The 72,089-nt window shown below is 43.3% G+C and overlaps 3 protein-coding genes across 3 annotated transcripts; all 3 read left to right on the forward strand.

Moving 5' to 3' along the window:
- Nucleotides 1-4,474: 4,474 nt before the first annotated feature.
- Nucleotides 4,475-5,587, forward strand: LOC311140975 (neuropeptide Y receptor type 1-like; the record flags this gene model as incomplete). The annotated part of the gene is made up of 1 exon (XM_084176237.1): nucleotides 4,475-5,587. One exon carries the CDS (start codon nucleotides 4,475-4,477, stop codon nucleotides 5,585-5,587), a length of 1,113 nt encoding a protein of 370 aa, XP_084032363.1.
- Nucleotides 5,588-11,630: 6,043 nt separating this feature from the next.
- Nucleotides 11,631-46,590, forward strand: LOC311141671 (beta-centractin-like). The gene is made up of 11 exons (XM_084177077.1): nucleotides 11,631-11,963; nucleotides 20,385-20,449; nucleotides 22,116-22,191; nucleotides 22,376-22,501; nucleotides 22,675-22,799; nucleotides 23,015-23,231; nucleotides 45,039-45,131; nucleotides 45,260-45,434; nucleotides 45,567-45,628; nucleotides 45,786-45,826; nucleotides 45,924-46,590. Exons 1-11 carry the CDS (start codon nucleotides 11,916-11,918, stop codon nucleotides 46,024-46,026), a joined length of 1,131 nt encoding a protein of 376 aa, XP_084033203.1. The 5' UTR covers nucleotides 11,631-11,915; the 3' UTR covers nucleotides 46,027-46,590.
- An 11,306-nt stretch (nucleotides 46,591-57,896) lies between these two features.
- Nucleotides 57,897-62,051, forward strand: LOC311141178 (BTB/POZ domain-containing protein KCTD9). Its single transcript, XM_084176437.1, has 12 exons — nucleotides 57,897-58,072; nucleotides 58,811-58,932; nucleotides 59,034-59,077; nucleotides 59,178-59,274; nucleotides 59,407-59,465; nucleotides 59,569-59,697; nucleotides 59,857-59,924; nucleotides 60,032-60,127; nucleotides 60,232-60,381; nucleotides 60,492-60,597; nucleotides 60,699-60,832; nucleotides 61,071-62,051. Exons 1-12 carry the CDS (start codon nucleotides 58,025-58,027, stop codon nucleotides 61,185-61,187), a joined length of 1,170 nt encoding a protein of 389 aa, XP_084032563.1. The 5' UTR covers nucleotides 57,897-58,024; the 3' UTR covers nucleotides 61,188-62,051.
- The last annotated feature ends 10,038 nt before the right edge of the window (nucleotides 62,052-72,089 follow it).

A 72,089-nucleotide genomic window follows, 5' to 3' on the forward strand; every position in this document is an offset into this window, starting at 1 on the left:
GTCTCAAGATGGACTAACAGTACTATTGCCGCTTTTTCTCGTTTTTCAAGCGAAGGTCTTTTAAGGGAGTAGGCTATGCGCTCTCGTTCAGTTCACCTAGTGGAGTTCAGCTAGGCGCCAGCCGAACCAAACCTTTCGGAAGGCTTATGTGCGCAATTTTACATCTAACTAAGATGTTTGATGCAGTATTTCTCAAGTGAACAAAATGTGCATGAAAACTAGTAATCTCTTGTTGAATGACATCAAACACTTCATTGAAGAATCCCGTCCATACGCCGCATTCACATGCTAGTCAGAACTAGGAAACTCAGAAATTTCCGACTTGCTAACTGGTTGAACAAGGCACGTGTATAATTACAACCAATTAGCAAGTTGTACATTTCCAAGTTTCCTAGTTCCGACTAGCACATGAACGCAGCAATAGTTCCCACTTCTACTAGGAGTAGTACTGTTGAGCAATCATCATATGCCGAATTCACTTGCTAGTCGGAACTAGGAAACTGGGAAACTTTCGATTATAGTTAATCAGCTGCCTCATTCAACGAATTACCAAGTCAGAAATGTCCGAGTTCCAACTAGCACGTGAAGGCAGCAATAGACTTCGGCTACCGAACTTTGAATTGCTTCAAGAAGAAAACTCTGCCGAACACCAAAACGAACAAAAACGTCACAAAATGTTGTTATATGCGCGAACTGTTTTGAGAGGGAAGCATGCGACAGCTTTATGCTTGATGCCGACAAGCCACCTCCTACCTTCCTGTGTATGCTTGATAAAATCTCTTCTGTGGAGATTTGGTTCCCAATATTGATTCCTCCAGCAGACCAGACCTTTAGTGTGAAGTTCGGAAAAGGGGGAGAAAATAACGGTAAACGTAGAATATAGGCAATGCATTATACATCTATTTTCAAAGCATTGTAATTATGCAATAATTAATAATTAAACCAAGGAATGGTGAAGGGCAAAGTAAGGGACCTAAATTAGGTTTTCAGATGGTATTCTCCAGCTGTGGGCAGCAGATGTGTAGTTGAAGGGATAAGCACATTTATCATGGGATAGACTGCGCTAGCTATTATAGGCTATAAGATGTTGAAGCCGTTTATTGCATTTAATAGGTTGCTAAATTAGACAATAGACAATTTATTTTTTCCCCTATTCAGATTCCACTTGAAGTGGCATGATGGTTTATCATACTGTCACCCTGTTTGTGGCTTCAATGTTCAAAATGGGAACTTGTTTATCTCAATAAATTGTGGCTTAATAATTAATGTAATATCCGGTGTAGGCTACTAGGGAGGAAATGTTGTTTTAGCCTCCTTACTCATGCGGTTATTCGCTTGAACGGAAGACCTGTATGAGCGCCGGATCGGCTATTGCCTATTAGATCACGGCGCCTCGAACTACCCGCGGGAGTCGCTCATCGTTTCGGGGGAAAGAGCATTCCTCGTGCGTCTGCATCATTTGGCAGATGAGATGGAACCTTAGCTCTCGAATAGTCAATGGGGGGCAAGGAAAAACTCAGTGAAATTTAGAAAAACGTTGAGCGAAGCGGGTAAGAATCGGACTTTTCTATTTTTATTCTCACATTAGGTCTAATTATTAGGTATAATAATAAACTATATGCTTAGGCTATAACAGACAGGATTTTAATAATTGTTTTGCCATAATGCCATTTAGAATACAGCCTATTATATTTGTTGGGCTATATTACATTAGGAAACATTGTGACAAAGATCATTAATTACTGAGCAAATGCTTTAACTAATGCTTCAAAAACAATATTCACTATTGATGTTCAATGAGAGGATAAACTCTGTATCGAATATTTAGGCTAACTCACTCTGCATGCCTCTTAAACTAAACGGTTCCAAGAACTTAATCTGCATCATGACACCTCTCATTACCCCTTGTCTATATTTGCTTTAGTTCAATGAGATCTCTTTGGGTACCTATAGCCAGGATATAATACCATAGAGTTGAGATAATGCCAATTTCAATCTTCAACACATATTTAGGGTACTGTATGTATGGCTTCATGTGGTGGCAAATTCAATACATTGTTGCTGGAAGTGTCTCAATATGTCCATATAATAACTTGTATAATCTCTTATGAATATTGGCAATTGCTTGAAGTTGTGGAAGCCTTATGTTTCACATACTAAAGAGGACTAAGTAGGCTAATAAGTAGTTCATTATGTAGACCAACATGTGTGAAACAGTTCAGTTGTTTTGTACAGTATAGGCCTAATGGGTTTAAATAGGATTCTGGGGCATTAACAGGATGTTATATAATAGTCTAGCACATCATTGAATCGATTCCAGTCATATTGATTCTTGTAGCAGATTTTGTCCAGATGTACTGTATGCCTCACTTTTATTAGCCCATTCAATTGCATTGTTTGTTTAATTGAACTCCACAAGGCAGCATTTGGCATGTGTTTGATAAACTGTTCCCTCTCCATCACAAGCTCTACAATAGATAATCTGCACCATTGATGTAATGAGCCTTGGGGTTTTGTACATGAACTTCAGCCACATAAAGGATCCTACATGAAACACCATCCATTTGGTAATTATGTTTCGGTTAGGGCTATATATCATCACAGAATATGCAGTGTGACTGTCAACCTAATCATTAGAAACAACCCTGGTTGAGCCCCAGGCAGAAGTGGTTTATTCAAGTTTGATTAGACAGAGGCCTGTCTCTATCTAGCTTATAATCACACAGGGCCTTGAACTAAGTGATAATAATCATCCTAAGAACCTGGAGGCTACTTCATTTAGAAGAAAATATCACTTCATTACTCACCGAATATCAATCTGTTGTGGTCCATCAAAGGTAGATGCAAAAACATGAGAGATATTGAATTGATCATCTCAAAGGTGCATTTATGCACAATGGGTGGGAAAGGACATCCTGTAACAATAGTGTCAATGATGATGGGGATAAAAATAATTACCATATGTTATTTCATCTCAACTCAAGAGTTTGCTGTGCTTTGACTGTGAAATTGATATTGTTGCAGTTAAAGAACATGGGTTGTCTTTGGAATGGAATGCTGATCTTATCCTGAATTGCTAGTTCCCAAGATGTGAAATTAATCCTATCCAATTGCTCTCAGGATAAATGTTGTAGCCTTGGGCCAAACATCCTGGTAATCAGTGCTGCTTCCTTCTCTTGACCTCCGCCCCCCTTTCCCCTTTCCCCCTTCCTATTTCCTGCACCTCAAGTCTTTCGCCATCCTTGGAATTGGAGTCCAGTCGTATTGCACATCACATATTAGTCAGGAGGTGGCGGTGGGTTAAATACATACGTCAATGGATAATATACCAGTACCTATGCTGTAGGACAGCTGACCCTTTGTGATAGCTTTGAGGAGTCATCTGTCAATCTTTGTGATACACTTGAGGTCATAGTCAGACACAGAGTAAAGAAGGGGAGTAATTTTCCACACAGGAGACATCTAGCTCTTGGATTGTGAGAGAGGAAGAAATATATCCATTGTCTATGCTACCCAGTTGAGGCGGCCCAGCAGGATTCTATCCTTGACATTAAGTACCTTCTCATGTTTCATTCTGATGGCATGTCATTGACATGGTTATTGTCATGGAAATGAGTTGGAACGGGTTGTTTTTGGTATGGGGAGACAAAATGATATAATGAGGCCTTTTGATGGTAACACATTTCAGCGTTCATCCATGCTGCTTGCTTGATGATATGGTGTTAATGCATCGTTAGTTATGAATGCTAGTACTCAAGTAGACAGGCGGATACATTTGAATGTTTTTCAGTCACCGCCTCTTGAAGCTCTCTCATCAGTCATTCTCCTCTGGTTTGCAATAGTCTACTCGAATAAATCGAATTTCAGTGCTTACACAAGCGTCTCAAGATCCTAAACAAAGATGAATGAATACTGCAGTGATAGCCAAGGCTAAGTTTTGTTTTGACCAATTTCAAATGTATAGGCATATCTACTCACTTACTATATTTCAATTTATTTCAGAGTATACTGTGTGTGCACCAAAGTGGAACCCATTGAACCTATGTTATAGAAAGCAAAGATTACATTACATTTCAAGATTGTTTGACATTTTTCATCTTTACTTCAAAAACACACTACCTAAAGTGGATCCTAAAGTATTTTCCTGCATCCAACAGTTTTCAGAGCAGGAGTTAACATGGTTGCAAAGACAAGTCCTTTATTTATCCTGGGTTTATTCAATAACTGCATTCACATTTGGGAAATCAGCTCAGTGAAGGATTTCATCTTATAAGTGTTGTTTTCTCTTTCAGACAGCAAACAAAGACTGCAATCAATGTTCCAGCCATTAATAAGAGTACTGGTATGATGAAAACCCCAGCAAATTCAAATATACAATAAACACACATATAATAAATAATATTGAAGTGGAGGGAAACAACATACTAATACATTTGGATCCCAGTCTACAAAATAAGTTCTGACTTCTTCTAGCATGGAGGTGTCCCATGTGAACAATAGTAGTCATCACGCCTGGTGGAAAGAGATGCCATGGGGGGACACAGACGAGTGCCCCACCTCCCTGAGTGGCACCACCTTCCTGATAGTTGCCTACAGCGCACTGATTGCAGTGGGCCTTATCGGTAACATCTGCCTGGTGTTTGTCATCACACGGCAGATGGAGATGCGGAACGTCACCAACATCTTCATCGCCAACCTGTCAATTTCTGACATCCTCATGTGCATTGTGTGCCTGCCGGTCACCATCATCTACACCCTAATGGACCGCTGGATCCTGGGGGAGGCACTCTGTAAGGTCACACCCTTTGTCCAGTGCATCTCTGTCACAGTCTCCGTCTTCTCCCTGGTCCTCATAGCCATGGAGCGCCACCAACTCATCATCCACCCCACTGGATGGAAGCCTGTGGTGGGCCACTCCTACCTGGCTGTAGCCATCACCTGGATGGTGGCCTGCTTCATCTCTCTTCCTTTCCTCTCCTTCAACATTCTCACCAACAGTCCTTTCCAGAACATTAGCCTCCCCTTCAATCCCTTCACTGACCACTTCATCTGTATGGAGCGGTGGCCCTCAGAGCACAAACGACTGGCCTACACCACCTCCCTGCTGCTCTTCCAGTACTGCCTTCCCCTCATCCTCATCCTGGTCTGCTACCTGCGCATCTTCCTGCGTCTCCGACGGAGAAAAGACATGGTGGATCGAACCCGGGACAACCGCCAGAAGAAGGCCAAGGGGTCAAAGAGGATCAATGCCATGTTGGCCTCCATCGTGGCAGTGTTTGCCCTCTGCTGGCTCCCGCTCAACATCTTCAACACCGTGTTTGACTGGAACCACCAGGCCATCCCATCCTGCCAGCATGACATCATCTTCTCTGCCTGCCACCTCACAGCCATGGCCTCTACCTGTGTCAACCCCATCATCTATGGCTTTCTCAACAGTAACTTCCAGAAAGAGCTCAAATCTACCCTATACCGCTGCCGCTGCTGGGGGGCACCAGAGAGTTATGAAAGCTTCCCTCTCTCTATTGTCAGCACAGAGGTCACTAAGGGGTCGATCTTGAGCAAAGGATCGATTAGCATGAATGTATAGTCCTGACCCATTCAGAAAGGGAGAGAGAAAGTATAGAACTTCAATCCCCATTGTCTTGACCATCCATTGAAGTTTGTCTTGCTCAGCATTATGCTGGAGCAAGGGTTGACAGGGGTTGTTCAAATTAGTCACGTGAATGTTTTGTGTCTTAGCAATCAATGATTGACCTCTTCAGTGAGAATGGAGAGAAACGTGAAAGTAAGAGAACACGGTGCCTCAAGAGACATTTTACAGTGTCCTCAATTAGGTATGTGGTTTTACACCTTAGAGGAAGTCGATGAGTTTATGACGGTTCAAAGGTCTTCTTCACTGTAAGCACTGTGGAGTAAAAGGTGTGCTTTACACCATCATACTATTTCAATGTATTATTTGGGTCTCTATAGAGCAGTGGCATTCAAAGTTGGGGTGGGGTCGCAGGGATTTAAAAAAATTAAAATGAACCAAAAAAGTAAGAGTAAAGATTAATGTATTGGACAATATGTATAGACAATATGAATGCACGCATGAATGTAAGTCGCTTTGGATAAAAGCACCTGCTAAATGGCATATATTATTATTATATTACAATATACCTTTTTTTTAGGAAGATAATTTGAAAAATAACATTTTAATGAGTTAATGTATTTATTGATTCTCTTAATTTTGATAAGTTGATGAAAATTAATTGAAAGTTATTTGTTGATGTAAAAATAGAAATTTACCGATTTTAAGGTTGTCATTAGATTTGGGGTGGGGTCACCAGAAATTCTGGCCAAACAAATTGGGTACCTGCTTGAAAGGTTTGACTACCACTGCTATAGAGTGTAGTCAAATGTGTTGTAGTGATAGTCAAACTTGCATGGCAGCACAAAAGTCTTTAAAATCTACTATAATTGATGGATTTTTAAATTGAGCTTTGACTCCTCTTGGGTTCCACTCACAAAGTCATGTTTGAATAATGTGAGATTTTCAGATTGTGCTTTTCTCACATTTTACTCCTGTTAATCCTGGATCATGGATAGCTCCTGCTATAGCTGTGTTTTTACAGAATTCGCTATCCTTTCAACCCTCCTTAGTGCAATTCCTTCCCTCATGCAGAGACTCATGGAATATGCATGTTAAGGGATGCCAAGTGCTAACCACTTCCAATGGTTCATTTGTGATATTGATGTGGGTTTAAAGGGATAGTTCTCCAAAAGCATTTGTTAATGATTTCCTTCAAAGATAGGAATCATGTGATCTTTACACCGGCAAATGACTTGGCTAAGATCACACCATGTCAATAAAGTTCTCAGAATTGTTTTGTTTGTAAACAGACCAATGACAGAATAAAGTTATGGAATTTGTATTGAAACGCAACTTTGACAAGGACTGACATTGAAAACTAGTGATTTAAAGCACAGTACCTATCACAGACATGTTTTGTTCCCACCAAGGTTTACTGCCAAATAAATTACTGTGCTAGTGGCTGACTTTGATAATAAAATGTGCCATGCAGCAACCATACATCTAGGGCCATATAACAAAAGAAAAGGGGCAGTAAATGAATACACTCTGTACTCTATGACTGCAGCACATGGAATAATATCCTACTGTATATCCTTGCTCTCTCACTGAGGTCCACTGAGTCTTTGTATGCACAGCAATAGATCTGGCGCCTTGTTTAGCCCTGCATGGTGTATATGGTACTTGATATGTCTCTTGTATTGCAATGTGGGAAAATTGGTTTATAATATAAATGGAAATCAATCATTCATCATTTCCATCTGTTTCCCCTCTAATCTACTCACGTAAACATATTTTCAGCCATTCCGCTTGGGCAGTTGCAAGAATGATTATCCAATATGACCACACTGTAACTCATTCATGAATGTGTGCAATCTTTCCTTATTATTCTTTGTTTTGCAGGGTAAAATAAACAGTAAGTAGTTCAAATATCAGGCCATATTTGTAAGATGGCTGCCTTTCTTTAAAAAAAAAAAAAATGATCAGAACATTTCTAGAACATTTTCATAATGTGAGGTCATAACTTTGGATAATTAACATTTTGTCAGATACATATATTTAAATATATGGCTCTGCTTAATTTTAGCCAATGTCTGAAGAACGTTCTCTGTTTACTGGGTAGTTAGCAATGAGCTTTTAGAAGCCAGATAAAGTGTTCTACATTCTATGTATTCCTTTCTGCAGGGTTAATCTTTATTAAAGAAAAGGTTATAATGCCAATAGATGTTACAGTAGCTATACAGAAGATTCTGTTTAAAAAAAGAAAAGAAAAAAGTGTTTTATTGCATTTCATGTTTGTTTTTTTATTCTGCAGGTGCTCTTAGATATATCAAAGTAATGTCTATCAGCATTTTCTCCTTTTCCCAATGTATTTCATTATGATTTAGAGTGTGAATCCTTCACAAAATAGTACATTTTATTCGGTGGTGTACTCCATGGCGACATAACACATTTTCTACTAGCTTAAATTCCAGCAGTCTAGTAAATGATATCCACACCCCAAAGGGAAAGTGTTTATGTGCTTAAACTTGAGCAGACAATGTTGAAGTAAGACTGTGTGACCCATACCTGTAAATTAATATCACTACCAATGGTAAATGGGTGAGATCTGTATATGAAAATATTTATATTTAAGGTTGACTATAATGAAATGTTCCTTGTTGTCAAGAGGCTACACAGGTTAAGTGATACATGATATGGTTTCTATACAGGATAGCTCAGGTGCAAATAATGTCCAGACATGGATCAGATCCACCCAACCTTATTATTGTTTATATAGGGTGTTAATGACCATTTGTGACTAAGCAGTAAACATTTCACAAAACTGTATACTGTATCCATTTCTATTAAGTTTATCTATTCTTATTTGGTATCTTTTTCTATTCTGTTTCCACTCCCTGTCACTCAATTACTCTCTCACTCACTCACTCACTCACTCACTCACTCACTCACTCACCAGTCACAAACACACAAATACAGTCAAGAATATAATTTTCAGATTCTCAAGCATTCTATTCCTCCCCCTTACTCCTCTCACTATCAATCCCTCACCTATACAATTATTATGAGACAACATATGCTGTAAAAAAGCGAATTCATAAGTTATTCATAATTCACAGATGAACACATTCTGTGTTCTTCAGTGAGACATGATTACAGAGTTGAGTTTGACATTCTTTTTCAAGAGTCTCACATATTTTCTCCCAGAAACAGAAATCTGTATCAATTCTGGGGTTTCTTTTTCTTATCACTTGTCCTGTTGGGGCCACTATAGATACTTCCAAATAAGCCGAATCTGCATTTGCCCTGTAAACAGTTTGCTAAGATGAAAATGTTTTCTGTGGACTGTCAAGGATAGTTATGGAAAGTGTGTGTATGTTAAATGATAGGGTTATGTGGGTATTTTGAAACCAAGTAAAGTGATGAAACAAAACCACACTGTCTGTTTTCCTTATTGGAGCTGGTACACAACATATTTCTAAACACATGAGGAATGGGATGTAGGAAGCCTGCACTAGTCCACCCATCCTTCAGTCTGAAACAGTAGGGATCATCCAGTCAAATGCCATATGTTCAAATGTTAATGAATTCCCACTAATACCTGTTGTGGTCACAGAGCAAAGTCACATTGGCCTGTGTGTAACCTCACTTCTGTGGAAGAAAAATAGAGGGATTTGAAGTGTATTCTCTTTTGTTCTTGTCAGTTGAATAGGTCATATAAAGCAGCTATGCCCTCTTGAATTCTAACCCTGGTATTAGACATGCAAGAACGTGTGGCTGCATTGAAACAGTCACCTGGGGTCATACTCACATATTGGCTCAGTCCATATTTACCAGTTCCTCCATGTTGCTATTGAATTGTCCTAATGCCATATCCTTTTATTAGGTATTTCCTGATGCCCTTATGCCCTGGCTGCTCTGATAGCTTTAGTTGCTTGGGGGAAAATGATGCCAATAGATCTGTTATGACGAATGGAACACAAGGACATTTGTAAGATAACCTTTGCTTTCCATCCATCTGCCACATAAATCATTTTCAGAGATCATCACACTCATCTCAAGATTATGCTATAGCAGAAAGACTCATCTGTGTCTCTGCAAACACAAAATCGTAATATAAACCTCATATTCTAGTCAAAATTGTCTTGTCTCTTTGTGTTGTGTATTAGGGGTAATGACAGTTGAAAGCAGCTGCCACTTGATGAGTCTCATTTCCCCACAGGGGTGGCATTTGACTGTGGCAGGTATTGGCCTTCATTTATGGACCTTTTATGGATCCCTACCCACCTGTAACTGATCAGGATAAAACTAGAACATTAAATTACAGAAATCACAACTTGATTGCCAACCATTGTGCCCCAGCACCTTCTAACTCTCTGTCTATTCAGCACTTCTATTTTCTCATCTTTATTATTATGCTGTGGTTGCCTAGTTACTGAAGAGCACTGTCTATCTCCTCTCTCATTGGACCCTCTATGACAGAAAAGCCAGTCCAAGCTGCTGCACTTTTAAGATCAACTGGCACCAGTGATGACAGTGATCTGCTTACCTCCACTGTTCTCCAACATATCTCTCTGTTGAGCTTGAAGACTTGACAAAGGTATCAGAGGACAGAAGCTCATCCTCCCGTAATGTTATGAATTTGTAGGATAAAACATTTACAAGATAGCATGTTTGACTAGTGATTAATTAAAAGTTGTTAGATCTGGCCATCAGTGCCCTTTCAGAAATCATTAGGGGCATGCCACCTCTAATGGTGGGTGGTAAGTCAAATTGTTACAAAGCCCTCTGGGGAAAACAATTATCTCTAGGCCAAGGTTAATTTACACACTGTGTTGGTAGTCTCATCGACACGAGGTTACATTCTCCCACTGTAGATGGTGTTAAAACACCATAATATGCCTTACAGACTGATTAAGAAAGAAGTTTCAGACAAGGACATTTATGTCTGTGTGAAAGTCTTGAGATTGGTTTAGCAGACATCTCATTAGTGATAGGGTGTCCACCAAAGGATACAGGATACTCTCTCCTACTGTACTAACTGCTCTGGTGGCTGGCTGTATACTCACAGAGAAAATGAGATCCATCTCATGACTTTTTACAAGAAGTGTTTGAAAGGAAAAGCAGGTTGAGTGCATTGGTCCATGCAAAACGTGAAGAGTAGAAATAATAACTAATGTAAAGTAAATTGAATCTGTCAGTCAGACTAAAAGAGCATGTAAGTCGCTCTGGATAAGAGCGTCTGCTAAATGACTAAAATGTAAATGTAAATGTAATAACCAATGCCATTTGGACTCTTAATATAGCCTGTTTTAGCAAATGTTTCTTACAGTTATTAATACTCTCCTCTAAATTCTCAAAGTAGGCTTATATTATTTGACAAAATAATGGCCTGAATGATACATCTGCAATTTGGAAAAGTGAAAAATCAAATTTGTAATCTTACTTACGTTCCCAGAAGAAAGAATGGCACTCTACAGCAAATTGTAAAGTCCCACATTCCACGTTGTATTTCAGTGCCATCTGGTGGTGGTGTTGCCAAATCGAAACATAATAATAATAATAATAAGCCATTTAGCAGACGCTTTTATCCAAAGCGACTTACAGTCATGTGTGCATACATTTTTACATATGGGTGGTCCCGGGGATCGAACCCACTACCCTGGCGTTACAAGCGCCATGCTCTACCGATTGAGCTACAGAGGACCACATGCTAGCTAACTAAGTAACTAACGTTAGTATCAGCAACATAGATTCTTTGCAGATTTTTCATAGGTTTTTTTTCAATGTGTATGGAGATATCAGATAAAATAAAATAAAAATGATATTGTGTCAGTCATAACTGGTAATTGCATGGGTTTGAACACATTTGTATCTTTGAGGTAGGCCTAACTAATCTACTGACATAAATTCTAGTAACATGGTGTACAAATAGCTGACCTTCCTTTAATATTTTAAAGTGTATAAAAAGAAGAACGTCTAGTCACAGTGTATGTAAAAGAGGTTACCCAGACCAAAATATTTTTTCAACGTTTTGCAACGTTGTGGTCGTAAATTCAGTTGTAGCATCAACGTCTATATGCAACGTTTCACAATGGCTTGCGATTGGCTTGTATGGCTGTACATTGACGTCAACAACACGGCAAAACAAAACGTTGCATATAGAAATATAAAATGTAGAGTGTGCGCTATTAGCTATTATAGTTGAGCAGCTCTATACATACATTTTCTTTCTTCAGCATTGCGCGTCTCCACCGCTGAACACCACCAGACGAAATTGCATGCTAGCTAGGAAAACAGGATTAATTAAAGAGTGAAAGGGCGGATAGCTCGTTGTATCACCATGGAGTCCTACGATATAATAGCAAATCAGCCTGTGGTGATTGATAATGTAAGTAACGTTAGTTAACTCGCAAACATAATTTGTAAATAAAGCTAGCTAACGTTAGTCAAAAATAAATGGATCACTCGCTAACGTTAGTCTGCGGTTCAATGTGGTCGTTGTCTTGTTTATACCCGTTAACTAGATAGCTAGCTAACACTAGGTAGCTAGCTAGTTAGCTGCTTAACGTTACAGTAGCTACATTTACATTTCAGTCATTTAGCAGACGCTCTTATCAAATGGCTAGCTATATTGTCTGTGCTCTTATCCAGAACGATTTAGCCACCGTTACTGTTAGTTCATTCATTAGATAACTAGCTGGGTGGGACAACCACATATCTCAGTCATATAGCTAGTACTATAACTTAGCTAAGTATCTTCATTTACCTCAATAAACGTGCTAGCTAACTAAGTAACTAACGTTAGTATCAGCAAAGTCAGTGTTAGTAGGGGAAAAAACAGCCATCTTTTGCAAACCTTATTTTATTGGCAAGATTTGTATTTATTATGGATCCCCATTAATACTCTTCCTGGGGTCCAGCAAAATTAAGGCAGTTATACATTTAAAAAACATTACAATACATTCATAATAGATTACACAACATATTAAGTGTGTGCCCTCAGGCCTCTACTCTACTACCACATATCTATAACACAAAATCCATGTGTACATGTGCTTATGTTATCTTGTGTTTGTATGCGTGTGTCTATGTTTGTATTGCTTCACAGTCCCCGCTGTTCCATAAGGTGTATTTTTATCTGTTTTTTCAATCTAATTTTACTGCCGGCATGAGTTACTTGATGTGGAATAGAGTTCCATGTAGTCATGGCTCTATGTAGTACTGTGCGCCTCCCATAGTCTGTTCTGGACTTGGGGACTGTGAAGAGACCTCTGTTGGCATGTTTTGTGGGGTATGCATGGGTGTTCCAGTAGTTCAAACAGACAGCTCGGTGCATTCAACATGTCAATACCTCTCATAAATACAAGTAGTGATGAAGTCAATCTCTCCTCCACTTTGAGCCAGGAGAGCTTGACATATATATTATTAATGTTAGCTCTCTGTGTACATCCAAGGGCCAGCCGTGCTGCCCTGTTCTGAGCCAATTGCAATTTTCCTAAGTCCCGCTTTGTGGCACCTGACCACACGACTGAACAGTAGTCCAGGTGCGACCAAACTTAGGGCCTGTAGGACCTGCCTTGTTGATAGTGCTGTTAAGAATGCAGAGCAGCGCTTTATTATAGACAGACTTCTCCCCATCCTAGCTACTGTTGTATCAATATGTTTTGACCATGACAGTTTACAATCCAGGGTTACTCCAAGCAATTTAGTCTCCTCAACTTGCTCAATTTCCACATTATTCATTACAAGATTTAGTTGAGGTTTAGGGTTTAGTGAATGATTTGTCCCAAATACAATGCTTTTAGTTTTTGAAATATTTAGGACTAACTTATTCCTTGCCACCCATTCTGAAACTAACTGCAGCTCTTTATTAAGTGTTGCTGTCATTTCAGTCACTGTGGTAGCAGACGTGTATAATGTTGAGTCATCCGCATAAATATACACACTGGCTTTACTCAAAGCCAGTGGCATGTCGTTAGTAAAGATTGAAAAAGGTAAGGGGCCTAGACAGCTGCCCTGGGGAATTCCTGATTCTACCTGGATTTTGTTGGAGAGGCTAGACAGGTAACTCTTTATCCACAATATAGCAGGGGGTGTAAAGCCATAACACAAGTTTTTCCAGCGACAGACTATGATCGATAATGTCAAAAGCCGCACTGAAGTCTAACCTCTACGCAGACGACACCATTTTGTATACATCTGGCCCTTCATTGGACACTGTGTTAACAAACCTCCAAACGAGCTTCAATGCCATACAACAATCCTTCAGTAGCCTTCAACTGCTCTTAAACACTAGTAAAACTAAATGCATGCTTTTCAATCGAACGCTGCTAGCACCCGCCCACCCGACTAGAATCACCACTCTCGACGGGTCGGACCTAGAGTATGTGGACAACTACAAATATCTAGGTGTCTGGTTAGACTGTAAACTCAACTTCCAGACTCACATAAAGAATCTCCAATCCAAAGTTAAATCTAGAATCGGCTTCCTATTTCGCAACAAAGCCTCCTTCACTCATGCTGCCAAACATGCCCTCGTAAAACTGACTATCCTACCGATCCTTGACTTCGGCGATGTCATTTACAAAATAGCCTCCAACACTCTACTCAGCAAATTGGATGTAGTCTATCACAGTGCCATCCGTTTTGTCTCCAAAGCCCCATACACTACCCACCACTGTGACCTGTACGCTCTTGTTGGCTGGTCCTCACTACATGTCCGTCGTCAAACCCACTGGCTCCAGGCCATCTATAAATCACTGCTAGGCAAATCCCCGCCTTATCTTAGCTCATTGGTCACCATAGCAGCACCCACCCGTAGTCTGCGCTCCAGCAGGTATATCTCACTGGTCATTCCCAAAGCCAACACCTCCTTTGGCCGCCATTCCTTCCAGTTCTCTGCTGCCAATGACTGGAACGAATTGCAAAAATCTCTGAAGCTGGAGACTCTTATCTCCCTCAATAACTTTAAGCATCAGTTGTCAGAGCACCTTACCGATCACTGCACCTGTACACAGCCCATCTGAAATTAGCCCACCCAACTACCTCATCCCTATATTGTTATTTATTTTGCTCTTTTGCACCCCAGTATCTCTATTTGCACATAATCTCTTGCACATCTAGCATTCCAGTGTTAATACTATTGTAATTATTCTGCACCATAGCCTATTTATTGCCTTACCTCCATAACTTGCTACATTTGCACACACTGTATATATATTTTCTGTTGTATTTCTGACTTTGTTTTTTTTTACCCCATATGTAACTCTGTGTTGTTTTTATTGCACTACTTTGCTTTATCTTGGCCAGGTCGCAGTTGTAAATGAGAACCTGTTCTCAACTGGCTTACCTGGTTAAATAAAGGTGAAATAAAAAAATAAAATAAAATAAATTTAAAAAAACAGCCCCCACAATCTTTTTATCATAGATAGCTACACGGATCAAAAATATAAATGCAACATGCAACGGTTTCAAAGATATAAGGAAATCAGTCAATTGAAATAAATTCAGTAGGCCCTAATCAATGGATTTCACATGACTTGGAATACAGATATTACATTTTATTTGTCACATACATGTGTTTAGCAGATGTTATTGCGGGTGTAGCGAAATGCTTGTGCTCCGACAGTGCAGTAATATCTAACAACTTCACAACATAATTTATATCCAATACACACAAATCTAAGTAAGGAATGGAATTAAGAATATATACATATATGGACGAGCAATGACAGAGCGGCATGGACTAAGATACAGTAGAATATTATAGAGTACAGTATATACAGTGGGGAGAACAAGTATTTGATACACTGCCAATTTTGCAGGTTTTCCTACTTACAAAGCATGTAGAGGTCTGTATTTTTTATCATAGGTACACTTCAACTGTGAGAGACATAATCTAAAACAAAAATCCAGAAAATCACATTGTATGATTTTTAAGTAATTAATTTGCATTTTATTGCATGACATAAGTATTTGATCACCTACCAACCAGTAAGAATTATGGCTCTCACAGACCTGTTCGTTTTTCTTTAAGAAGCCCTCCTGATCTCCACTCATTACCTGTATTAACTGCACCTGTTTGAACTCGTTACCTGTATAAAAGACACCTGTCCACACACTCAATCAAACAGACTCCAACCTCTCCACAATGGCCAAGACCAGAGAGCTGTGTAAGGACATCAGGGATACAATTGTAGACCTGCACAAGGCTGGGATGGGCTACAGGACAATAGGCAAGCAGCTTGGTGAGAAGGCAACAACTGTTGGCGCAATTATTAGAAAATGGAAGAAGTTCAAGATGACGGTCAGTCACCCTCGGTCTGGGGCTCCATGCAAGATCTCACCTAGTGGGGCATCAATGATCATGAGGAAGGTGAGGGATCAGCCCAGAACTACACGGCAGGACCTGGTCAATGACCTGAAGAGAGCTGGGACCACAGTCTCAAAGAAAACCATTAGTAACACACTACGCCGTCATGGATTAAAATCCTGCAGCGCACGCAAGGTCCCCCTGCTCAAGCCAGCGCATGTCCAGGCCCGTCTGAAGTTTGCCAGTGACCATCTGGATGATCCAGAGGAGGAATGGGAGAAGGTCATGTGGTCTGATGAGACAAAAATATAGCTTTTTGGTCTAAACTCCACTCGTTGTGTTTGGAGGAAGAAGAAGGATGAGTACAACCCAAGAACACCATCCCAACCCTGAAGCATGAAGGTGGAAACATCATTCTTTGGGGATGCTTTTCTGCAAAGGGGACAGGTCGACTGCACCGTATTGAGGGGAGGATGGATGGGGCCATGTATTGCGAGATCTTGGCCAACAACCTCCTTCCCTCAGTAAGAGCATTGAAGATGAGTCGTGGCTGGGTCTTCCAGCATGACAACGACCCAAAACACACAGCCAGGGCAACTAAGGAGTGGCTCCGTAAGAAGCATCTCAAGGTTCTGGAGTGGCCTAGCCAGTCTCCAGACCTGAACCCAATAGAACATCTTTGGAGGGAGCTGAAAGTCTGTATTGCCCAGCGACAGCCCCGAAACCTGAAGGATCTGGAGAAGGTCTGTATGGAAGAGTGGGCCAAAACCCCTGCTGCAGTGTGTGCAAACCTGGTCAAGACCTACAGGAAACGTATGATCTCTGTAATTGCAAACAAAGGTTTCTGTACCAAATATTAAAAAAGTTCTGCTTTTCTGATGTATCAAATACTTATGTCATGCAATAAAATGCAAATTAATTACTTAAAAGTCATACAATGTGATTTTCTGGATTTTTGTTTTAGATTCCATCTCTCACAGTTGAAGTGTACCTATGATAAAAATTACAGACCTCTACATGCTTTGTAAGTAGGAAAACCTGCAAAATCGGCAGTGTATCAAATACTTGTTCTCCCCACTGTACATATGAGATGAGTAATGCAAGATATATAAACATGATTAAAGTGACTAGTATTCCATTTCTTAAAATGGCCAGTGATTTCAATAGGCAGCAGCAGCCTCTAATGTGCTAGTGATGGCTATTTAACAGTATGATGGCCTTGAGATAGAAGCTGTTTTTCAGTCTCTCTGTCCCAGCTTTGATGCACCTGTATTGACCTCGCCTTCTGGATGATAGCGGGGTGAACAGACAGTGGCTCGGGTGGTTGATGTCCTTGATGATCTTTTTGGCCTTCCTGTGACATCGGGTGCTGTAGGTGTCCTGGAGGGCGGGTATTTTCCCCCCCGGTAATGCGTTTGGCAGACCGCATCACCCTCTGGAGAGTGCTGCGGTTGCGGGCGGTGCAGTTGCCATACCAGGCGGTGATGCAGCCCGACAGGATGCTCTCAATTGTGCATCTGTAAAACCTTCTGAGGGTTTTAGGTGCCAAGCCAAATTTCTTCAGCCTCCTGAGGTTGAAGAGGCTCTGTTGCGCCTTCTTCACCACACTGTCTGCGTGGGTGGACCATTTCAGTTTGTCAGTGATGTGTACGCCAAGGAACTTGAAGCTTTCCACCTTCTCCACTGCGGTCCCGTCGATGTGGGTTGGTGGGTGCACCCTCTGCTGTTTCCTGAAGTCCACGATCATCTCCTTTGTTTTGTTGACGTTGAGTGAGAGGTTATGAGTGAGTTCAATCTTTGTCTCGTCCCTGACTCAGTCTATGAATATGTTGGCTTAAAATAGATAGATAGAGCCCGTGTAGCTCAGTTGGTAGAGCATGGCGCTTGCAACGCCAGGGTTGTGGGTTCGATTCCCACGGGGGGCCAGTATGAAAATGTATGCACTCACTAACTGTAAGTCGCTCTGGATAAGAGCGTCTGCTAAATGACTAAAATGTAAATAGGACACAACAGCCTATCTATCTATCTAACTTTGCCCCAATGTTATTTTCCTGGCACCACACTCCCAGAGTCCTCACCTCCTCCCTGTAGGCTGTCTCGTCATTGTTGGTAATCAAGCCTACTACTGTTGTGTCGTCTGCAAACTTGATGATTGAGTTGGAGGCGTGCTTGGTCACACAGTCATGGGTGAACAGGGAGTACAGGAGGGGGCCGTCTGGGCCGGCAGCCTTGCGGGGGTTAACATGCTTAAATGTCTTACTCACGTCAGCCACGGAGAAGGAGAGCCCACTGTCCTTGGTAGTGGGCCACGTCGGTGGCACTGTGTTATCCTCAAAGCGGGCGAAGAAGGTGTTTAGCTTGTCTGGAAGCAAGACGTCGGTGTCGGTGACGTGGCTGGTTTTCCTTTTGTAGTCCATGATTGTCTGTAGACCCTGCCACATACGTCTCGTGTCTGAGCCGTTGAATTGCGACTCCACTTTGTCTCTATATTGATGTTTTGCCTGTTTAATTGCCTTGAGGAGTGAGTAGTTACACTGTTTGTATTCTGCCATATTCCCAGTCCCCTTGCCATGCATCTGTTGGTCACAGACACCTTTAAAAAAAAGGTAGGGGCGTGGATCAGAATACCAGTCCATGTCTGGTATGATCACCGTTTGCCTCATGCAGCGCGACACATCTCCTTCGCAGAGTTGATCAGGCTGTTGATTGTGGCTTGTGGCATGTTGTCCCACTCTTCTTCAATGGCTGAGCATAGTTGCTGGATATTGGCGGGAACTAGAACAAGCTGTTGTACATATCGATCCAGAGCATCCCAAACATGCTCAATGGGTGACATGTCTGCTGAGTATAAAGGCCATGTAAGAACTGGGACATGTTCATCTTCCAGGAATTGCGTACAGATCCTTGCGACATGGGGCCATGCATTATTAGGCTGAAACATGAGGTGATGGCGGCAGATGAATGACACGACAATGGGCCTCAGGATCTCGTCACGGTATCTCTGTGCATTCAAATTGCCATCGATAAAATGCAATCGTGTTCGTTGTCCTGCCCATACCATAACCCCACCGCCACCATGGGGCACTCTGTTCACAACGTTGACATCAGCAAACCGCTCGCCCACACGATGCCATACACTCTGTCTGCCATCTGCCCAGTACAGTTGAAATCGGGATTCATCCGTGAAGAGCACACTTCTCCAGCGTGCCAGTGGCAATCGAAGGTGAGCATTTGCCCACCAATGTCGGTTACGACGCCGAACTGCGTTCAGGTCAAGACCCTGGTGAGAACGATGAGCACGCAGATGAGCTTCCCTTAGACGGTTTCTGACAGTTTGTGCAGAAATTCTTCGGTTGTGCAAACCCACCGTTTCATCAGCTGTACGGGTGGCTGGTCTTAGATGATCCCGTAGTTGAAGAAGCTGGATGTGGAGGTCCTGGGCTGGCGTGGTTACACGAACATTCAGTTATCTGGCAACAGCTCTGGTGGATATTCCTGCAGTCAGCATGCGAATTGCATGCTTCCTCAATTTGAGACATTCGTAACATTGTGTTGTGTGACAAAACTGCACATTTTAGTGGCCTTTTATTGTTCCCAGCACAAGGTGCACCTACATGTGTAATGATCATTCTGTTTAATCAGGTTCTTGATATGCCACACCTGTCAGGTGGATGGATTATCTTGGCAAATTAGAAATTCCCACTAACAGAGAGAGAGAGAGAAATAAGCTTTTTGTGCGAATGGAACATTTAGGTAAATTAACTAAAGCCAGAGAGATGCAAATATATTTGCTGAAGCCCTGGACAAGTTTTGCTCATCAGTCAGTCAGTAATTTAGTCTAGCTAGCTAGCTATAATATACCATAGCAGATGGGAATGCAGGTGGTAACCAAGCTAACCTATAGCTAACAGTTAGCTAACGGACGGTTGCAACCCATCCTCATCCCTATGCTAACTAGGGAGAGCTCACAGTCTGAAACATTAGCTATTATCTTGCTTGTCAGGGTGAGCTAGCTAGCTAACTAGCCAGCTATAATTAAGAAGACGTTAGCTATGAAAGAAAGGACATGAATGAGGAAATTAGTTAATCTTCGGTGGCAAATTAGCTCATCATCTAGGCTAGATTATTATCAGTTTCCGCTCCAGGCTACTTGATATCAGCATCATTGTGAAATTAAAGAAAGCGTAATTTACTTATGCATCATTGTGTTGCTGACCGCAATCAAGCATTAGAGTACAATAATTGTGATGAACAACAGAAGGAACAGGATATTTTTTACTTCCGATATTGGGGTCTGATTAGATACAGTAGTTAATAGGATGCCCGTGTGCTGGTGTTTTCCCCTCAGCACTGTCTCATGACTACTGAATGATATCACTGTACAAACAAGATGAACAGTTGGTGTCAGAGACACCCTCAGTCTCTATAATAAATTAGTTAATTTATGTAGCTAGCCTGCAAGGGGCTACATTTGGATTTTCTTACTTTCTCTTTCAGGGCTCTGGTGTTGTTAAAGCTGGTTTTGCAGGAGACCAGATCCCCAAATACTGCTTCCCAAACTAGTAAGATCACACACCTTTAGCCATCTCAACACTATAATATGAAATACCTACAGTGCCTTCAAAAATTATTCACATCCTTGACTTTTTCCACATTTTGTTGTTACAGCCTGAATGTAAAATGGATTCAATTGATATTTGTTGGTCATTTGCTTAAATACAATAAATACATGTCAAAATGAAATTATGTTTTTATAAATTTTTACAAATTAATTTAAAATGAAAAGCTGAAATGTCTTGAGTCAATAAGTATTCAACCCCTTTGTTATGGCAAGCCTAAATAAGTTCAGGAGTACATGTTTTATTAACAAGTCACATAATACTCAAAGTTGCATGGACTCTGTGTGCAATAATAGTGTTTAACATGATTTTTGAATGACTACCTCATTTCTGTACCCCACACATACAATCATCTGTAAAGTCCCTCAGTCGAGCAGTGAACTTCAAACACAGATAAAACCGCAAAGACCAGGGATGTTTTCTAGTGCCTTGCAAAGAAGATGGGTAAAAATATCAATAAAACAGACGTTGAATATCTTTGAGCATGGTGAAGTTATTAATTACATTTTGGATGGTGTATCAATATACCCAGTCACTACAAAGATACAGGCGTCCTTCCTAACTCAGTTGCCGGAGAGGAAGGAAACCGCTCAGGGATTTCACCATGAGGCCAATGGTGACTTTAAAACAGTTACAGAATGTAATGTCTGTGATAGGAGAAAACTGAAGATGGATCAACAACATTGTAGTTACTCCACAAAACTAACCACAAAAGAAGGAAGCCTGTACAGAATAAAAATAGTTAAAAACATGCATCCTGTTTGCATCAAGGCACTCAAGTATTACTGCAAATAATGTGGCAAAGCAATTAACTTTTTGTCCTGAATACAAAGTGTTATGTTTGGGGCAAATCCAATACAACATTTTCAAGCATAGTGGTGGCTGCATCATATAATGGTTATGCTTGTAATCATTAAGGACTGGGGAGTTTTTCAGGATAAAAAAGAAACGCAATGAAGCTAAGCACAGGCAAAATCCTAGAGGAAAACCTGGTTCAGTCTGCTTTCCACCAGACACTAGGAGATTAATTCATCTTTCAGCAGGACAATAACCTAAAACACAAGGCCAAATCTACACTGGAGTTGCTTACCTTGAAGACAGTGAATGTTCCTGAGTGGTTGAGTTAAAGTTTTTATTTAAATCTGCTTGAAAATCTATGGCAAGACTTGAAAATGGTTGTCTAGCAATGATCAACAACCAATTTGACAGAGCTTGATACATTTTGAAAAGAAGAATGGACAAATGTTATACAATCCAGGTGTGCAAAGCTCTTAGAGACTTACCCAGAAGACTCACAGCTGTAATCGCTGCCAAAGGTGATTCTAACATGTATTGACTAAGGGGTGTGAATACTTAATTAAATACAGAAATATCTAATTTACATATCAATAAATGTGCTAAAAAAAACATTTCACTTTGCCATTGTGGGTAGAAAGGTGAGAGAAAAAAAATCAATTTAATCCATTTTTAATTCAGGCTGCAACAAACAACAAAATGTGGAATAAGTCAAGGGGTATTCATATTTTCTCAAGGCACTGTAATATATTTTACTGAAATGCTTTGATTGAATCAAAGTGTATGTAAAATAATCCATGTCTTTACCTTTTAGTGTGGGTCGTCCAAAGCATGTTCGGGTGATGGCAGGTGCGCTGGAGGGAGATCTCTTCATTGGCCCAAAAGCAGAGGTATGTACAGTGCTTTACTAAGACCGATGCCCATGGCCCTATTGTGTAACTCATAATGTAGGCTAATGGGCTTCATGTTGTAGGCCTAGATTTAGGCCGTTATTAAACTGAATCTGTATTTTTAAACAATATATAGTTATGGCCATTATTCCCAACACCTGTTGATCTCTCCATGTGGTTGTAGGAACACAGGGGACTCCTGTCTGTGCGGTACCCTATGGAGCATGGTATTGTGAAGGACTGGAATGATATGGAGCGCATCTGGCAATATGTGTACTCTAAGGAGCAACTACAGACCTTCTCTGAAGAGGTATTTTTCTCTGGTTTCTGTGACACAGACATATTCTGGGTACTTTTAATTAGATCATGAGATGTTTTTCTCTCTCAGGGTTTCTTGAAAAGTGAATTTGAATGTGAGGTTTTGTTTTTAACTGTTGTTTAACTGCATTGCCTTTCTTTTCCATCTCTCCTAATGTTCTTTAGCATCCTGTGCTGCTAACAGAGGCCCCCTTGAACCCAAGTAAAAACCGTGAGCGTGCAGCAGAGGTGTTCTTTGAGACCTTCAATGTACCAGCGCTCTTCATCTCCATGCAGGCAGTATTAAGCTTGTAAGTTTGTCTGTCCTCTGTAGCTGCTATCTTGTCTCATGTTTGCCAGTGTTAGGTTGGGCATACTAGAACATTACAAGATTTCACCCCCAGAGGAGGAAAACACAAGCTAATATGGCATGTAATGCATTAGTAACTGTAGAGATATGAAAATGATCTAATAATCATTAGCATAAACACTGTAACAGTTTTGAATATCTCTTTGGATATTGCAGATATGCCACAGGCCGGACAACAGGAGTGGTGCTGGATGCTGGTGATGGGGTAACCCATGCTGTGCCCATCTATGAAGGCTTTGCCATCCCTCACTCTATCATGAGGGTGGACATTGCAGGGCGGGATGTCTCACGCTACCTACGCCTGCTACTGCGCAAGGAAGGCTATGACTTCCACACCTCAGCTGAGTTTGAGGTTGTGCGTACTATCAAAGAGGTATGGATGGGGAAATTGTGTTGCATTTTTGATGCGGGTAAAATGTGACAATTCTAGTCAAATAGTTTTAACAATCTTCTAGGGCTGTCAAAGTTAATGTGTTAATAACGCGTTAACGCGTGGCATGTTTATCGGCATATTTATTTTTTTACTCCATTAATCGCCACTCCATTTCTTCACCGCACTAAACCTTTTAAGCGCACCTGTTTCCGCACAGATCTTTTTAAGCAGAACATGGCTACAGCAAAGACGGTATAGTCAGTGCTTGCGTCTTTACGTCGCTATGCCTCTAGCCAAAATCATGTAAAAGTTATGCCCAATATTACCAGAGCTATATTTTTTCTTTCTGCCACGGATTCATGTGCATGTCAAGGGCCATTTTAAAATACTCCTGAGCTGCTATTTTTTGGTTTGATAACAAACAACATTGTTTAGCTAGCTAGACATGTTACCTAGCTAGCTAGCAACCTGATAACTTGACCACTGACTAGGCTATGCCCAAATATGGATGGCACAGGAAGAACTGAAAAGGAATAGGTTACTCAAAAAGATGCTTCAAAGGTAGGCTGCATATGCAAGAGTGGGGTGTGTGTGTGAGAGAGGATGTGTGTGTGTGAGAGTAAGTAGCTAAGTGAGAGAGCGAGAGGGCTGAATCTCAAACCAAACACTTGGCCCCTAATCCCTTTATCGAGTGGCCACTTGCTGTTGTGTTCGATAGTGATCACTCGAGTCTGCAAGTGCTTTGGCCAAAATGAGCATTGAGACGATGCACACTCGACATCCAAACTGCCAATTATCAATATTTAAAATCCATTTCCGAGCGTTGTCTCCCGCGACCTGTCTTGTAGTATTTTTTACATTTACATTTTTAGTCATTTAGCAGACGCTCTTATCCAGAGCGACTTACAGGAGCAATTAGGGTTAAGTGCCTTGCTCAAGGGCACATCAACAGATTTTTCACCTAGTCGACTCGGGGATTAGAACCAGCGACCTTTCGGTTACTGGCACAACGCTTTTAACCACTGACTCACCTGCTATGAAACACGGGAACTGGGGACCTGGGGCAGACAGACACACGCATACTCCGATAGACAGTGATAAAGTTGTAAAAACAAAACGACATCTTTACTCCTGCACGAAATATGTGCTGGTTGATAAGCTTCTCTTTCATTTCGTATGAAGTGACTGGCTCAGGCTTAGCTAGCAAGTTAATAATGGACAGGTTTTTGTGTACATGATCAAACTTCAGAAAACATTAAACTCCTTAGCTAGATGTAAAATCGTGTGACTAAGACCTGGAAAATTAAACTTCAAAATTAATGACAGATTTCTTGATTTATCTTGATGAATTCTGACCATTTTTGAGGGCGACGTAGTAGTAACTGTTGCTAGGATTCATGAGAAGAAGTAGCTGCCAAGGGCGCCGAGTCGGCATAGGATGCCCACTCGATAAAGAGGCTACCGAAGTGTGCTGTGGAGTCTCGTGAACGTGCATGTCTAGTGATCTAGTGCTCAAAGTTTTTGGTTTGAGATTCAGTGGTGCGGGAGGGAGCGTGTACAGTCGTGGTCAAAAGTTTTGGGAATTACATTTTTACATTTTAGTCATTTAGCAGACGCTCTTATCCAGAGCGACTTACAGTTAGTGAGTGCATAAATTTTTTTTTTTTTTGAATGACACTAGTATTGGTCTTCACAAAGTTCGCCGCTTCATTGTTATGAGATATTTTTGTCAGATGTTACTATGGTATACTGAAGTATAATTACAAGCATTCATAAGTGTCAAAGGCTTTTATTGACAATTACATTAAGTTTATGCAAAGAGTCAATATTTGCAGTGTTGACCCTTCTTTTTCAAGACCTCTGCAATCCGCCCTGGCATGCTGTCAATTAACTTCTGGCAGCCCATTCTTGCATAATCAATGCTTGGAGTTTGTAAGAATTTGTGGGTTTTTGTTTGTCCACCCACCTCTTGAGGATCGACCACAAGTTCTCAATGGGATTAAGGTCTGGGGAGTTTCCTGGCCATGGACCCAACATTTCGATGTTTTGTTCCCCAAGCCACTTAGTTATCACTTTTGGCTTATGGCAAGGTGCTCCATCATGCTGGAAAAGTCATTGGTCGTCACCAAACTGTTCTTGGATGGTTGGGAGAAGTTGCTCTCAGAGGATGTGTTGGTACCATTCTTTATTCATGGCTGTGTTCTTAGGCCAAATTGTGAGTGAGCCCACTCCCTTGGCTGAGAAGCAACCCCACACATGAATGGTCTCAGGATGCTTTACTGTTGGCATGACACAGGACTGATGGTAGCGCTCACCTTGTCTTCTCCGGACAAGGTGTTTTCCGGATGCCCCAAACAATCGGAAAGGGGATTCATCCGACAAAATGACTTTACCCCAGTCCTCAGCAGTCCAATCCCTGTACCTTTTGCAGAATATCAGTCTGTCCCTGATGTTTTTCCTGGAGAGAAGTGGCTTCTGTGCCAAAATGAACATTGAGACGATGCACACTCGACATCCCAACTGCCAATTATCAATATTTAAAATCCATTTCCGAGCGTTGTCTCCCGCGACCTGTCTTGTAGTATTTTTTACATTTACGTTTTTAGTCATTTAGCAGACGCTCTTATCCAGACTGACTTACAGGAGCAATTAGGGTTAAGTGCCTTGCTCAAGGGCACATCGACAGATTTTTCACCTAGTCGACTCTGGGATTAGAACCAGCGACCTTTCGGTTACTGGCACAACGCTCTTAACCTGGAGAGAAGTGGCTTCTTTGCTGCCCTTCTTGACATCAGGCCATCCTCCAAAAGTCTTCGCCTCACTGTGCGTGCAGATGCACTCACACCTGCCTGCTGCCATTCCTGAGCAAGCTCTGCACTGGTGGTGCCCCGATCCCGCAGCTGAATCAACTTTAGGAGACGGTCCTGGCGCTTGCTGGACTTTCTTGGGCGCCCTGACGCCTTCTTCACAACAATTGAACCTCTCCTTGAAGTTCTTGATGATCCGATAAATGGTTGATTTAGGTTAAATCTTACTAGCAGCAATATCCTTGCCTGTGAAGCCCTTTTTGTGCAAAGCAATGATGACGGCACGTGTTTCCTTGCAGGTAACCATGGTTAACAGAGGAAGAACAATGATTTCAAGCACCACCCTCCTTTTTAAAGCTTCCAGTCTGTTATTCTAATTCAATCAGCATGACAGAGTGATCTCCAGCCTTGTCCTTGTCAACACTCTCACCTGTGTTAACGAGAGAATCACTGACATGATGGCAGCGGGTCCTTTTGTGGCAGGGCTGAAATGCAGTGGATTTTTTTGGGGGGGATTAAGTTCATTTTCATGGGACTTTGCAATTAATTGCAATTCATCTGATCACTCTTCATGACATTCTGGAGGATATGCAAATTGCCATCATCAAAACTGAGGCAGCAGACTTTGTGAAAATTAGTATTTGTGTCATTCTCAAAACTTTTGACCACGACTTTAGTCCTATGTGTGTAAAGTTCTCTGAACAGTACAGATTATACAGTGTTTTCATAACATTGTAACACTAGTTTAAAAGCTCTTTGTTCTTTGTATCCATAGAGCCAGTTATTTTTTCCTATAGTCAAACTCATTTAATAGCTCAACCTTCAACACCATAGTGCCCTCCATGCTCATCACTAAGCTCAGGGCCCTGGAGCGGAACCCCTCCCTGTGCAACTGGATCCTGGACTTCCTGACAGGCCGACCCCGTGGTGAAGGTAGCCAACAACACCTCCGCCACGTTGATCCTCAACACGAAGGCCCCACAGGGGTGCGTGCTCAGCCCACTCCTGTACTCCCTATTCACCCATGACTGCGTGGCCACGCACTTCTCCAACTCAATGATCAAGTTTGCTGATGACACAACAGTGGTAGGCCTGATTTACCAACAATGATGAGACCGCCTACAGGGAGGAAGTGAGAGCCCTGGCGGAGTTGTGCCCGGAAAATAACCTCTCTCTCAACGTCAACGAAACGAAGGAGCTGATTGTGGACTACAGGAAACAGCAGAGCGAGCACGCCCCCATCCACATTGACGGGGCCGCAATGGAGAGGGTCAAAAGCTTAAAGGTCCTTGGTGTGCACAACCTCAAATGGTCCCTTCACACAGACAGTGTGGTGAAGAAGGCACAACAGCACCTCTTCAATCTCAGGAGGCTGAAGAAATTCGGCTTGACCTTTTAAGACCCTCACAAACTTCTACAGATGCACCATTGAGAGCATCCTGTCGGGCTGTATTGCGGCCTGGTACGGCAATTGCACCGTCCACAACCACAGGGCTCTCCAGAGGGTGGTGCGGTTAGCCCAACGCATCATCGGGGGCACACTGCCTGCACTTCAGGACATCTACAGCACCCGGTGTCACAGGAAGACCAGGAAGATCATCAAGAACCTCAGCCACCTAAGCCACGGCCTGTTCACCCCGCTACCATCTAGAACAGGGTTCCCGAACTGGCCGCCGAATTTGGCCCTCGGTGGTTTTATTTGGACCCCCAAGTTTTCGGGCGAAATAAAATAATATATAGTGGTGTGTGTGTGTGTGTGTGTGTGTGTGTGTGTGTGTGTGTGTGTGTATGTGTGTGTGTACAGTACCAGTCAAAAGTTTGAACACACCTACTCATTCAAAGGTTTTTCTTTATTTTTACAATTTTTTACAATGTAGAATAATCGTGAAGATGTCAAAACTATGAAATAACACATATGGAATCATGTAGTAACCAAAAAACTGTTAAACAAATCAAAATATATTTTATATTTGAGATTCTTCAAAGTAGCCACCCTTTGCCTTGATGACAGCTTTGCACACTACGCCGCCAGGGACTCAAATCCTGCAGTGCCAGACGTGTCCCCCTGCTTAAGCCAGTACATGTCCAGGCCCGTCTGAAGTTTGCTAGAGTGCATTTGGATGATCCAGAAGAGGATTGGGAGAATGTCATATGGTCAGATGAAACCAAAATATAACTTTTTGGTAAGAACTCAACTCGTCGTGTTTGGAGGACAAAGAATGCTGAGTTGCATCCAAAGAACACCATACCGACTGTGAAGCATGGGGGTGGAAACATCATGCTTTGGGGCTGTTTTTCTGCAAAGGGACCAGGACGACTGATCCGTGTAAAGGAAAGAATGAATGGGGCCATGTATCGTGAGATTTTTAGTGAAAACCTCCTTCCATCAGCAAGGGCATTGAAGATGAAACGTGGCTGGGTCTTTCAGCATGACAATGATCCCAAACACACCGACTGGGCAATGAAGGAGTGGCTTCGTAAGAAGCATTTCAAGGTCCTGGAGTGGCCTAGCCAGTCTCCAGATCTCAACCCCATAGAAAATCTTTGGTGTGTGAAAACCTTGTGAAGACTTACAGAAAACGTTTGACCTGTGTCATTGCCAACAAAGGGTATATAACAAAGTATTGAGAAACTTTTGTTATTGACCAAATACTTATTTTCCACCATAATTTGCAAATAAATTCATAAAAAATCCTACAATTTGATTTTCTGGAAAAAAAATTCTCATTTTGTCTGTCATAGTTGACGTGTAACTATGATGAAAATTACAGGCCTCTCTCATCTTTTTAAGTGGGAGAACTTGCACAATTGGTGGCTGACTAAATACTTTTTTCCCCCACTGTACATAGAAATAAATTGTGACCATCATGACATCATCCCCACCAATACAAAAATCCATGACACTTTGTAAATTACATGGATATTACAATATATTCAAATGTGTATATATCAAAAATAAAAATAACTTCAGTCTTCTTCATCTATATTCAGTCAGAGGAACCCCAAGCTTTTCCTGGTCACTTGGGGCGCTATCTGATCCCTTGATATTCCTCTTCTTCCTGTAACCCTTAATTCCATGGCATACAATTCCAATTTAACAGTCCCATACCTCAATCAACATTATCAGTGGAATCTGAACTGAAATAAAACAACATAAAATAATAATCATTCCTTTCCCTCCTTGCATTAACATTAACTGACACATCACTAACTAATCACAGGCATGTTAATAATCATTTGTACAGATCTTAAAATCAATCCCCTATAAATTTGAAAACAACATCCCATAACTATGGCTACAATAATTACTATGGCCACAATAGGACCTAGAATGCTTGCCATCCATGTTCCTATGGAATTATCACTAAAAAAACATCAACTGCATTCAAATTACCATATCATCCTAATCTTAATATAATATAATCCAATGCCATGTGATTATCAATTACCCATTCTAATGATTAACATCTCAGACCCAATTCTTAAAACCCCATGATTGTTAAAATAAACAATATTCAACTCCGACTTTGTCCTCCTAATATACCTCAAATATAACATACACATTATAACACTCTATTATCACTCCCTGTTAAATCATCATATCCCTCAACTATTCCTGCTTTAATAATTCAACCAAATTCATATCATATGAAAATATCATAACCCCATGATAATAACCAATTAATTACTTTCCTATCAACATTATCAATATCACCCAATACTCCAAATCTATATCGTTACTAATATGTTAATACTTTAATCAAATTAATGAACATATTCATGATTTCATTCACAATCCTCACCTTAACTTCCATATTAAAACTTCCAGAATGTATACTTATATTATCATACATTATAAACATTCATACTTCAATTATAACCTTCCTCCTCCTGAAAATAAATACAGATCATTATCTCAATGCATTCTTAATACTATCAATTTAGCAGTGTATATACCTACTACACAAATTATCAAATTTAGATAAATCCAATTTTATTATCAACAAGCAACCCCTTTATTCCACCCGGCACTTAAATCTTCTGGCGTCTCTTCATTATGTTCTTCAAACAGCTTCATATTTCAAAATGACTTGCCCATTAAAATGTCACAACTACAATGTCCCATTCGATTCACCACCAACTCCACAACTTCAATGTCCTGTCCATTTGCCAACCATTATACCAACAACATGAGAAATGTTGCATTTGAACAGATCTTTCTCCATTCTCACTCAATGGTGGACTCCTTTCCCACTCCTTCGATATAAAAACATTAGAAAATCCTTTGATATCTTTGTCACGGTTTCGGCCGAGGCTGCCTCTCTCCCTTGTTCGGGCAGGTTTCGGCGTTCGTCGTCTCCGGAATTCTAGCTGCCACCGTTGTATGTTTCATGTTCGTTTGCTTTTGTCTGTTTGTTTTCACACCTGTTTCTAGTTTGGGCGTAATTAGTGTCCTATAAGTGTCTCGTTGTGTTTGTCTAGTGTTGTGTGTAATTGATTTTCGTCAGTCGTGTGTTTAGCTCGGTTGAGCTTCTCTCCACTGCGCTGGAGTATTTGCGCACCTGTTTGTGCGCTGTTTCTATTTCGCCTTCGTGCGTATTTTCGCCTTCGGGCCAGTTGTCCGTTTGCCTTGGTTTTGGCTTTAATACAAGTCTTTGGATTATCGTTCTGAGTCCTGCGTTTGATTCCACCACTACACCTACAGCACGCCCTGACAGAATTACACACCTACCATGGAATCAGCAGGAGCCGAAGCAGGACAGACGAGACTGGAGGCCCAGGTTCGGGAACAACAGGACCAAATCCTGCAGATGGGGACCGCCCTGCAGGAGGTGATCACCACCCTCCGAGGCTGGGGTACGCCTCCACCGCCTCCCTCCCTGCCAGCACCATCGGCCAGTCCGCCCATTCCAGCGCCGGAACCTCGAGGAGTCCGACTCTCTCTCCCGAGGGCCTACGACGGAACCGCAGCTGGGTGTCAGGGATTCCTCCTCCAGGTGGAGCTATACCTGGCCACCGTGCACCCGGCACCTTCGGGGCATGAGAGCGTGTCCGCCCTGATCTCCTGCCTGGCCGGGAAGGCGTTGGAATGGGCCAACGCGGAGTGGAGGAAGATCGACGCAGCGACTATTACCTACGACGAGTTCTCCCGCCGCTTCAGGGCGGTGTTTGACCATCCCCCGGAGGGGAAAGCGGCGGGGGAGCGTCTGGTCTTCCTCCGGCAGGGGAGGAGGAGTGCCCAGGAATTCGCGCTCGAATTCCGTACTCTAGCGGCAGATGCAGGGTGGAATGATCGGGCCCTCGTCGATCTATACAGATGTAGCCTACGAGAGGACGTCCGTCGGGAGCTGGCTTGTAGGGACACCAGCCTCTCTTTCGACCAGCTGGTCGACATGTCCATCAGGCTGGATAACCTACTGGCTACCCGCGGACGTCCTGCGGAGGGTCCGTCCATTTCACCCTCCAGCGCCTCCGAGCCGTGTCCCATGGAGCTCGGGGGCGCTGGCGCTAGAGAGAGGAGGAGTCGGCAGGCTAGGGGGTCCATCCACTGCACCAACTGTGGTCGGGGAGGACACACCGCGGCTAGGTGCTGGGGATGGCCTCCTAGGGGAGATGACGACAGGTTCCGCACTGGGGATTCCCTCCAGGTGAGTAGGCGCCCCACTCACCCAGAGCTCACTGTTGCCCATTTTTGTATGCCTGTGCGTTTTCCACAGGTAGCACCTCATTCCCAGCATAAGGCGCTGGTAGATTCAGGCGCGGCTGGGAATTTTATTGATAAGAAGTTTTGTTTAGCGTTAGGGATTCCCCTTATTCCTGTTGATGTTCCTTTCCCCGTTCATGCCCTAGATAGCCGTCCGTTGGGTACGGGCTTAATCAGGGAGGTCACGGCGCCACTTAGGATGTGTGCGCAGGGGGGTCATCAGGAGATGATTCAGCTGTTCCTGATTGACTCTCCTGCGTATCCGGTGGTGCTGGGCATGCCCTGGTTGAGTACCCATAACCCAGCTATTTCGTGGCAGGAGAGGGCTCTGATGGAGTGGTCTGCTCAGTGTGTGGGTAGATGTTTGGGCGTTTCCGTAGGGGCTACCTCGGTGGAGAGTCCAAACCAGGTGCCCGCATTGCACGTTCCCCCTGAGTATGGGGATTTGGCTATTGCGTTTAGTAAGGCGAGGGCGACGCGGTTGCCACCCCATAGGCAGGGAGATTGTGCGATAGACCTCCAGGCAGGAGCTGCGCTCCCACGGAGCCATGTGTATCCTCTGTCTCAGGAGGAGAAGAAAGCTATGGAGATTTACATAGACGAATCTCTGAGACAAGGATACATACGGCCTTCCACTTCCCCTGCGTCCTCGAGTTTCTTTTTTGTGAAGAAAAAGGATGGTGGTTTGCGCCCGTGCATCGATTACCGTGGTCTCAATCAGATTACGGTGAAGTACAGTTATCCACTCCCGCTGATTGCGACCATGACTGAGTCGTTGCATGGGGCGCGTTTCTTCACGAAATTAGATCTCAGGAGCGCGTACAACTTGGTGCGCATCAGGGAGGGTGATGAATGGAAGACAGCCTTTAGTACCACCTCGGGCCATTACGAGTATCTGGTCATGCCATACGGGTTGATGAACGCTCCGTCAGTTTTCCAATCATTCGTGGATGAGATCTTCAGGGACATGCAGGGGCAGGGGGTGGTTGTGTACATTGATGACATTCTCGTGTACTCGCCTACCCGTGTCGAGCATGTGGCCCTGGTGCGTAGAGTGTTGCGGAGGCTGGTGGAGCACGACCTGTATGTGAAGGCAGAGAAGTGTCTGTTTTTCCAGGAGTCGGTCTCCTTTTTGGGTTATCAGTTGTCTGCGGCAGGGGTGAAGATGGAGGTAGACCGGGTGTCGGCCGTGCGTAATTGGCAAACACCAACCACTGTGAAAGAGGTGCAGCAGTTTTTGGGGTTTGCAAATTACTACAGGAGGTTTATCCGGGGTTTTGGACAGGTGGCAGCTCCCATCACGTCTCTGTTGAAGGGGGGTCCGGTGCGTCTGCAGTGGTCGGCCGAGGCGGACAGGGCGTTTGGGAGGCTGAAGGACCTGTTTACCTCGGCCCCGGTGCTGGCGCATCCGGATCCCTCTTTGCCGTTCCAGGTAGAGGTGGACGCGTCAGAGGCCGGTTTAGGAGCCGTGCTTTCACAACGGTCTGGCGCGCCACCTAAACTCCGCCCCTGTGCTTTTTATTCTAAGAAGCTCAGTCCGGCGGAGCGGAACTATGATGTAGGGGACAGGGAGCTGTTAGCCGTGGTACAGGCTCTAAAGGTGTGGAGGCACTGGCTTGAGGGGGCTCAACACCCTTTCCTCATTTTGACGGACCACCGTAACATGGAGTACATCCGGGCGGCGAGGAGGCTGAACCCTCGCCAGGCAAGATGGAGTATGTTCTTGACCAGGTTTACTTTTAAAATCACGTACATCCCTGGGTCACAGAATGGCAAGGCAGATGCGCTGTCTCGGCGGTATGACACGGAGGAGAGGTCCGTGGAGCCCACTCCCATACTGCCTGAGTCGTGTCTGGTGGCACCGGTAGTGTGGGAGGTCGATACTGAACTCGAGCGGGCGTTACGCACCGACCCTAGTCCACCACAGTGCCCGGAGGGTCGGAAGTACGTTCCGCTCGAGGTTCGGGATCGATTGATCTATTGGGCTCACACGTCACCCTCCTCTGGACATCCGGGTATCGGCCGGACAGTGCACTGTCTTAGTGCCAAGTACTGGTGGCCCACGTTGGCAAGGGATGTGAGGGTTTATGTTTCCTCCTGCTCGGTGTGCGCCCAGTGTAAGGCGCCTAGACATCTGCCTAGGGGTAAGTTGCTGCCCCTGCCCGTTCCACAACGACCATGGTCCCACCTCTCTGTGGACTTTATAACAGACCTTCCCCTCTCCCAAGGGAATACTACTATCCTGGTCGTTGTGGACCGGTTCTCTAAGGCCTGTCGTTTGCTCCCCATGCCGGGTCTTCCTACTGCCCTACAAACTGCCGAGGCACTGTTCACCCATGTGTTCCGGCACTACGGGGTACCCGAGGACATTGTGGCTGATCGGGGTCCCCAATTCACCTCCAGAGTCTGGAGAGCGTTTATGGAGCGGTTGGGGGTCTCGGTGAGCCTCACCTCGGGGTACCACCCGGAGAGTAATGGGCAGGTGGAACGCGTAAACCAGGATGTGGGTAGGTTTCTCAGAACATACTGCCAGGACCGGCCGGAGGAGTGGTCAAGGTACGTTCCCTGGGCCGAGATGGCCCAGAATTCCCTACGCCATTCCTCCACTAACCTAACTCCATTTCAATGTGTGTTGGGTTACCAGCCGGTTCTGGCACCCTGGCAGCAGAGCCAGATCGAGGCTCCTGCGGTGGATGAGTGGGCGCGGCGCTCGGAGGAGACGTGGAACGCTGCACACGTCCACCTGCAGCGGGCCCTCCGACGTCAGAAGGCGAGCGCTGATCTCCACCGCAGTGAGGGACCGGTGTACGCACCTGGTGATCGAGTCTGGCTCTCTACCAGAAACCTGCCCCTCCGCCTGCCCTGTCGGAAACTGGGTCGGCGGTTTGTAGGGCCATTTAAAGTCCTGAGAAGGTTGAACGAGGTATGTTATAGATTACAGCTACCTGTGGAGTATAAGTGTATTAACCCCTCGTTCCATGTGTCCCTTCTCAGGCCGGTGGTAGCGGGCCCACTCCAAGGAAATGAGATCTTGGAGACTCCTCCGCCCCCGTTGGACATCGAGGGGGCACCGGCGTACTCCGTGAGGTCCATCTTGGATTCGAGACGTCGGATGGGGGGTCTCCAGTATCTAGTGGAGTGGGAGGGGTACGGTCCGGAGGAGCGGTGCTGGGTGCCGAGGAGAGACATTTTGGACCCGTCGCTCCTGACGGAATTCCATCGGGGGCATCCGACGCGCCCTGCTCCGCGTCCTCCTGGTCGTCCCCGAGGCCGGAGTCGGCGCACGTCTGGAGCCGCGCGTCAAGGGGGGGGTACTGTCACGGTTTCGGCCGAGGCTGCCTCTCTCCCTTGTTCGGGCAGGTTTCGGCGTTCGTCGTCTCCGGAATTCTAGCTGCCACCGTTGTATGTTTCATGTTCGTTTGCTTTTGTCTGTTTGTTTTCACACCTGTTTCTAGTTTGGGCGTAATTAGTGTCCTATAAGTGTCTCGTTGTGTTTGTCTAGTGTTGTGTGTAATTGATTTTCGTCAGTCGTGTGTTTCGCTCGGTTGAGCTTCTCTCCACTGCGCTGGAGTATTTGCGCACCTGTTTGTGCGCTGTTTCTATTTCGCCTTCGTGCGTATTTTCGCCTTCGGGCCAGTTGTCCGTTTGCCTTGGTTTTGGCTTTAATACAAGTCTTTGGATTATCGTTCTGAGTCCTGCGTTTGATTCCACCACTACACCTACAGCACGCCCTGACAATCTTCGATTGATTGTTGTAGACCAGTTGCATATAGAAATGGTATTTTACAAAAACGTCTTCAACGCCTCTGATATTAATCTTCAGCCGGTTCATAGTTTGTTACTAGGGGTGTAACGATTCGTTTTAACAATGATTCGATTTGTATCACGATTCGTGGTTGTCGATACGATTCAAGGACGATATTGGTTCATTTAGAACGATACGATCCGAAACGATTCAGTGACTTGAAATCGATTCAGTAACCTTTTAGCCAAAAATTCAACCAGTGTGACTGAAATAAATACCTGGATACTGGACAGTGCAGGTGAAGTTTCCTAGATTCCTGTTTCTTGTAAGGACCGCAATGGTGGCTTGATAATTTCTCGCTCGTCGGCTTCTCCTCTGTCGTCCGCCATGCTATGTTTTGTTGTCTTTGCGCCTTTGCGCTGCTGCTGGCGCGGGGCGATGACGTCACGGATAGGCAGACTGAATCGAGTAATGTTTAAAGCCTTTATCATTAAAAGTGCTAAGAAAAAACATCCATATAAAGTCTGACGTGCTTAAATCCAATGGGTTATTTCCTAGTATCGATACAATCGATTTATTACATTTTAAAACGATGTTAGATTGATATATGTTGTCCAAAAGGCCAACTCGCCGAGCACAGATCGATGTAGTTGGATCATAGGAATATAAATCGATACATCGATGTAGTAGATGGATCGTTACACCCCTATTTGTTACTTTTACTTATTTATAGGTACACACCATTCTTTGCCAAATTATCCCTTATTATGCATCAATATACCATCTGTATTTACCTCACTAGAAGACAAAAACACAACAATTTAATTGATTTCATTTCTAAACCAATAAATCCATATAAACATTCATCATATGACAAATTATTACGCTTTAACAATTATTCCTAATACCAATTCCTAATATACTTCCCAATTTCTATTATATAAACCCTTTAAATACATATAACCTAATGGAATGACAACCAGTTGATTCCTGAAAAATCTGGAAAATCTTGAAATTATTAGAGTTCTATAGGTCTGTTCCTCCACTGAGGTAATCAGCCATAACCCACATCTCATCATTATCCTTCATCTGACATCGTCCTCCATCACCTGATAATTGTCATCAACAGTATCCTCATCTCTAATCGTCAATTTCCTCGTAGCCTTCTGTAGCATTGGTTGACATGATACCTGTTCAATCTCCCCTCTATCCATACCTTCTTTGGTGTTGACTGTGTGATGCTGCATTAACCTTCATCCTTCACCAGTTCTATGATCATGCAGTCCTTCTCCATTTATCACCATCTCTCTGTTGTTGTGTCGCGTACCAATATTCCCTGCTTCCAAAAACACACAAATAAAACAAAACAGTGCTCCGCCGAAGCAGTGCCATCTTCCTCCTCTGCGTTAATAAAGTCCTACAATGTTACATACAGATCTAGGAATCTCTCTCTCTTACTTGCCCCTCCATCAAGGTAGCCATCAACACCTATTACTAACCTTCCCACTTGGGTGTTGTCCATCAATGACTTCATGAATCCTTTAACACCACATAGTCTCCAAATTGCAGAAAATGTCCAGATTCTCCTGGTATGTCTGTCAGAAAAGCCTTCACCTTTTCGAAAAAAAATCTTCATAACATTGTTAGTTGAGACACAGCATGCTACTTCAACCTTTCTTCTTATCATTCCTGATAATCCTTTTAGATTAGGAAGTGCACATTCTTGCAGCTTGTTATGGTCACTAATGTCATAGAAAGGCTTCCTCTAAATTCTGCCTTATACCACAAATACATTTTCCCTTAAAACATTTAATCTAACCCATAACACATTACTTACTACTGCTCAAATTCTTACTATGATATGCAAATATACCAATAAATCCTCATACCATCAATACTACCCCCTATTTTGAACACATGAGTCACAACGTGATTCATGCTTTCAAAAACAAAACACCAACATTGTTTATTAAATCATAATAAAAATTAAATTAAAAAGACAACCTTTGATAATACCTCAATTTACTTCTATCCCATAAAGTAATCCAAGATTAGTATAATTAACTATCAACAGTTATCCCTCATTCAGGATAGCTCTCTCTCTCCCTTGTTTTTATATAGCCCAAACCATATATATCAAAATCAAATTATAAACCACTTTAATAATAGTCAGTTTTAATAAATTACCCTCAACTCAGTAAAATGAACTATCTTACATTTCTCAGCCCTTGTTTCTCAGATTACTAGTGTGGATGATCAGATCACACCAGCAAGTCAGAACAGAGTTCAGAGGTCATTGAAATCATTCAACGAATTGATAGTATACTAATCATTACCAACATTCAAAACATCTAATAAATGTTATGTACCCCAAATGTACATACAATCCTCATGACAGTTATTCTCATAAGAAATCATGAATACCCAAAACTCAGTCAAAAATAAAAATAAAAACTCCATAGAATTGAAACTCCTAACTCTCAAAATAACAACCCTTTATAACATCGTACTAGGTGTGTTGTGTGTTTATTTGAAAAACCCATTTGGAAAACAAATAAAACAAACATGGCCAGGCTTTATTTAATTTGGTAGCTCCCTATTACAACCTAAAAATAAGACTACTTAATTTTACTAACTAGTTCCACCCTAGCCCTGGGCAATATTCCAATGAGATAAAGAAATCCCCTTTCTCCTGGAATAGAAAGTATACATGTCGTTAACATTAATTTACAATCAGTAATCCAAAGATAGTAAGTACACACAAAACATGATACATATATCCCCAGTCCTATCTCATCAATAATCCTTTGTATCAATCTCACTCCTCAGAACTACTCCATAAAAAGATTATATGAAACCTTTCACAAAATTAAAACCACTCAAAATTCCTCTGAGTTTACAATGATTATGTTGAATTGATTACCCTTCAGATCATATCCTCTTTAAATCTCACCACGATTATTGAACCCCTACATCTGCTCCTTGTGATCCCATATCAACTAAACCATTATCGTTTACAGTATCAACAACCTAGGAAATATCAGTTACCCCCTTTTATTGTTCCTAACTTCCCTCTAAATGTCAAATTCCATACATTATCCAATACAATCACGTACTCCTCTGAAGTAAGACTAGATATCTTATCCCCAGCATCGATTAAAAATTGTTTGATACGTTGTGTCCTACTTTACCCCTAACATAATATTATAGGAGACTTCCATCAATCCTGGAAAACAAAACTCCCACTTAGAAGACACTAGATAATAACGCGTTTCATTAAGTTAACTACACCTTCCACTATAAACCTATAACCCCTTTCTAGTAATTTAATCATCGCAAACTGTTGTATTGATGTTTTTAATATAAACCTATTGTTTCATAATCCAAAACCCACAAAAAGATGTCTACTTAATCCATCAGGCCAACAGCAACAACTATCTCCCATCGTTCAACGTACTATAAACAGCCTATCGTTATCTGAAGTAATGAACCGTCTGCATAACTCACTGTTGTTTAAACAAACAATATAATATCATAATACTAATGATCAATTATCAAATATCGTTCCTTATTCAACTATCTAGACATGTTCTTCATTAGTAAATCGTCTCCACAAAGCAATACTACCTAATAACATATTCTCATTCTCCTAAATAAAATTACTTCTATTAAACAATCCCATTCAACATCAAGTCAACCTGTCTCATCACCCAATTAACTTACTTACATTGTAAACCCTCTACAATATCTATCATACTCTATCGCTAATTTTCCTCATAACGGTACCTCAACAGATGACAAATTAATTTAAAGTTATAGTCAAAACAAATAAAACATCCGCTTCAAAGCTATCCAACGTTAATTACTATGTTATCCTATCCGACATTGATTGGTAGGACAACATCTTTCCTATAATGTTATCAATGAAAGCAGTAATTCACGTCAATAGCATCAATGTAAAATATTTGCTTTCTGTCCCTTACTGGGTTCGAACCAGGGACCCTCTACACATATCAACAACATTCACCATCGACACACCATACACAATCCGCGATTCTTGCAAAGCAACTACTTCCAGTTCATAGAGCAAGTGACGTCACCTAATGAAAACCTAGCCCTAGCTCTCACCGCTAACTAGCTAGCCATTTCACCAAACATTCAACCCCCAACGACTTCCTACAAAATGCGTGATCCTTGTACACCTAACGCAGTGCTTCTCAATTATTTTCTGTTGCGCCCCCCCTAGGAATAAGTAAACATTTTGCGCCCCCCAACTCTCCGCCGCAACTGGAAATAGTATCATTTGTCTATGAAATTGTTCTAAGTACACATCTGCATAACATTGTATCCTTATTAACATTAAAGAAAATAAAAATAAAATAAAGAAATATAGATCAACTTACAACAAAGAATAACTTTATTAACATTGTTTTTTAGTCTGTAACAGAAAAGACTTAAAGTGCATCAATTTGCCTGAAATGTGCCTTATTTAAACTGTAAAAATGTTTTGACCATTTGATACTGAAAAATAAAATAAAATATAATCAATAAATAATAATAAATTCAAATTGATCAGCAACATGAACTCAGGAGCCCAATATATGAAACACTGACCTATAAAACAAAAATGAATAAAACCATTTGTGCTGATTTTTTTTTTAGCAAAATGAGGAAGTCAGGATTAATGGCAAAAGGCACGTTTGTCTTTGAGTTTATCTACCAGCTGTTCTTTAAGATCGTTAGCAATGTCATTTATACGTCTGGCGACAGTGTCATTGGACAGAGGGATAGTTTTTATTTTTGCGTCATCCAGCATGACAGAGACCATGTCTAATGCTGCAGGCAGTATCAGCTCCTCTGCTATGGAGTGTTTTTTTTTGCACTGAGCAATTTGTAACGCCACCTTATATGATGCTAACAGTGCTCGCTGGTTTCCTGAAGTAGCATTCACAAAGCGGGACGATTGTTGGCAATATTCGGCATGTTTTCGCTGAAAAAACTCAAGCGGCTTATCAGCGTGATTGGGGTGTAATGTATTTAAGAGACGCCTTAATTTATTTGGCTTCATGCTGTCCGCTGCCAACATTTTTAGACACAGTAAACATACCGGTCTTTCCTCTTCTCCCACCGTAGTCACAGTGAAGCCAAGCGCTACATACGCTTCGTCATATTTCCTCGTCTTAGCTTTCTGGAGACTTACGTTTGTCTCATTATCTCCGTCTCTCTCCGCCTTTCTTTTCATCCCTGTTAGATATGTTTCCATGGCGTCTCTTAAGGGTTTGTTATCTGCACTTCATATCTCCTACTCTGTGCTTTTGTTCGGTGCAAAAAAAAACTACTCCCTGCGGCAAATAAAAGCATGTTCCCCAGGGTCACACGCGCCCCCCCGGCATCGCTCCGAGCCCCCCCAGGGGGGCGCGCCCCACTATTTGAGAAGGACTGACCTAACGTAACCCATAATGTCCCTTACAGTGCTCTCACGTTTCAGCAAGCCCCAATGGTTAACACCCGCAGACAAAAACATGGAAATTCCTAAATTTTTACTAGCAGACCTAATAAAACACACTTTCAAACAGCGTTCTGCATTTACCTCTATCATAGGGTTTAAAAACTAACTTAACAACATTAACCATCCTAAATTGCCGTAGTAACTTCATGTTTGGTTCGGTTTATCTATTACCATATAAGACATTCACTTCTCCATGCGTCGTAAACTATATCCTATTTCTCTTGTAATCAACCAAAATCATAGCCACGCAATGAAACCATCACTCCGCCATTATCAGAATTAATGATATCTAGTCAACTATCCTTTCTAAGTAGGCTACAAGTAACACCAAACACTTGCTGTAGTTTACCATCATATATTGAAATCATCCATTTATCACGATCCAATTTATTTATAGACATATTCCACCATTCTCACTCGTTTAATCTAGCAAAACCTTATTCAATGCCCAAAAAAATTACTACCACGCATTCTTCTCTCCATACTCGTTAATTTTTTTTACATTTGAGTCATTTAGCAGACGCTCCTATCCCGAGCGACCCACAATTAGTGAGCTCATACATTTTTTTATAGTTATACTAGCCCCCCTTGGGAATCGAACACACAACCCTGGCGTTGCAAGCACCATTCTCCACCAAACGAGCTACAAGAGTCCAGCTATTTAAACCACACACGCTTCAAATCATACATTCAACATCACCAAACCAAATACTCTGTCGTACCCATTCAATCAACACATCAGCAGTGGAATGTAAACTCATAAATGCAGATTGTTACTCCATGCCTTGAAATGATAAATAGATTTCCACCAATAGCGCCATTACAGTGATTTCTCATCTTACCCTCTGATACAAAATGAAGTTCCCTCACTGTACTACGTTAGCTCTACCATGATAATTATTTACATTGAACTCCCTATTTGCTTTGTACTATATTATACATTACGTCTAAAACAACATTACTTATGGTCAATTTATTCCACTATCACATGATCCAACAACAGGATAAACTTAGAAAACCCATATTAATTACTTTCTTCACCCACGACGTACGTCTACGTTTGGGTGAGAAAGTATAATACAGACCTTTCTAATTCTGATTTTGTCATTACCATTTCCAAATCGTCACAATTCCTTATAGAACGTTAGACATTTCTATATACTCACATCAAATAATCCTTCAGTTAGTTTAACAATCCTCATTCAACCCAAATCATCCTCTCCTTCATTCTCTCAGCGGAACCAAAAAAACTGACTGTAATTTCCAAGGACACTGCCATGCCTGTCCCAGAAAAGACTCTTCCACTACTTTCTACAATAACATCAAGCTCTATTTACCCCTTATAAATACTCTCCTGAGGATATTCATTATCACCCATGCAATGTTAGTAACATTCAATGTTAGTAATTTAAATACTTGCATCAAATCCACTTCTGATAATGTTTTTAAAATGTAGTTCGCCTTTAAATATCAAATTTTGGTGCTATGATTCAATATGTTGCATGTCATTGGCTCCATCTCCTGGTCGTTTTGAGTATTACAAAGGCTTTTATTCTCCCTTCTGTTTATGACGATTTACATTTACATTTACATTTACATTTTAGTCATTTAGCAATTTACCACATCAAAGGTCCGTAACCTATTTCTCTCTTTTCTAATATCTTTCAAACTACGGGACTAAAAACCCACTACTTTATAATGTACCATACATTAAGGGTGTCTTCCGCCCATTCTCTTTTTGATGTCTGTAACATCAAGGGTTTACCTGAGCCCTTCAATGGAATCATCCACTCTTTATAATATAATGTTTTATATCATATTAAAGGTGCTCTGCGCCTTATCTCACAATTCTGTTGCATTTACTCCTTACTTCGACCACACTCTAATTTGAATCATAGCACCATGTAATAGTCAAATTATATATTCCTCCTTACATCCCTTTACATACAGTGGGGGAAAAAAGTATTTAGTCAGGTACACGTCAACTATGACAGACAAATTGAGAATTTATTTTCCAGAAAATCACATTGTAGGATTTTTAATGAATTTATTTGCAAATTATGGTGGAAAATAAGTATTTGGTCACCTACAAACAAGCAAGATTTCTGCCTCTCACAGACCTGTAACTTCTTCTTTAAGAGGCTCCTCTGTCCTCCACTCGTTACCTGTATTAATGGCACCTGTTTGAACTTGTTATCAGTATAAAAGACACCTGTCCACAACCTCAAACAGTCACACTCCAAACTCCACTATGGCCAAGACCAAAGAGCTGTCAAAGGACACCAGAAACAAAATTGTAGACCTGCACCAGGCTGGGAAGACTGAATCTGCAATAGGTAAGCAGCTTGGTTTGAAGAAATCAACTGTGGGAGCAATTATTAGGAAATGGAAGACATACAAGACCACTGATAATCTCCCTCAATCTGGGGCTCCACACAAGATCTCACCCCGTGGGGTCAAAATGATCACAAGAACGGTGAGCAAAAATCCCAGAACCACACGGGGGGACCCAGTGGATGACCTGCAGAGAGCTGGGACCAAAGTAACAAAGCCTACCATCAGTAACACACTACGCTGCCAGGGACTCAAATCCTGCAGTGATAGGCGTGTCCCCCTGCTTAAGCCAGTACATGTTCAGGCCCGTCTGAAGTTTGCTAGAGTGCATTTGGATGATCCAGAAGAGGATTGGGAGAATGTCATATGGTCAGATGAAACCAAAATATAACTTTTTGGTAAAAACTCAACTCGTCATGTTTGGAGGACAAAGAATGCTGAGTTGCATCCAAAGAACACCATACCTACTGTGAAGCATGGGTGTGGAAACATCATGCTTTGGGGCTGTTTTTCTGCAAAGGGACCAGGACGACTGATCCGTGTAAAGGAAAGAATGAATGGGGCCATGTATCGTGAGATTTTGAGTGAAAACCTCCTTCCATCAGCAAGGGCATTGAAGATGAAACGTGGCTGGGTCTTTCAGCATGACAATGATCCCAAACACACAGCCTGGGCAACGAAGGAGTGGCTTCGTAAGAAGCATTTCAAGGTCCTGGAGTGGCCTAGCCAGTCTCCAGATCTCAACCCCATAGAAAATCTTTGTTGTCATTGTTGTCACCATATTAGCTAAAGTAACATCATAGTCAACATAGCTAGTAGAACTAATGCGTTAGTAAACTCGCTACAATCATGCAGGAATGTTACCTTGACTTGGAACAGTTCCGGTGTTGTGTTGGATAGTTATAGTCAGCTAGCTAACATAGCATCATTCTGTTTGAGTAGGCTAAACTAGCTAGCTAGCTGAGTTTGCTAGCTAAGTAAGTGAACGTTTTTTTTTTTAATGACGAAACATAGCTCTCTTTCTCTCTGTTGCTGCTTGTTCATTTTTGAAGAAATGTATTTGTTCAAAACTGTTCAGCTATTGTCTTTCTCTCTCTTTGAGTCAACTACTCACCACATGTTATGCACTGCAGTGCTAGCTAGCTGTAGCTTATGCTTTTAGTACTTTCATTGGGTGGACAACATGTCAGTTCATGCTGCAAGAGCTCTGAAAGGTTGGAGGACGTCCTCTGGAAGTTATTATTACTAGGTTTTGTATTTAAGTCAATGTACCCAGACGAGGACGGGGGGGTGGTGTGGTGTGTGTGTGTGTGTGTGTGTGTGTGTGTGTGTGTGAGAGAGAGAGAGAGAGAGAACGTGTTGAACTTCAAGAACATTGATAAGAGGGAGTAGGCCTACTTAAACATTGGGAGCATTAGTAGCTGTATGTTACAGTGAATGTTGTGTTGTTTATGGTGGAAATGCTATTAATACATTGATGTAGATAATGGTGTTTATTACAATCAAAGCATAGTATGAATGCACTGCTTTTTAAATGAAAAAAAGTATTTATTTAGGGCAAAAATTGAGCAAATAAAAAAATTGTGATTAACTTGTTTGACAGCACCTACAATCTTCACAAGACACTCTTTGTCAGTCCTGTTATTTAGATTTTTGCTTCAATCTTTGTCCTTGACACCTGTCACTTTTATCTTGTTTACCACTGCAGAGAGCATGCTATCTATCTCTGAACCCACAAAAAGATGAGACCTTGGAGACAGAGAAGGCGCAGTACACTCTTCCTGATGGCAGCACATTGGATGTGAGTCATTTTAGATGCTTTCGCAACATTTATTGTTTTGAAAGTTGTTCAATATTACTACTTTGACATTATCACGTAAACGTTTGTATTTATACTGAAGCATTGACAGCTTGTTATACCATGTGTAGATTGGCCCTGCTCGATTCCGAGCCCCAGAGCTTCTCTTCCGTCCAGACCTGATAGGGGACGAGAGTGAAGGAATCCACGAGGTTCTGGCTTTTGCCATCCAGAAGTCAGACATGGACCTGCGACGTACACTCTTTTCCAACATTGTCCTCTCTGGGGGCTCCACTCTCCTCAAAGGTATTGACTAGAATTCTGTCCCACCAATTACATATTGAGGACTGTGGCAAACAACAAACGTTTCACTCCACTCCTTAAGCATTGGCTAATTTTATTCATCTATCCTTGTTTTACATTTTCTCTTTCCCAAAGGTTTTGGTGATCGATTGTTAAGTGAAGTGAAAAAGTTGGCACCCAAAGATGTGAAAATAAAGGTATTTGCTTTCTTAACCTTGGGGCCTCATTTACATATGTATGAGCAGCAATTTCAATGTATTAAATGTTTAATGTTGGTTCAACAATAATAATCAATTTCTGAACTAGTTGTGCTGTTTCACAGTCTATTTATTTCCCTGTTTTAATCTTTATTAGATCTCTGCACCTCAAGAACGACTCTACTCCACGTGGATAGGGTAAGTAACATGATGTGATCAGCCACAGATTAAACAGATTAGTCTCTGTTTCCAGAGTAATGAAGAGTAATGATCCTCTCTTGTTGCATGCTTGAAGGGGCTCCATCCTTGCGTCACTGGACACCTTCAAGAAGATGTGGGTGTCAAAGAAGGAGTATGAGGAAGACCGAGCACGTGCCATCCATCGGAAGACCTTCTGAAGAGGCGGGCGGTGCTCCTTTTATACCCAAAAAGCTCTGGCTCAAGTCCACCAACTACTCCACTACACCCCCTTATGATAAGGAGAGCCCATGGCTCCCTATGGCATGCCTTCTACATACTTCCCTACACACGCCATATGACTGGGACACTGGCCAGGACTGGCAAAGTGTTGGGCAGCCATTACCAGACAGACCCAGAACCTGTCCCAATGACAAGGCTTTAAGTTGCATCACTTGATATTGTGGACTTTTTCCTTATTTTTAACATTTAAGGCAAACCTGCATTGCAGGATGCAAATTCAGTATTTATTCTACGGTTTGTTATGCCCCATATGAAATGGATCATAAAATCCATCACTTAAATGCCAATGAAGGTGAACGTTCTGCTTTACTTTGATGTATAGATTCAATTAAGAAATGTGATTTTACCTTTTGGGCTTTGTTACTGTGGCACATTAAACGTAGTGTGCAAAGATACCTTAAGAACTTCTTGTTATAAAGTTACTGTTTCTTTATTTCCCACAGTCTGAATGGAGACAGTTAAAATATGACCCAGTTTACTGTACCTTACACCTCTCTACCCATTTGTGTTGTTTATTCAACTGTTGAAAGACGCTGATGGATACAGTAAAGGTCAAATAATCCGTACACATACAGTGCCTTCGGAAAGTATTCAGACCCCTTTACTTTTTCCACATTTTGTTACGTTACAGCCTTATTCTAAAATTGATTAAATAAATTAAAATCCTCAGCGATCTCACCAGAGATGTTCGGTGCCAAAAGGCACCTAAAGACTCTCAGACCATGAGAAACAAGATTCTCTGGTCTGATGAAACCAAGATTAAACTCTTTGGCCTGAATGCCATGCGTCACGTCTGGAGGAAAACTGGCACCATCCCTACGGTGAAGCATGGTGGTGGCAGCATCATGCTGTGGGGATGTTTTTCAGAGGCAGGGACTGGGAGATTAGTCAGGATCGAGGGAAAGATGAACGGAGCAAAGTACAGAGTGATCCTTGATGAAAACCTGCTCCAGGGCGCTCAGGACCTCAGACTGGGGCGAAGGTTCACCTTCCAACAGGACAACGACCCTAAGCACACAGCCAAGACAATGCAGGAGCGGCTTCGTGACAAGTCTCTGAATGTCCTTGAGTGGCCCAGCCAGAGCCCGGACTTGAACCCGATCGAACATCTCTGGTGAGACCTGAAAATAGCTGTGCAGCAACGCTCCCAATCCAACCTGACAGAGCTTGAGATGATCTGCAGAGAAGAATGGGAGAAACTCCCCAAATACAGGTGTGCCAAGCTTGTAGCGTCATACCCAAGAAGACTCGAGGATGTAATTGCTGCCAAAGGTGCTTCAACAAAGTACTGAGTAAAGGGTTTGAATACTTACAGTTGAAGTCGGAAGTTTACATACACTTAGGTTGGAGTCATTAAAACTCGTTTTTCAACCACTCCAAAAATGTCTTGTTAACAAGCTATAGTTTTGGCAAGTTGGTTAGCACATCTACTTTGTGCATGACACAAGTAATCTTTCCAACAATTGTTTACAGACAGATTATTTCACTTATAATTCACTGTATCAAAATTCCAGTGGGTCAGAAGTTTACATACTCCAAGTTGACTCTGCCTTTAAACAGCTTGGAAAATTCCAGAAAATGGTCTCATGGCTTTAGAAGCTTCTGATAGGCTAATTGACATCATTTGAGTCAATTGGAGGTGTACCCGTGGAAGTATTTCAAGGCCTACCTTCAAACTCAGTGCCTCTTTGCTTGACATCATGGGAAAATCAAAAGAAATCAGCCAAGAGCTCAGTAAAAAAATGGTAGACCTCCACAAGTCTGGTTCATCCTTGGGAGCAATTTCCAAAAGCCTGAAGGAACCACATTCATCTGTACAAACAATAGTACGCAAGTATAAACACCACGGGACCATGCAGCCGGCATACCGCTCAGGAAGGAGACGCGTTCTGTCTCCTAGAGATGAACGAGGACCTTGTGAAGATGCTGGAGGAAACGGGTACGAAAGTATATATCCACATAACCTGAGTCCTGTATCGACATAACCTGAAAGGCCGCTCAGCAAGGAAGAAGCCAATGCTCCAAATCCGCCATAAAAAAGCCAGACTACGGTTTGCAACTGCACATGGGGACAAGATCGTACTTTTTGGAGAAATGTCCTCTGGTCTGATGAAACAAAAATAGAACTGTTTGGCCATAATGACCATCGTTATGTTTGGAGGAAAAAGGGGTCGACTTGCAAGCCGAAGAACACCATCCCAACAGTGAAGCACGGGGGTGGCAGCATCGTGCTGTGGGGGTGCTTTGCTGCAGGAGGGACTGGTGCACTTCACAAAATAGATGGCATCATGAGGAAGGAAAATTATGTGGATATATTGAATCAACATCTCAAGACATCAGTCAGGAAGTTAAAGCTTGGTCGCAAATGGGTCTTCCAAATGGACAATGACCCCAAGCATACTTCCAAAGTTGTGTCAAAATGGCTTAAGGACAACAAAGTCAAGGTATTGGAGTGGCCATTAAAAAGCCCTGACCTCAGTCCTATGGAAAATTTGTGGGCAGAACTGAAAAAGCGTGTGCGAGCAAGGAGGCCTACAAACCTGACTCAGTTACACCAGCTCTGTCAGGAGGAATGTGCCAAAATTCACCCAACTTATTGTGGGAAGCTTGTGGAAGGCTACCCGAACCGTTTGACCCAAGTTAAACAATTTAAAGGCAATGCTACCAAATACTAATTGAGTGTATGTAAACTTCTGACCCACTGGGAATGTGATGAAATAAATAAAAGCTGAAATAAATCATTCTCTACTATTATTCTGACATTTCACATTCTTAAAATAAAGTTGTGATCCTAACTGACCTAAGACAGGGAATTTTTACTAGGATTAAATGTCAGGAATTGTGAAAAACTGAGTTTAAATGTATTTGGCTAAGGTGTATGTAAACTTCCGACTTCAACTGTATGTAAATGTAATATTTCTGTTTGTTATTTTTAACAAATTTGCTAACATTTCTAAAAACCAGTTTTTGCTTTGTCGTTATGGGGTATTGTGTGTAGATTTATGAGGGGAAAAAAAGATTTAATCAATTTTAGAATAAGGCTATAATGTAACAATGTGGAAAAATACTGCACTGTATGTATATACAGTGGGGGAAACAAGTATTTGATACACTGCCGATTTTGCAGGTTTTCCTACTTACAAAACATGTAGAGGTCTGTAATTTTTATCATAGGTACACTTCAACTGTGAGAGACGGAATCTAATTTTTTTTCCAGAAAATCACATTGTATGATTTTTAAGTAATTAATATGCATTTTATTGCATGACATAAGTATTTGATCACCTACCAAGCAGTATGAATTCCGGCTCTCACAGACCTGTTAGTTTTTCTTTAAGAAGCCCTCCTGTTCTCCACTCATTACCTGTATTAACTGCACCTGTTTGAACTCGTTACCTGTATAAAAGACACCTGTCCACACACTCAATCAAACAGACTCCAACCTCTCCACAATGGCCAAGACCAGAGAGCTGTGTAAGGACATCAGGGATACAATTGTAGACCTGCACAAGGCTGGGATGGGCTACAGGACAATAGGCAAGCAGTTTGGTGAGAAGGCAACAACTGTTGGCGCAATTATTAGAAAATGGAAGAAGTTCAAGATGACGGTCAATCACCCTCGGTCTGGGGCTCCATGCAAGATCTCACCTCGTGGGGCATCAATGATCATGAGGAAGGTGAGGGATCAGCCCAGAACTACATGGCAGGACCTGGTCAATGACCTGAAGAGAGCTGGGACCACAGTCTCAAAGAAAACCATTAGTAACACACTACGCTGTCATGGATTAAAATCCTGCAGCGCATGCAAGGTCCCCCCTGCTCAAGCCAGCGCATGTCCAAGCCCGTCTGAAGTTTGCCAATGACCATCTGGATGATCCAGAGGAGGAATGGGAGAAGGTCATGTGGTCTGATGAGACAAAAATATAGCTTTTTGGTCTAAACTCCACTCGCTGTGTTTGGAGGAAGAAGAAGGATGAGTACAACCCCAAGAACACCATCCCAACCGTGAAGCATGGAGGTGGAAACATCATTGTTTGGGGATGCTTTTCTGCAAAGGGGACAGGACGACTGCACCGTATTGAGGGGAGGATGGATGGGGCCATGTATTGCGAGATCTTGGCCAACAACCTCCTTCCCTCAGTAAGAGCATTGAAGATGGGTCGTGGCTGGGTCTTACAGCATGACAACGACCCAAACACACAGCCAGGGCAACTAAGGAGTGGCTCCGTAAGAAGCATCTCAAGGTCCTGGAGTGGCCTAGCCAGTCTCCAGACCTGAACCCAATAGAAAATCTTTGGAGGGAGCTGAAAGTCCGTATTGCCCAGCGACAGCCCCGAAACCTGAAGGATCTGGATAAGGTCTGTATGGAGGAGTGGGCCAAAATCCCTGCTGCAGTGTGTGCAAACCTGGTCAAGACCTACAGGAAACGTATGATCTCTGTAATTGCAAACAAAGGTTTCAGTACCAAATATTAAGTTCTGCTTTTCTGATGTATCAAATACTTATGTCATGCAATAAAATGCAAATTAATTACTTAAAAGTCATACAATGTGATTTTCTGGGTTTTTGTTTTAGATTCCGTCTCTCACAGTTGAAGTGTACTTATGATAAAAATTACAGACCTCTACATGCTTTGTAAGTAGGAAAACCTGCAAAATCGGCAGTGTATCAAATACTTGTTCTCCCTACTGTATGTATATATATATAGGGGATACAACCATCCCAGCTCTGCAGATTTTGCTGCGAAGAGACATAATCATTAGATCACTAAAAACAAATAATATACATTTTTTAAATATTCGATGAGGGTTGTTGACGTCAACCGCCTGTATTCAATGGAGATGCTGTGCTACTAGCATCATTCCACGAATATGCATAGCCATCTCGAGACAACTCCGATATAAAGTGTTTTTTCTCAAATTTGCCGGGATGTCACGTGTCCTACTTATATCAGTACACTCATGACAACTTAAGCATTACGAAACGTATATTCGATCAAATAAACCTCACATAGCAAATAAGCCAGACATTTTTTGTGTTGACGAAATTAGACACTCATTGACCTCCATACAAAAACTCCTTGCTTGGTGGGCGAAACATCGCCACCTGCTGGAGGGAGACAGGTTTTCCGCAGAGTGGGCCTCTCTCTTCGTCTTCCTCTCTGGTACCACTGAGCGGGTGTGGACAGGAACGGTGTGACAGAAATACTTAACCATATTAAAGAATGACGGCACGCACCGGCTTGTAAAACGAGTACACCCAATGTTGGCCCGTGATTGTCTCACCTACTTTCTGATTCAAAATTTGATTGGTTTGATTCTGAGCACCTATGAAATATGTCCATTTAATTGGTAGGCTGGAGTTCAATATTGTCTTCTGAGGACGAAGTTTATTGCTCATATTTTATCGAAGCGCTATGAATAAGTGTAGAAAGGGAGAGTATGAAGGTAAATGGAGTCCCTTGAGAAAGCAAGAAACAGATTTATGTCAGGAGAAGTGCAGTATTATCATAAGGAAACGTATACCTGGATGACGGAGGAGGAATGGAGGGAAAAAGAGAGGCAGAGGAGGTCTAAGAGAGAGAGGGAGGAAGACTGTGAGCTTGAGTCTGTTAAAAATGGCGGGAAAAGGGAGAAGGTTTGTTAAAGAAAAGTGGTAGGAAATGTAAGCAAAGTGAGCTGAAGACAGGAGGAGAAATGGAAGTGAATGAGGGTGAAGTATCTGAGGTGGAAGGTGTGGTGAAGTACTCGGAGCCCGAGGATTGCACAGAGGGTCAGGATGAAGATGAGTCTGTGACAGTAGGAGTGAAGTTTTGGGAAAAAGTGGAGCCTTGCCTTTTGGCTGATCCATTTGTGGTTTCAAGATGGGTGAAAAGAGCGTTAGGTAAAGTGGAATCGGTGAGGGTAACCAGAAGTGGTCTAGTGATAATTCTTTGTGTTTCTGTTTGTCAGAGGGAGAAGGCGCTCAGATTTAGACAAATGGGGGAAAGAATGGTGAATTGTTTCGCTCTCAAGAAAAGGGCGCCATTGAAAGGAGTGATTACTGGGGTAGCAGTAAATGTAAAAGTTGACCAACTTAAGGGGAAGATTCCCGGTGTGTGTGATGCTCGTCGTTTGGTCCGACACAAACAGGGGGGCGAGAGTGGGGAAACAGAGGAGTCATTGTCTGTTCTTTTGAGTTTTGAAGTTGACTCTTTGCCTGATAAAGTGAAGTTAGGGTATATAAGTTATACTGTACGAGCTTATGTGCCGAATACATTACGATGTTACAGGTGTCAAACTTATGGGCACGTGGCAGCAGTGTGTAGGAGGGAGGTTCCAAGGTGTGAGAAGTGTGCAGAAGGGCATGAGACAAAGGAATGTGTAACATTGTGGAAAGTAGTGGTATGTGCTAATTGTAGGGGTGCCCATGGGGCTGGGGATCAGAAATGTCCTGTGCGAGAGAGGCAGGTTGAGGTTTCCAGGGTAAGAGTAGTGAAGAAGTTGTCATATGCTGAGGCAGTGAAGAAAGTAGAGGAAGATGGGTCAAGGGGGAGGAGTGGTGAGAGTAGCAGAGATGTACCAATGCAGAGGGATAGGACAACAAGTGATACAGTGGGGAGAACAAGTATTTGATACACTGCCGATTTTGCAGGTTTTCCTACTTACAAAGCATGTAGAGGTCTGTAATATTTATCATAGGTACACTTCAACTGTGAGAGACGGAATCTAAAACAAAAATCCAGAAAATCACATTGTATGATGTTTAAGTAATTAATTTGCATTTTATTGCATTAAATAAATATTTGATCACCTACCAACCAGTAAGAATTCCGGCTCTCACAGACCTGTTCGTTTTTCTTTAAGAAGCCCTCCTGTTCTCCACTCATTACCTGTATTAACTGCACCTGTTTGAACTCGTTACCTGTATAAAAAGACACCTGTCCACACACTCAATCAAACAGACTCCAACCTCTCCACAATGGCCAAGACCAGAGAGCTGTGTAAGGACATCAGGGATAAAATTGTAGACCTGCACAAGGCTGGGATGGGCTACAGGACAATAGGCAAGCAGCTTGGTGAGAAGGCAACAACTGTTGGCGCAATTATTAGAAAATAGAAGAAGTTCAAGATGATGGTCAATCACCCTCGGTCTGGGGCTCCATGCAAGATCTCACCTCGTGGGGCATCAATGATCATGAGGAAGGTGAGGGATCAGCCCAGAACTACACGGCAGGACCTGGTCAATGACCTGAAGAGAGCTGGGACCACAGTCTCAAAGAAAACCATTAGTAACACACTACGCCATCATGAATTAAAATCCTGCAGCGCACGCAAGGTCCCCCTGCTCAAGCCAGCGCATGTCCAGGTCCGTCTGAAGTTTGCCAATGACCATCTGGATGATCCAGATGAGGAATGGGAGAAGGTCATGTCATCTGATGAGACAAAAATAGAGCTTTTTGGTCTAAACTCCACTCGCCGTGTTTGGAGGAAGAAGAAGGATGAGTACAACCCCAAGAACACCATTCCAACCGTGAAGCATGGAGGTGGAAACATCATTCTTTGGGGATGCTTTTCTGCAATGGGGACAGGACGACTGCTCCGTATTGAGGGGAGGATGGATGGGGCCATGTATCGCGAGATCTTGGCCAACAACCTCCTTCCCTCAGTAAGAGCATTGAAGATGGGTTGTGGCTGGGTCTTCCAGCATGACAACGACCTGAAACACACAGCCAGGGCAACTAAGGAGTGACTCCGTAAGAAGCATCTCAAGGTCCTGGAGTGGCCTAGCCAGTCTCCAGACCTGAACCCAATAGAACATCTTTGGAGGGAGCTGATAGTCCATATTGCCCAGCGACAGCCCCGAAATCTGGAGAAGGTCTGTATGGAGGAGTGGGCCAAAATCCCTGCTGCAGTGTGTGCAAACCTGGTCAAGACCTACAGGAAACGTATGATTTCTGTAATTGCAAACAAAGGTTTCTGTACCAAATATTAAGTTCTGCTTCTCTGATGTATCAAATACTTACGTCATGCAATAAAATGCAAATTAATTACTTAAAAATCATACAATGTGATTTTCTGGATTTTTGTTTTAGATTCCGTCTCTCACAGTTGAAGTGTACCTATGATACAAATGACAGACCTCTACATGCTTTGTAAGTAGGAAAACCTGCAAAATCCAATCCCACTGTATATGTTTCAGTAAGATTGGATTTTTTGCATTTATAGCAATGGTTATTAATTGTACTGCAGGGATGGAACTTGTTGTGGTTGCAGCTGCAGAGAGGTATTTGGGTGTGCGAGACTTACATTGACATTACATTTACGTCATTTAGCAGACGCTCTTATCCAGAGCGACTTACAAATTGGTGCATTCACCTTATAGCCAGTGGGATAACCACTTTACAATATGTTATTTTTTTTTTAAATTTTTGTGGGGTGGGGTAAGGGGGGGTAGAAGGATTACTTTTTCCTATCCCAGGTATTCCTTAAAGAGGTGGGGTTTCAAGTGTCTCCGGAAGGTGGTGAGTGACTCCGCTGTCCTGGCGTCGTGAGGGAGCTTGTTCCACCATTGGGGTGCCAGAGCAGCGAACAGTTTTGACTGGGCTGAGCGGGACCTGTGCTTCCGCAGAGGTAGCGGGGCCAGCAGGCCAGAGGTGGATGAACGCAATGCCCTCGTTTGGGTGTAGGGACTGATCAGAGCCTGAAGGTACGGAGGTGCCGTTCCCCTCACAGCTCCGTAGGCAAGCACCATGGTCTTGTAGCAGATGCGAGCTTCAACTGGAAGCCAGTGGAGTGTGCGGAGGAGCGGGGTGACGTGAGAGAACTTGGGAAGGTTGAACACCAGACGGGCTGCGGCATTCTGGATGAGTTGTAGGGGTTTAATGGCACAGGCAGGGAGCCCAGCCAACAGCGAGTTGCAGTAATCCAGACGGGAGATGACAAGTGCCTGGATTAGGACCTGTGCCGCTTCCTGTGTAAGGCAGGGTCGTACTCTCCGAATGTTGTAGAGCATGAACCTACAGGATCGGGTCACCGCCTTGATGTTAGCGGAGAACGACAGGGTGTTGTCCAGGGTCACGCCAAGGCTCTTCGCACTCTGGGAGGAGGACACAACGGAGTTGTCAACCGTGATGGTGAGATCATGGAACGGGCAGTCCTTCCCCGGGAGGAAGAGCAGCTCCGTCTTGCTGAGGTTCAGCTTGAGGTGGTGATCCATCATCCACACTGATATGTCTGCCAGACATGCAGAGATGCGATTCGCCACCTGGTTATCAGAAGGGGGAAAGGAGAAGATTAGTTGTGTGTCGTCTGCGTAGCAATGATAGGAGAGGCCATGTGAGGATATGACAGAGCCAAGTGTATAGCAAGAATAGGAGAGGGCCTAGAACTGAGCCCTGGGGGACACCAGTGGTGAGAACACGTGGTGCGGAGACAGATTCTCGCCACGCCACTTGGTAGGAGCGACCGGTCAGGTAGGACGCAATTCAAGAGTGAGCCGCGCCGGAGATGCCCAGCTTGGAGAGGGTGGAGAGGAGGATCTGATGGTTCACAGTATCAAAGGCAGCAGACAGGTCTAGAAGGACAAGAGCAGAGGAGAGAGAGTTAGCTTTAGCAGTGTGGAGAGCCTCCGTGACACAGAGAAGAGCAGTCTCAGTTGAATGACCAGTCTTGAAACCTGACTGGTTTGGATCAAGAAGGTCATTCTGAGAGAGATAGCAAGAGAGTTGGCTAAAGACGGCACGCTCAAGAGTTTTGGAGAGAAAAGAAAGAAGGGATACTGGTCTGTAGTTGTTGACATCAGAGGGATCGAGTGTTGGTTTTTTGAGAAGGGGTGCAACTCTCGCTCTCTTAAAGATGGAAGGGACATAGCCAGCGGTCAAGGATGAGTTGATGAGCGAGGTGAGGTAAGGGAGAAGGTCACCAGAGATGGTCTGGAGAAGAGAGGAGGGGATAGGGTCAAGCAGGCAGGTTGTTGGGCGGCCGGCCGTCACAAGTCGCAAGATTTTATCTGGAGAGAGAGGGGAGAAAGAAGTCAAAGCATAGGGTAGGGCAGTGTGAGCAGGACCAGCAGTGTCATTTGACTTAACAAACGAGGATCGGATGTCATCAACCTTCTTTTCAAAATGGTTGACGAAGTCATCCACAGAGAGGGAGGAGGGGGGGGAGGGGGAGGAGGTTTCAGCAGGGAGGAGAAGGTGGCAAAGAGCTTCCTAGGGTTAGAGGCAGATGCTTGGAATTTAGAGTGGTAGAAAGTGGCTTTAGCAGCAGAAACAGATGAAGAAAATGTAGAGAGGAGGGAGTGAAAAGATGCCAGGTCTGCAGGGAGTCTAGTTTTCCTCCATTTCCGCTCGGCTGCCCGGAGCCCTGTTCTGTGAGCTCGCAATGAGTCATCAAGCCACGGAGCAGGAGGGGAGGACCGAGCCGGCCGGGAGGATAGGGGACATAGAGAGTCACAGGATGCAGAAAGGGAGGAGAGGAGGGTTGAGGAGGAAGAATCAGGAGATTGGAGGGAGAATGATTGAGCAGAGGGAAGAGATGATAGGATGGAAGAGAGAGAGTAGCGGGAGAGAGAGAGCGAAGGTTGTGACGGCGCATTACCATCTGAGTAGGGGCAGAGTGAGTAGTGTTGGAGGAGAGCGAGAGAGAAAAGGATACAAAGTAGTGGTCGGAGACATGGAGGGGAGTTGCAGTGAGATTAGTAGAAGAACAGCATCTTGTAAAGATGAGGTCAAGCGTATTGCCTGCCTTGTGAGTAGGGGGGGACGGTGAGACGGTGAGGTCAAAAGAGGAGAGGAGTGGAAAGAAGGAGGCAGAGAGAAATGAGTCAAAGGTAGACGTAGGGAGGTTGAAGTCACCCAGAACTGTGAGGGGTGAGCCATCCTCAGGAAAGGAACTTATCAAGGCGTCAAGCTCATTGATGAACTCTCCAAGGGAACCTGGAGGGCGATAACAAAACACAAATGTAGGTTATAACTTACCCCTAGCAGCTACTGTTAGCTAGCCAAGTGCAAAGCTAGCCACTGAATTGACTCAGCCAGTTCGCGTCTGTTCGCTAGGTCGTTCCAGCTATTGTTTACTAGTAGCTATCCAGGTAGCAACAAGCTAGCTAAATGTTAAGCACAGTAGCCACTTACTACCTAACGTTAACGCTTCAGACAATGAGGTTAGAAAAACAGCTGAATGGTAGGCATTATTGTATGTAATTATTGTAGGCAGCTAGCTGGCGTAATTACAGGTACTCTCAGGCGTGAAACAACTATCCACAGTTGCTAATAGTTACCAGTAGCTACCCGCTAGCTAGTCCAGGTAGTGGGTTAGCTAGCTAGCTTCATGCTTAACCGGGTTCAGCCGAATACAATACTAACCTACAATAATTACATACAACAACCCACGATAACTACCTACAATACCTAACTACAATCTAAATACATAGTTTAAGCTTTACTCGACAAAGCCCAAACTATGTATATAAGCCATATAAGCCAAGCTTACCTCCCGCCAGAGAGAGACACAACCTCACCCGACGACGAGTCCTCTCACTGTCCTAGACTTGACATCAGAAGAGTTACAGGGAGTGTTAAGTGGTGATGTTCCATCATCTCAGGTTGCGGGCATGAGGTAGGAATGAATATATTTAAATAGTGGAGTTGGGTGGTGTTAATTATTAATAATAATAGTGTAGTGTTAGATGGTAGGGTATTTATTTTTTTATTTTTTCAAGCAAAATATAAGGGAGTTGTACACCAGTCTAGTAGGTGGCGGTAATGCAACAAATTGGATGTCAACTGCCGTTAAACCTCATCGAAGAAGAAGAAGAAGAAGTATGTTGTCTTCTTGCCGTGTCGTCAAACTGTCAAATCAGCTAGCTAGCTGCTCTGGAGCGTTCTACTGTGGCTCATTGTTCTAGGATTATTATTAAAGACTATTACAAAGAATGAGAAGAGTTACTCTTTTTGTGAACGGGACGTCCAAAAATGGCAAGGTGCGTACAGTTAGTTTAGCTATTGGGCTAACGATAGCTAACTGTAAGGTAAGACTAGCAATGTAATGTAATGCGGCCCGTAGCTTCGATGCAACTAAGCGAGTTTGTAACAGCCAAATGTCCCAACAAACTCGCATAGTTGCATCAAAGCTATGCGGCCCTTATAATTTGTGTAGCTAGTTTACTTTGCGCGCTAACGCTAGCTATTTAATATGATAGGTTGTTTGGCATTACGAACAAACGTAGCTATCTGCTAACTAATTTCCTAGTTAGCTATCTGGCTACATTAAAGGTAGACTCAGAAATATGACATCATCATTCAAAATGTGGCCACTTCCTTACAGACGTCAACAACAGTGTTTTCAAACCAACAACATTTAAACCTGTGACCCACCATTGCCTCTTAACAATGTTGGTATGTTTCAAGGGAGGGGGCACATTCGGAAGAACTGGTGCCAGTCTTGGTAGATTTTAACTTTGTTGTTGACATCTGTATATAAGTAGTTGTCCAACTATTACATTTTAGGGCACATCGACAGATTTTTCACCTAGTCGGCTCGGGGATTAGAACCAGCGACCTTTCGGTTACTGGCACAACGCTCTTAACCACTAAGCTGCCGCCCCAATATATTATCATGTCATATTGCTGAGTCTACCTTTAAGTTTGCTAGCAAGAGAGAATGGGTTTACCCAAATCAGTCTTTTTTGTGTGACAATAACTCTGTTTTCCTTCATTAGGTTGTAGCTGTGTATGGGACCTTGGCTGACCTGTTGTCTGTAGCAAGCAATAAGTTGGGAATCAAAGCCTGTAATTTATACAATGGAAAAGGTGGTCTTATAGATGACATAGCACTCATCAGGTAGGGTACATTTCCTTCAACACTTTGTAGTTTCATGTACTTGGAATGTCCTTACTCAGGCCAATATTACATATTCATTTCTCTACTATTCCTTATTATAGGGATGATGATGTTTTGTATGTCTCAGAGGGAGAACCCTTTGTTGGTGAGTTTGTGTCCTCTAAATCTTTCCTAGTCTTTGCAAACCATTTGGTTCTGAAGAATGAGGTGGTGAGTTATCCCTCTGAATAATGTTATTATCTTAGACCCACAGAATGATGTCAGGGCTACAGACGGCCTGCCTAGGGCACACACAGATTGGCTGACCCTTAATATTGGGGGGCGTCTCTTCACCACCACACGGTAAGCAATGGAGGAGTTGTTTCTAATGTCTGTGAACATCAAAAGTCACATAGGAATATCTCTGTTAGTATTATTGCCATCCACTTTATTATTTGGTCACGTTTTTCCTCAAAATTATGGTCCTTTTTACAGGAGCACCTTGGTCAGCAAGGAGCCAGAGAGCATGCTTGCTCATATGTTCCGGGAGAAGGGTAAACAGTAATTAAGTTTGTCACATCTAACACTGCTGACCTTATACAAGATACCTTTTCTGTTGTAATTTACCCAAAATGATGGCCTCTCTTTGCTCTGCAGATGTATGGGGTAACAAGCAGGATGAACGTGGGGCTTACCTGATTGACCGCAGCCCAGAATACTTCGAGCCTATTCTTAATTACCTGCGACATGGCCAGCTCATTATCAATGAAGGAATCAATTTACTTGGTATGTATGGCATTTACAGGCGGCGCATTATCTTTATTCTACAATAAAGCTCACAGATTAATGATATCACTTCAGTTGTACATGTTGACTACAGTATTTATATTTCTGAAATCTTGACAACATATTGGCTTTAATCAGTAAATCTAATCTGGGTTTCAGGGGTTTTGGAGGAGGCTAAATTCTTTGGAATTGAGCAGCTGGCTGAGCAGTTGGAAGTAGCAATAAAGGTGAAGAACTCATGGCCTTATGGATGACAAGCAAGCTCCATATTTCAAATGATTTATTTAATTTCGTCACTGGATATTAATCCATGTCACCACATGCTTTTCTCCAGAATAACCAGCCACCTGAGGACCACTCTCCCATCTCTCGCAAGGAGTTTGTTCGGTTTCTGCTGGCTACACCCACCAAATCAGAGCTCCGCTGTCAGGTAAAACAACACATTTTCTACAAGGCCAACACCCTGTTGAACATTAGATACAGTTTACCTAACATATGTGAACGTGATAAATAATACCTCTCTCCATCCAAAAGGGACTTAATTTCAGTGGTGCTGATCTCTCTCGCCTTGACTTGCGCTACATCAACTTCAAGATGGCCAACCTGAGTCGCTGCAACCTGACACATGCCAACCTATGCTGTTCAAACCTGGAGCGGGCTGACCTCTCTGGGGCCAACCTCGATGTAAATCCATTAGCTCCTTCATTAGCTTATGAAACCTACCTGTTACAGCGTGTCAACATTTGAGAAATTAGCAGTATTTTGAGGGGACTGATTTTGTCTTTCTGTTTTAGGGTGCTAACTTGCAGGGTGTAAAAATGCTCTGTTCAAATGCTGAGGGGGCGTCTCTCAAAGGATGCAATTTTGAGGACCCGTCTGGACTAAAGGCCAACTTGGAGGGTAAACTGTAATTTATTTGTATTATAAGAGGGATGAGAAATATGGAACTGGAAACACTTGTATAACCTCTGGTGTTGAACATCTAATGTCTGTCTCATTAGGTGCCAATCTGAAAGGGGTCGACATGGAGGGAAGTCAGATGACTGGAATTAATCTGCGTGTGTCCACTCTAAAAAATGCTAAACTGAAGAACTGTAACCTACGGGGTGCCACTTTGGCAGGAACTGATCTTGAGGTAAGCAGAGGGCATTTAAGAGGATTAACCTTGAGACAAAAATATCAAGTAAATCTGAAACAAATGAGATCAGACAGCTCTTGTAATCATTTTGTTTGTTGTTGGAGGTTTATCAGATACCATAAAGTTGCATCCATCCTAAGATAACTGTTTTATTACTGTGACATCTAAGGTTATTGTCAAGAATACTGACTGGTTAGTACCAAGAATACTGACAGTTTTGTTTTACTCCTCACAGAATTGTGATCTGTCTGGCTGTGACCTACAAGAGGCCAACTTGAGAGGGTCCAATGTGAAGGGGGCCATTTTTGAAGAAATGCTGACTGCATTGCACATGTCTCAGAGTGTCAGATGACTCTCCTGCACAACCCTGCACATTCCACCTGGATTCAGGCTGGTTAATCTCATGGATGCCTGGCAACGATGTTATTATGCCAGCAAATCCCACCCACCCCTACTATCAAGCTTTCTGGACCCTTATGCAATACATAAATTTTTATGCACATCCCACATCCCTTCCACCTGATATACTAGCTTTAAATCTCTTGCACTAGAGCACATCCAGGGTTATCCATTTATGTTATGTAGTGGAAGGTTTTAAATGTCTGACTGTCTTTCCTTATTTTTTTCCCAAAACCAAAATATTGAATGTTCTTTATGTATGTTTACTATTACGTTTTTTTTTTTTTTCAAGATGTGTGTATGTATATATATTTCTTGATTATTTAACACGGTTCTGTAAGTCAAAGATTATCAAACTATAAGTCCATGAAAGTTGAAAGTAAAAATGTAAGGGCCTCAACCAAGACTGTGGTATAGCATAAGTGGGAGGTGGCATGGTGTGACTGTACATTCTTATCAATGTACTTAGTTTAATTGCCAGATATGCTTTATGTTTAGGATGTTTATTTTCTAAGTCAAAGCCATACCGTAGCATGGTGAAAATGGCATAATAATTTGCTGTTATTGCACCACACAATTATGCTGTGGATTTCATTTTTCATATAAGACTGTGTGTGTTGAACTGTATTCAACAGAATTTCAAGTATGCAATGTACTCTTTCCTTGCTGCCTGTTTTTGGTGTTCTCTGTGAATCTACCTCCTTATTTTTACCACTGTCTGATTGATCTCTAGTCTAGTTGCATGCATTTCACTGTGGTTTTTGCCTCTTGTTGTATGAAATCCGTTATTCATCATATCCAAATATGATAAGCAATTTATCGAAGTGAATGTGTGTTTTAATTGTGTTACTGTCATGTTCAAGCTTGTGTAGCACCTAGTTGTAAGAGGAAGATAGTTGTATAACAACACTCCCGTCAAGGAGACAACAACCAATGAACAGGGCATTTCATTCAGTCATGTATTGACATTTTGCTTTGCAACTTCTGTTTTACTCACTCATAGGACACCAAAAAGTTAAATGTGGTGGTTGTAACAATGTATTTCAAATCCAGTGCTTCCAAAACGTGTAAGTTATTAGGATAGCAAAATGTTATCACTGCTGGACTGTGATTGTCACAATCTTACATCAGTTATTTTAGAACGATGTCTGCATGTTTAAAGACTGCATTTTTTCTGGCTGTAGCTGAAAGATTTTGAGATGCAATATTCTCTCTATACTCTATCACAGTAGGTAGGTACTCATCTTTCGCGATAATGAAGGCAATCATAAAGAATATTGCACCTTGAGTGTGGAGATCGTCAATATCTGAACCTTGTAAGAAAGAACAATGGTTATTTATTTTGATATAACATATTGTATTAAAGAAATATGGAATGAAAGTTAGTTCTTTAAAGACCGGGTGTGTTTCTCGGCTTTTGCTGTCTATAATTATTGCACTCAACCACAAAAATGTAATTCAATAAATTACTGTTATGAATTAAAAAATAAATTACTTGTGCAAATGAAATACTGGTATGTTTTCGCTAACTTTCCAACTAATAACTCTTAAGACCCTGTGCCTAATTCATATAATAGTTGCTGCTGTAAAAGTGCACAATCATACCCAAAGTATTTTAGGCTTTTAAAAGGCTCTTTGGGGTGCCTGAAGTGGAGGTGCTTAGTGCTGCTCTGCAAAATATTTTTGAGTGGATTATTTTTTCAGTAATCCCACTTTTTTGTGACCTGCAGCGAGGTGATGGGACTAAGGGGCCACATGGAAACCAAGCTTCCAATAAAACCTCAGAGACAAATGAACTGCTCAGATAGAGTAAGGCTGACTATTGGTAGAATGGAAGAGAACAATGTCCTGTTGTTGCTGCTGCTCTTGGTGGTGGTACTAGTGTCACAGGGTTGCTGTCAACATTGGTACCATGACATGAGCCCGTCAACATTGGTCCTATGACATGAGACCAGGGGAGAAGAGAGAGACTGGCAGCCTGTCTGACACTGTGGGAAATGTAAGTACACTGCTCAAAAAAATAAAGGGAACACTTAAACAACACAATGTAACTCCAAGTCAATCACACTTCTGTGAAATCAAACTGTCCACTTAGGAAGCAACACTGATTGACAATACATTTCACATGCTGTTGTGCAAAAGACACCCCCAATAAAGGACTGGTTTTGCATGTGATGACCACAGACCACTTCTCAGTTCCTATGCTTCCTGGCTGATGTTTTGGTCACTTTTGAATGCTGGCGGTGCTTTCACTCTAGTGGTAGCATGAGACGGAGTCTATAACCCACACAAGTGGCTCAGGTAGTGCAGCTCATCCAGGATGGCACATCAATGCGAGCTGTGGCAAGAAGGTTTGCTGTGTCTGTCAGCGTAGTGTCCAGAGCATGGAGGCGCTACCAGGAGACAGGCCAGTACATCAGGAGACGTGGAGGAGGCCGTAGGAGGGCAACAACCCAGCAGCAGGACTGCTACCTCCGCCTTTGTGCAAGGAGGAGCAGGAGGAGCACTGCCAGAGCCCTGCAAAATGACCTCCAGCAGGCCACAAATGTGCATGTGTCTGCTCAAACGGTCAGAAACAGACTCCATGAGGGTGGTTTGAGGGCCCGACGTCCACAGGTGGGGGTTGTGCTTACAGCCCAACACCGTGCAGGACGTTTGGCATTTGCCAGAGAACACCAAGATTGACAAATTCACCACTGGCGCCCTGTGCTCTTCACAGATGAAAGCAGGTTCATACTGAGCATGTGACAGACGTGACAGAGTCTGGAGACGCTGTGGAGAATGTTCTGCTGCCTGCAACATCCTCCAGCATGACCGGTTTGGCGGTGGGTCAGTCATGGTGTGGGGTGGCATTTCTCTGGGGGGCCGCACAGCCCTCCATGTGCTCTCCAGAGGTAGCCTGACTGCCATTAGGTACCGAGATGAGATCCTCAGACCCCTTGTGAGACCATATGCTGGTGCGGTTGGCCCTGGGTTCCTCCTAATGCAAGACCTAATGTGGCTGGAGTGTGTCAGCAGTTCCTGCAAGAGGAAGGCATTGATGCTATGGACCGCCCGTTCCCCAGAACTGAATCCAATTGAGTACATCTGGGACATCATGTCTCGCTCCATGCACCAACGCCACGTTGCACCACAGACTGTCCAGGAGTTGGCGGATGCTTTAGTCCAGGTCTGGGAGGAGATCCCTGAGGAGACCATCCGCCACCTCATCAGGAGCATGCCCAGGCATTGTAGGGAGGTCATACAGGCACGTGGAGGCCACACACACTACTGAGCCTCATTTTGACTTGTTTTAAGGACATTTTACATTTTAGTCATTTAGCAGACACTCTTATCCAGAGCGACTTACAGTTAGTGAATACATATTTTTTTATACTGGCCCCCCGTGGGATTCGAACCCACAACCTTGGCGTTGCAAACGCCATGCTCTATCAACTGAGCTACATCCCTGCCCTACCCTGGACAACTGTGCGCCGCCCATGAGTCTCCCGGTCGCGGCTGGCTGCGACAGAGCCTGGATTCGAACCAGGATCTCTAGTGGCACAGTTAGCTTAGACCACTGCGCCACTCAGGAGTGGGGACATTACATCAAAGTTGGATCAGCCTGTAGTGTGGTTTTCCACTTTAATTTTGAGGGTGACTCCAAATCCAGACCTCCATGGGTTGATAAATTTGATTTCCATTGATAATTTTTGTGTGATTTTGTTGTCAGCACATTCAACTATGTAAAGAAAAAAGTATTTAATAAGATTATTTCATTCATTTAGATCTAGGATGTGTTATTTTAGTGTTCCCTTTATTTATTTGAGCAGTGTACTTTACCCATTCATAATGTGGAAGTAGGTCTATTTACTAAAGGTTGTGATGGTGCTTATCCAATGATGGGAGGCACGTTCCTATATTTGCATCGTAAAATTTAGCTAAATGACAATTCTACAGATGGCTGAAGACCTTCTGAAGATGGACACATCCTGCAGTTTGTTTGGCTGTGATGTCTCACCTCATGCCAAAATGTACAGGCTAAGGGCATTTGTGAGTGACATTTACAGTTTAGCAAATAGGGCAGTTTCCCTTCAAGAAGCTACCCAGAAGTTGAAAATAAAAGGAAATTGTGATGGTAGTTACTTTTTTCATTGATGTGTTTTTTCTCAATGTTTTATATCCAAATTGTAAACTATATTTTTTATTTAGTTTGTTTGTAGGCAACCCTCACTGACAGAGAAAGTGGACTAAACAATATATAGCAAATGTATGCTAACTCTAATAAACATTGCAGTGCCATCACTGTGTTTTGTGGTGGTCTTTGTTGGGGGCCCTGTTTTGGTCGTTTGCATATTACAGAGTCTGGCTTTAAAATAGTGGAACACACCCATTCAAACTTTTGTAAAGCACGATGTCAAAATAAAAGTGCCAACCAATGATTGTGCTCAGCTGGTAGAGCACGGCGCTTGTAACGCCAAGGTAGTGGGTTCGATCCCCGCGACCACCCATACACAAAAAAAAAAAAATGTATGCACGCATGACTGTAAGTCGCTTTGGATAAAAGCGTCTGCTAAATGGCATATTATTATTATTATTATTATTATTGTGAGTGTGAGTTACGTTGTCGGCTCTTGTAGCAAACCTTTATTTAGAAAATGTTGACAGAATGGCTTTTATGGCATTTGTTCATTTGGTTGTGTTTGTTAAAGATTATTATCTTCGAGTACAGAATTTCCAAGTAATTAGCAAGCTAAATAGCTAAACTCAAGCAGTTACTTTGAGGAGCAAATTAACGTTTGCAGACAAGCGTCCTGTTTTGCTAGCAGCTGTGTTAGTTATGGGCTAGCTGTAGCTAACAACATTAGCTAGCTAGCTACACTATATATACAAAAGTATGTGGACACCCCTTCATATTAGTGGATTCGGCAATTACAGCCACTCCCATTACTGAGAGGTGTACAAAATCGAGCACACAGCCATGCAATCTCCATAGACAAACATTGGCAGTAGAATGGCCTTACTGAAGAGCTCAGTGACTTGTAAAGGGTGGCTATTTGAAGAATCTCAAATATAAAACATATTTTGATTTTTATAACACTTTTTTGGTTACTACATGATTCCATATGTGTTATTTCATAGTTTTGATGTCTTCACTATTATTCTACAATGTAGAAAATAGTAAAAATTAAGAAAAACCCTTGAATGAGTAGGTGTTCTAAAACTTTTGACCGGTAGTGTATATACAGTACCAGTCAAAAGTTTGGACACACCTAATCATTCAAGGGTTTTCCTACATTGTAGAATATTAGTGAAGACATCAAAACTATGAAATAACACATATGGAATCATGTAGTAAACCAAAAAGTGTTAAACAAATCAAAATATATTTTATATTTGAGATTCTTCAAAGTAGCCACCCTTTGCCTTGATGACAGCTTTGCACACTCTTGGCATTCTCAAATCAAATCAAATCAAGTTTTATTGGTCACATACACATGTTTAGCAGATGTTATTGCGGGTGTAGCGAAATGCTTGTGTTTCTAGCTTCAACAGTGCAGTAATATCAACAATTCACAACAACATTTGGACAAGCAATGTCAGAGTGGCATAGACTAAAATACAGTAGAATAGAATACAGTATATACATATGAGATGAGTAAAGCAAAAATATGTAAACATTATCACAGTGACCTGTCACGGATCCCCCCGGTACTGCTGCTCATTCCGTTCACCAGTTCCGGAGGTCTACGTCACCGGCTTTCTAGGCGTCACCGACGTGGATCATTACCACCAACCTCGGACTGTCTTGTCTCATTACGTACACCTGGTTCCCATTCCCCCTGATTAGTATGTGTATATATGTGCCCTCTGTTCCCCATTGTCCTTGTCGATTATTGTCCCATGTCTGTTGGTCTCGCGAGTACCGTGTATTGTGCTCTTGTTGTTTACGGGTCTCGTCCCATGTATTGTGTAGAGGTTACATCTCGCTCTTTGTTTGGGTTATATGCCTTTTGTATAAATTACGTGTTTGTGTTGGGTGGAGTAATAAAACCCCTAATACGTATTCCTGCGCCTGTCTTCCAATCATTATACAAGGTGACAGAATAATCGACCCATAAAAATGGAGACAGCGGGAAAGGCAGAGCTGACAACCATCGTAGAGACAGTTCAGCATCATGAGGACTGTCTCTCCATACTCAGCAGCGCCATGGACAGCGTTTTGGCAACCATCCTGCGGTTGGAGGGGAAAGTGCAGTCCCTCCAGTCTCCAGTACCGGTTCCGGCACCAGCCCCAACACAACCACTACCTGCCTCCGTCCCATCTGAGCCAGTCCGCGGAATACCCCTGTCCCTCCCGGAGCGCTTTGACAGCGCGCCAGCGAGATGCACAGGATTTCTTCTGCGAATGCGACCTGTACCTCGTTCGCTATGCAGAGGCTGTCTCCGGGAGGGACAGGGTTTCCACAGTCATCTCGGCACTGACCGGAAGGGCCCTGGACTGGGGTGCCGCGGTCTGGGAAACGGTCGGACCCGAGGTCGAGTCCTACGAGCGCTTCACCCTCCTCTTCCGCTCGGTGTTTGATCATCCTGTGGAGGGCCGAGAGGAGAGTGAGCGTCTACTCCGACTACGCCAGGGATCTAGGACCGCCTCTGAGTTCGCCCTGGAGTTCTGGACCAACCTGTCACTCAACCAGCGTATCAGCATGGCGATCCGGTTGGACAACCTCCTGCGGTCCCGACAAAGACCTACGCGGAATCCGGATCCCATGGCTACACCTGCTCCGTGGCCAGCGCCGATGGAGGTGGGCTCTGCACGTTTGCCCGAGGCAGAGCGTAGGAGGAATCTGGATTAGTCGCAGGAGTGTCAGGAGAGGTGTCTCGCGATGTTTGTCAACACCACTACGGTGGAAAGTCCGGACCACGCCACTCAAGTGGATTTACCAGAGGAATACAAGGATCTGGAATGGGTTTTCTCTAATTTTATTTTTTATTTATTTCACCTTTATTTAACCAGGTAAGCCAGTTGAGAACAGGTTCTCATTTACAACTGCGACCTGGCCAAGATAAAGCAAAGTAGTGCAATAAAAACAACACAGAGTTACATATGGGGTAAAAAACATAAAGTCAGAAATACAACAGAAAATATATATACAGTGTGTGCAAATGTAGCAAGTTATGGAGGTAAGGCAATAAATAGGCTATAGTGCAGAATAATTACAATAGTATTAACACTGGAATGCTAGATGTGCAAGAGATTATGTGCAAATAGAGATACTGGGGTGCAAAAGAGCAAAATAAATAACAATATAGGGATGAGGTAGTTGGGTGGGCTAATTTCAGATGGGCTGTGTACAGGTGCAGTGATCGGTAAGGTGCTCTGACAACTGATGCTTAAAGTTATTGAGGGAGATAAGAGTCTCCAGCTTCAGAGATTTTTGCAATTCGTTCCAGTCATTGGCAGCAGAGAACTGGAAGGAATGGCGGCCAAAGGAGGTGTTGGCTTTGGGAATGACCAGTGAGATATACCTGCTGGAGCGCAGACTACGGGTGGGTGCTGCTATGGTGACCAATGAGCTAAGATAAGGCGGGGATTTGCCTAGCAGTGATTTATAGATGGCCTGGAGCCAGTGGGTTTGACGACGAACATGTAGTGAGGACCAGCCAACAAGAGCGTACAGGTCACAGTGGTGGGTAGTGTATGGGGCTTTGGAGACAAAACGGATGGCACTGTGATAGACTACATCCAATTTGCTGAGTAGAGTGTTGGAGGCTATTTTGTAAATGACATCGCCGAAGTCAAGGATCGGTAGGATAGTCCGTTTTACGAGGGCATGTTTGGCAGCATGAGTGAAGGAGGCTTTGTTGCGAAATAGGAAGCCGATTCTAGATTTAACTTTGGATCGGAGATTCTTTATGTGAGTCTGGAAGTTGAGTTTACAGTCTAACTAGACACCTAGGTATTTGTAGTTGTCCACATACTCAAGGTCAGACCCGTCGAGAGTGGTGATTCTAGTCGGGTGGGCGGGTGCCAGCAGCGTTCGATTGAAAAGCATGCATTTAGTTTTACTAGTGTTTAAGACCCAGGCTACACACCTGCCTCCTCATCACCCCTGGGACTGTGCCATTGACCTGCTGTCCGACACAGTACTCCCGAGAGGACACGTCTATCCCCTCTCCTACGTGGAGACCGAGGCCATGGAGACGTACGTACAGGAGAGCCTCCAGCAGGGTTTTATTAGCCCCTCTACGTCACCAGCCTCCTCAAGATAATTTTTTGTCAAGAAGAAAGATGGGGGACTACGCCCCTGCATTGATTATCAAACACTGAACAAAGCCACCGTTAAGTTCAACTATCCTTTACCCCTCATCCCAACCATCATCGAACAAATGGCCGTACTTCACGAAACTGGACTTGAGTAGCAGCTACAATCTGGTGCGCATTCGTGCAGGCGACGAATGGAAAACTGCCTTTTCCAAGACCACAGGGCATTACGAGTATCTCGTAATGCCCTTTGGCCTGTCTAATGCTCCTTCAGTCTTCCAGGCCTTTATTAACGAAGTGTTTCGGGACATGCTGGGACGGGGTGTAGTGGTTTATATAGACAACATTTTGGTCTATGCTGCTGACCGAGCCCATCATGTCTCGTCAGTCAGGTCTGTACTGGGAAGAATGTTGGAGCATAATCTCTATGTTAAACAAGATAAATGTTTGTTTTTCCAGCGGCCCATGTCCTTTTTGGGCTACCTCATATGCACGGAGGGAGTGGAGATGGAAGAGCAACTCGTCAGCGCAGTCAGGTCATGGCCCATCCCCAACTCCGTGAAAGCAGTCCAGCAATTCCTGGGGTTCGCCAACTATTTCCGGAGGTTCATCCGGGGCTTCAGCATGGTGGTCGCACCTCTTACCTCCCTGCTGAGAGGAGGTCCTCAGCGGCTTCGTTGGATAGCGGAGGCGGAGAGGGCATTCGAGACGCTGAAGGCATGCTTCACCACTGCTCCCGTGCTGGCACATCCCAACCCCTCACTCCCCTTCATCGTCGAGGTGGATGCCTTTGAAGTAGGAGTCGGGGCAGTGCTGTCCCAGCGCACCGGAACCCCTCCAAAACTGCGGCCCTGCACCTTCTACTCCAAGCAGCTGAGCCCCGCCCAGAGGAACTACGACGTAGGGGACAGGGAACTCTTGGCGGTCAAGAAGGCTCTGAAGATGTGGAGGCACTGGCTGGAGGGGTCCAAACACCCATTTCTGGTGTGGACGGACCACCGCAATCTGGAGTACATCAGGGCAGCGAAGAGGCTAAACCCAAGACAGGCCAGGTGGGCTCTATTCTTCGCCAGGTTCCAATTCACACTTTCCTATAGGCCAGGCTCGAAGAACGTGAAGGCGGATGATGTCTCGCCTCTATGATGCAGAGGAGAGGCACGGAGAGGAGACCCCCATTGTCCCTCCGTTCCGTATCATCGTGCCAGTGGTGTGGGACGTGGATGCCAACATACGGCAGGCCCTGCGTACGGAACCCGCACCTGCACAGTGCCCGGAGAACCACGCCAATGTGCCCACGGGTGTGCGGGACCACCTCCTTTCCTGGGCGCACACGCCGCTTGTGTCGGGTCATCCTGGGACAGGCCGTACCATCGCCTGCCTGACTGAGAAGTACTGGTGGCCCACCTTGGCTAGGGACGTCCGGGTTTACATCTCTTCCTAATCCATCTGTGCCCAGTCTAAGACACCCAGACACCTCCCTTATGGAAAGCTCCTTCCCCTGCCAGTTCCACAACGACCCTGGTCTCACCTGTCGGTGGACTTTGTCACTGACCTTCCCCCCTCCCAGGGGAACACCACCATTCTTGTCGTTGTGGACCGGTTTTCCAATGCTTGTCGCCTCCTTCCTCTGCCTGGGCTCCCGTCGGCCATGCAAACTGTGGAGGCTCTTTTTACACACATCTTGCAGCACTACGGGATCCTGAAGGACATTATGTCAGACCGTGGTCTTCAGTTCACCTCACACGTATGGAAAGCGTTCATGGAACGCCTGGGGGTCACAGTCAGTCTCACCTCCGGGTACCGTCCTCAAGCTAATGGACAGGTGGAGAGGGTCAATCAGGAAGTGGGCAGGTTCCTGAGGTGTTACTGTCAGGACCGGCCGGGGGAGTGGGCAGATTTTCTACCTTGGGCTGAGTACGCGCAGAATTCCCTCCGCCACTCCTCCACTAACCTCACTCCTTTCCAGTGCGTGTTGGGGTATCAGCTGGATCTGGCACCTTGGCATCCGAGCCAGACCGAGGTCCCTGTGGTGGACAAGTGGTTTCGGCGCACTGAGGAGATTTGGAACGCTGCGCACACTCGTCTCCAGCGGGCCGTTCATCGCCTCAAGGAACAGGCCGAACTCCACCGCAGTGAGGCGCCTGTTTTCTCTCCAGGCGACCGGGTCTAGCAGAGGTCTACGTCACCGGCTTTCTAGGCGTCACTGACATGGCTCATTACCACCAACCCCGGACTGTCTTGTCTCATTACACACACCTGGTTCCCATTCCCCCTGATTAGTATGTGTATATATGTACCCTCTGTTCCCCATTGTCCTTGTCGATTATTGTCCCATGTCTGTTGGTCTCATGAGTACCGTGTATTGTGCTCTTGTTGTTTACGGGTCTCGTCCCGTGTATTGTGTAGAGGTTACACCTAGCTCTTTGTTTGGGTTACATCCCTTTTGTATAAATTACGTGTTTGTGTTGGGTGGAGTAATAAAACCCCTAATACGCATTCCTGCGCCTGTCTTCTAATCATTATACAACGTGATATGACCAGTGATTTCAAGTCTATGTATATAGAGCAGCAGCCTCTAAGGTGCAGGGTTACGTTACCGGGTGGAAGCCG

The sequence above is a fragment of the Coregonus lavaretus genome (genome assembly GCF_964263955.1).
Source record: "Coregonus lavaretus genome assembly, chromosome: 14".
Lineage (NCBI taxonomy): Eukaryota > Metazoa > Chordata > Actinopteri > Salmoniformes > Salmonidae > Coregonus > Coregonus lavaretus.

Bases quoted from the DNA above. Each gene is read 5' to 3' on its own strand.
- LOC311141671 (XM_084177077.1), top strand. From the start codon at position 11,916: ATGGAGTCCTACGATATAATAGCAAATCAGCCTGTGGTGATTGATAAT. The intron at 20,450-22,115 runs GTAAGATCACAC...TTTACCTTTTAG, and splicing joins AAATACTGCTTCCCAAACTA to TGTGGGTCGTCCAAAGCATG. The intron at 22,192-22,375 runs GTATGTACAGTG...ATGTGGTTGTAG, and splicing joins TCATTGGCCCAAAAGCAGAG to GAACACAGGGGACTCCTGTC.
- LOC311141178 (XM_084176437.1), top strand. From the start codon at position 58,025: ATGAGAAGAGTTACTCTTTTTGTGAACGGGACGTCCAAAAATGGCAAG. The intron at 60,128-60,231 runs GTAAAACAACAC...TCCATCCAAAAG, and splicing joins AATCAGAGCTCCGCTGTCAG to GGACTTAATTTCAGTGGTGC. The intron at 60,598-60,698 runs GTAAACTGTAAT...CTGTCTCATTAG, and splicing joins ACTAAAGGCCAACTTGGAGG to GTGCCAATCTGAAAGGGGTC.